Raw genomic sequence first — 72,089 nt, forward strand, 5'->3', positions numbered from 1 at the left:
AGATCATCTCTTGCAACCTCTTCGTCTTCAATTCAAACGACTCGGTTCAATTCAATTGTACAAAATGAAATGAGACAATTTTTTTTAAAAATAACTCACCTAGGCAAACTGTCAAACACTTGGTATGCGGTGGTGATGTACCGGCCGACCGGCGAAGTTGAGGCCAAACTAGCTGGCGGCGATGCGTGAGAATGACCTACAAGGGTGCGTACGCACGGTCTGATGCGGTGGCCGCCAACAAGGAAGAAGATCCAAGGCGATATCTGACGAATCGGTCTAGTCGGTAGTGGTGGCGATTCACCTCGATTTCGGTGATCATGATGGTCGGGAAGTGCTCGGACTCGGCAGAATGGCGGCGAGCGCTAAGGGAGGTGTTGAGGTAGCGGTGGATAGTCGCCCGAGGTTCGCCAGCGATGAAGCACCGGGGGCGGGGAGGTGGTAAAGTGGCTGCAATGTTTACTCGGCGTGGTCGAGGCCGAGTGTTTTTAGGTGCCCGCTAGGCCGAGGAGTAAATCTTTTACAGACGCAGTCTGTCTCTTCTGCCGGCATGAGCCAACTCAGAACACTAGTTTTTGTCGAGACAAAAAGGAAAGGACGATTCATTGAAGAATTGGCTATGCAATGAAGGTTTTCCTGATACAGTGATCTTTGCATACAGTTCACAGCAGAGAGAGAGAGAGAGAGCGCGTCGCTGCCTTTCCAGATTAGCGGCATCTCTATCCTAATTGTTGCCTCACCAGGCTTGGACGTTGCAAAGGTTCATCATTTGATTAACTTGGCACCACTGTTACTCAAGGAGATCGAAGGGGTTAGGGGAGTGCGCGCTCGGCAAGACCCGTTCACACCAAGGCGCAACACGCGATCGTCCGGGGCTATTGGTCACAGCAAGAAGTCTAGAGCAACGGCAGCAGAGACAGTCCTGCTCAAAGCTCTCGGGATCACGGATGACAACCTGGCGGTATCGGTGGATGCGCTAGGACAGCTGCCGGCGATGATTGCGGCCATTTCTGGGAAGATCATCCCGACTAACCTGGTTGGTGAGATGGAGCGTACGGCGTGGGTGTCTACCTAGGCCGGTGGTGCTGGGGACCCGGAGACCTACCTTTTCCATGGCATACGCAACGATGGAGTTGGTGTGCTGGAACGTTAGGGGGCTAAATAGCTCGGCTAAGAAAAAGAGTCTAAGGGAGTTTGTGGACACAGTCCGGGTGGCTATCATATGTATACTAGAGACGAAACTAGAGAGGGTGGATCAATTCACTATAATGCAATGTTTGGGGCCAGCCTACGATGGCTTTGCTATTACTTGCCGGCTTCAGAGACGAGGGGTGGCATTATGGTGGGATGGGATTCTTCTAAAGTGTAGCTGACGAATTTCGCGTTTGATACAAACTTCCTCACGGGTTTTGTGTCACCAAGAGAAGGACCTGCTTGGTGGTTGTCGGTGGTATATGGGCCGCAGACGGACGCACAAAAAATTGCTTTTCTGGGAGAACTTGCTGATAGGAGGTCGCTATGCCCGGGGCCCTGGTTGGTCATTGGCGACTTTAACTTGATCTTGCAAGCTACGGACAAGAACAACAATAGGATTGACAGAAGGATGATGGGGAAGTTCAAAAGATTCGTAGACGACAATGCCCTGAAAGAGTTGTTTCTGCATGGACGGAGGTTCACATGGAGTAATGAGAGGGAGGCGCCAACGTTGACCAAAATTGATAGGGCTTTCGTTTTGGTGGATTGGGAGCTGGATCATCCAGAGTGTCTGCTCCAAGCAATGTCAACATCCACTTCTGATCACTGCCCCTCTTTCTGGCGCTCGAGGAACACTTACAACCAAGGAGGAGATTCAGGCTTGAACTATTCTGGGTCAAAATCGAGGGATTCTTGGATGCGGTCAAGGAAGCATGGGTGTGTGATGAGGGTATCACGGATCCCTTTCACCGGCTGGATGTTTTACTAAGGAACACTGCCAAGTTTCTCACAGCGTGGGGACAGAGGAGAGTTGGAAACATCAAACTCCAAATTGCGTGTGCAAATCTGGTCATACTATGGTTCGACTGCGCGCAGGAGTCCAGGTCTTTGACGGAGGGTGAAAGGTGGCTTAGGGCTTCCCTCAAGCACTTGGTGCTAGGGCTGGCATCCTTGGAGAGAACGATTGCCAGGCAAAGATCCCGTATCAGATGGATGCAAGATGGAGACGCCAACACCACCCTGTTTCATTAGATCGCCAACAGAAGGAAAGCTAAAAACTTCATCCCAGCGCTGTTGGTCGAGGGGCAGGTCATTACAGATCAACTGGGTAAAGAGAGGGCCTTCTTTGAGGAGTACAAGGAACTGCTAGGGAAAGACAAGGCTAGGGAGCATACGATTGACCTAGAATTTCTGAACTTACCTAGGGTGGATCTATCAGAGCAGGATCTGATCTTTCAAGAAGGCGAGATTTGGGAGGTGATTAAAGAGATGCCAGCGGAGAGAGCCCCAGGGCCGGACGGGTTCATTGGGATTTTTTTCCAGAAATCCTGGGAGATAGTAAAGAAGGATGTGATTGCCGCCATGAACAAACTATTCTTGAACAATGGCCATGGATTCGGCAGGCTGAACCAGGCACTAATTGCGCTTATACCTAAATCCCCGGAGGCTTGCAAGGTGAAGGATTTCAGACCCATATGTCTGCTCCACAGTGCCCCAAAAATTGCATCGAAGCTATTGGCATCGAGGCTTAGCAAATGGATGACGGAGCTCGTCAATGTAAATCAGTGAGCTTTCATCAAGGGGAGGAGCATACATGACAAGTTTCTGCTGGTAAGTGATAACCCACAAGTATAGGGGATCAATTGTAGCCTCTTTTGATAAGTAAGAGTGTCGAACCCAACGAGGAGCTAAAGGTAGAACAAATATTCCCTCAAGTTCTATCGACCACCGATACAACTCTACGCATGCTTAGCGTTTGCTTTACCTAGAACAAGTATGAAACTAGAAGTACTTTGTAGGTGTTGTTGGATAGGTTTGCAAGATAATAAAGAGCACGTAAATAAAAACTAGGGGCTGTTTAGATAAAGACACAATAAAGTAAATATAGCGAGTGTGGAAAAGTGGTGGTAGGAGTTGCGAAATTGTCCCTACGCAATTGACTACTTTACTAGACCGATAGCATGTTTTATGTGGGAGAGGCCACTGCTAGCATGTCATCCCTGACTTAGAATTCTATGCACTTATGATTGGAACTATTAGCAAGCGTCCGCAACTACTAACATTCATAGTAAAACCCAACCATAGCATTAAGATATATTGGTCCCCCTTCAATCCCGTATGCATCAATTTCTATGCTAGGTTGAAGCTTCTGTCACTCTTGCCCTCCAATACATAGTCCTATCAACATAAAACTAACCCTATGGTGTGATCCACGCGCGCGCTCATATGATGGGCACCAAAGGACAGCAACATAACCACAAGCAAATTAAATCAATCATAGCAATTCATCAACCACTGATAGGACAACGAAAATCTACTCAGACATCATAGGATGGCAACACATCATTGGATAATAATATGAAGCATAAAGCACCATGTTCAAGTAGAGAGTACAACAGGTTGCGGGAGAGTGGACCGCTGTAGATAGAGGGAGGAAGGTGATGGAGATATTGGTGAAGATGGCAGAGGTGTTGGTGTAGATCGCGGTGATGATGATGGCCCCCGGCGGCGTTCCGGCGCCACCGGAAGCGAGGGGGAGAGAGCCCCCCTCCTTCTTATTATTCCTTGACCTTCTCCCTAGATGGGAGAAGGGTTTACCCTCTGGTCCATGGTTTCCATGGCGTGGGAGGGGCGAGAGCCCCTCCGAGATTGGATCTGTCTCTCTGTCTCTCTCTGTTTCTGAGTTCTAGTATTCTGCCTTTCCACCGTTTCATATATATATGGAGATCCGTAACTCCGATTGGATTGAAACCTTCGCCCAGTTTTTCTCCGAAAATTAGCTTTCTTGCAACCGAAGAAGAGCAGCAACCGTCTTACGGGTGGCCCACGAGGGGGGCAGGCGCGCCCCCTGCCTCGTGGCCACCTCGGGCACCGTCTCGCGTTGATTCTTCTTCCCATATTTTCCAGATATTCCAAATATATTCTCCATCTGTTTTTATTCCGTTTGGATTCCGTCTGATATGGGGTTTTTGCAAAACATAAAACATGCAACAAACAGGAACTGGCACTGGGCACTTGATCAATATGTTAGTCCCAAAAATAGTGTAAAAAGTTGCCAAAAGTATATGAAAGTTGTATAATATTGGCATGGAACAATCAAAAATTATAGATACGACGGAGACGTATCAGTAAGGCAGATGGCTACACTACAAAAAAAAGACACATCCGTGACATTTTGGGCCGAACGAATTTTTTTCTGTCATACTTATGACACTTCTATGACAATAATTATGACAAAACACGGTATCATCATAGATGTGGTGGGGTCCTACTTCTATGACAAAAAATCATGACAGAAAATGGGCTTTTCATCCTGGGTGGGCCGGAGACGCAGCTGCATGACATTCTTTGGGTCGTCCATGACGGAAAAAACTGTGGTAGAAGCGAGGGCGAGGAAAATATCGGGGTGTTCCCGGTTACGGTGGGTGGTCGGGGCCGAGCGATGCGCATTTCTCTCGTACACACACGCGCGTGGGTGCGAGGTGATAACCCACAAGTATAGGGGATCACAACAGTTTTCGAGGGTAGAGTATTCAACCCAAATTTATTGATTCGACACAAGGGGAGCCAAAGTATATTCTCAATTATTAGCAGTTGAGTTGTCAATTCAACCACACCTGGATAACTTAGTATCTGCAGCAAAGTGTTTAGTAGCAAAGTAATATGATAGTAGTGGTAACGGTAACAAAGGTAACAATAGCAAAAGTAATATTTTTGGTGTTTTGTATTGATTGTAACAGTAACAAAGGAAAAGTAAATAAACGAAGAACAATATGTGAAAAGCTCGTAGGCATTGGATTGGTGATGGAGAATTATGCCGGATGCGGTTCATCATGTAACAGTCATAACATAGGATGACACAGAACTAGCTCCAATTCATCAATGTAATGTAGGCATGTATTCCGAATATAGTCATACGTGCTTACGGAAAAGAACTTGCATGGCATCTTTTGTCCTACCCTCCCGTGGCAGCAGGGTCCTAATGGAAACTAAGGGATATTAAGGCCTCCTTTTAATAGAGTACCGGAACAAAGCATTAGCACATAGTGAATACATGAACTCCTCAAACAATGGTCATCACCGGGAGTGGTCCCGATTATTGTCACTTCGGGGTTGCCGGATCATAACACATAGTAGGTGACTATAGACTTGCAAGATACGATCAAGAACTCACATATATTCATGAAAACATAATAGTTTCAGATCTGAAATCATGGCACTCGGGCCCTAGTGACAAGCATTAAGCATAACAAAGTCATAGCAACATCAATCTCAGAACATAGTGGATACTAGGGATCAAACCCTACCAAAACTTACTCGATTACATGATAGATCTCATCCAACCCATCATCGTCCAGCAAGCCTACGATGGAATTACTCACGCACGGCGGTGAGCATCATGAAATTTGTGATGGAGGATGGTTGATGATGACGACGACGACGGATTCCCCTTTCCGGAGCCCCGAACGGACTCCAGATCAGCCCTCCCGAGAGGTTTTAGGGCTTGGCAGCGGCTCCGTATCGTAAAACGCGATGAATCCTTCTCTCTGATTTTTTTTCTCCCCGAAAGTGAATATATGGAGTTGGAGTTGAGGTCGGTGGAGCGTCAGGGGGCCCACGAGGTAGGGGGGCGCGCCGTAGGGGGGCAGGCGCGCCCCCACCCTCGTGGACAGGGTGTGAGCCCCCTGATGTGGATTTTTCTTCCAGTATTTTTCTTATTTTCCAAATAGATGTTCCATGGAGTTTCAGGTCATTCCGAGAACTTTTGTTTCTGCACATAAATAACACCATGGAAAGTCTGCTGAAAACAGCGTCAGTCCGGGTTAGTTCCATTCAAATCATGCAAGTTAGAGTCCAAAACAAGGGAAAAAGTGTTTGGAAAAGTAGATACGATGGAGACGTATCAACTCCCCCAAGCTTAAACCTTTGCTTGTCCTCAAGCAATTCAGTTGATAAACTGAAAGTGATAAAGAAAAACTTTTACAAACTCTGTTTGCTCGTGTTGTTGTAAATATGTAAAGCCAACATTCAAGTTTTTAGCAAAGATTATGACTAACCACATTCGCAATAACTCATAAGTCTCATGTTTACTCATATCAATGGCATAATCAACTAGCGAGCGATAATAATAAATCTTGGATGACAACACTTTCTCAAAACAATCATAATATGATATAACAGGATGGTATCTCGCTAGCCCTTTCTGAGACCGCAAAACATAAATGCAGAGCACCTTTAAAGATCAAGGACTGACTAGACATTGTAATTCATGGTAAAAGAGATCCAGTCATAGTCATACCCAATATAAATTAATAGTAATGGATGCAAATGACAGCTGCGCTCTCCAGCTAGTGCTTTTAATAAGAGGGTGATGACTCAACATAAAAGTAAATAGATAGGCCCTTCGCAGAGGGAAGCAGGGATTTGTAGAGGTGCCAGAGCTCGATTTTGAAATAGAGATAAATAATATTTTGAGCGGCATACTTTCATTGTCAACATAACAACCAAGAGATGGCGATATCTTCCATGCTACACACATTATAGCCGGTTCCCAAACAGAATGGTAAAGTTTATACTCCCCCTCCACCAACAAGCATCAATCCATGGCTTGCTCGAAACAACGAGTGCCTCCAACTAACAACAGTCCCAGGGGGAGTTTTGTTTGCAATTATTTTGATTTAGTTTGCATAAAGCATGGGACTGGGCATCCCGGTGACCAACCATTTTCTCGTGAGTGAGGAGCGGAGTCCACTCCTCTTGAGAATAACCCGCCTAGCATGGAAGATACAGACAACCCTAGTTGATACATGAGCTATTCGAGCATACAAAACAGAATTTCGTTTGAAGGTTTAGAGTTTGGCACATACAAATTTACTTGGAACGACAGGTAGATACCGCATATAGGAAGGTATAGTGGACTCATATGGAATAACTTTGGGGTTTAAGGGATTGGATGCACAAGCAGTATTCCCGCTTAGTACAAGTGAAGGCTAGCAAAAGACTGGGAAGCGACCAACTAGAGAGCGACATTTGTCATGAACATGCATTAAAATTAATAAACATTGAGTACAAGCATGAGTAGGATATAATCCACCATGAACATAAATATCGTGAAGGCTATGTTGATTTGTTTCAACTACATGTGTGAACATGTGCCAAGTCAAGTCACTTAAATCATTCAAAGGAGGATACCACCCCACTATACCACATCATAACCATTTTAATAGCATATCGGCATGCAAGGTAAACCATTATAACTCATAGCTAATCAAGCATGGCATAAGCAACCATGATCTCTAATTGTCATTGCAAACATGTTTATTCATAATAGGCTGAATCAGGAACGATGAACTAATCATATTTACAAAAACAAGAGAGGTCGAGTTCATAGCAGCTTCTCTCATCTCAATCAGTCCATCATATATCGTCATAATTGCCTTTCACTTGCACGACCGAACAATGTGAAAATAATAAGAGTGCACGTGTATTGGACTAAGCTGGAATCTGCGAGCATTCAATAAATAGGAGAAGACAAGGCAATATGGGCTCTTGATTAAATCAACAATAATGCATATAAGAGCCACTTCAACAATTTAATTATGGTCTTCTCCTATCGACCCCGAAGAAAAGAAAAGAAAATAAAACTATTTACACGGGAAAGCTCCCAACAAGCAAAAGAAGAACGGGAAATCTTTTTGGGTTTTATTTTTAATTATTACTACTACAGCAAGAAAGTAAACTAGCTTAAAGCTACAACTAATTTTTTTTTGTTTTTTTGTTTTTCTTAAGGTTTAACAAACACGCAAGAAGAAAGCAAGAAAAAGAAAATAAACTAGCATGGATATTCAGTGAAAAAGTATGAGCACCGACATCTAGCAATGAGTGTGTGTGAACATAAATGTAATGTCGGTGGGAAATACGTACTCCCCCAAGCTTAGGCTTTTGGACTAAGTTGGTTTATTGCCACGGATGGCCTGGCGGATATCCATTGTAGCCGGGGCCGTACTGAGATGAAGAAGACTCTGACCGCCACTGGTTGGCAATCATCTCCGGGTCCCAATGGTAGTTAGACTGTCGTGGAGGTTCAAATTGTGGTTCCGGCTCCGTAGCTGGTGTAGGGTTCCGGTAGGCGTGAATGACCGCCAATGGAACGAGATAAGGACCTTCAGATAAATTAAACAAGGAGGGAGCAGGCAAGGTAATAGTCTCAGGGTGATGTTTATCAAAGAACAATTTGTATTTAAGCGCTCCTTCCCTATTCTTAACAATAAAGTCATGCGCTACCATACTCTTATAATCTAAATAAGTAGTGGGCAGCAATTTTTCTTCTTTTTCATAATGCCTAATAGGTATGTTATAGTGTGCAGCAAGGCGTGAAGCATAAATACCTCCAAAGATGGGGCCCTTTGTATGGTTCAGACTTAACCGTTTGGCAATAATACCGCCCATACTAACAGTGTTATCGCAGAATAAACCATGGAACAAAATAAGAATATCAGGAACACTAAGGTTCCCACAGTTTCCGCGACCAATTAAGCAACGACTAGCAAATATGGCAAAGTAGCGTAAAACAGGAAAATGTATGCTAGTTATTCTTGCATCGGAAACCTTCCTGGTTTCCCCCACAGTGATAGTGTCAATAAACCCGTCCACATCTTTACGATGTGGTTCCTCTAAACTACCCTCAAAAGGTATTTTGCAAACCTTGCAAAATTCATCTAGTGGCATCTTCTTAACAACATCATATAAATGAAACTCTACTGAAGGAGGTGTTTCCTTAGGATAATAGTAGAATTTTTGCACAAAAGTATTGGTGAGTAAGAGATACTGATTGCGTTGGTCGCGGAGGAAGTCGGTGAGGCCTGCATTCTCAGCCAATTCATAAAAATCATCATAAATCTCGGCTTCTCTCAAGAAATCATTGGAAGGCCATTCACATGGCCGGACCTCCGCGGTGCGAGGCAAATTATATTTGGGCCTCTGTGCTTCTTCACTTTGCTTTTCCTTCGAGCTTCGGCTCGATGAACCCCTCAAAAATCTCTTCATTATTTTCTGAAAATTTCTGAAATTTTTAGCAACTTCAAATAAAAGTGAACCAAACTCAACAAAATTGATAGCAACTACTCCTACAAGTGCCTAGAGCCTATATCAAGCATTAGAACTACTTGGAACCATATAAATTTGACATGCAAGCTCAAGAACAAGGTCACCTAGGCAGCACAAATTTGCAATGAATAGAGCACTAGAACAAAAACTAATTGGACCAATGGAGGAGTCACATACCAAGGAACAATCACCCAAAGCAGTTTTGTGAGAGGTGCTTTGAGCAAGGAGATCAAAAATCGCAGCAAAATGAGCTAGAACTCATGCTTGAGCTGGATGGTGATTTTTTTGGGAGGAAGAAGAAGTGTGTGGGTGCAGGAATAAGTGGAGGGGGGCCACCATGGGCCCACGAGGCAGGGGGCGCGCCCTGGACCCTCGTGGCCAGGTGTTTGCTCCCCCTGCTGTGTTCTCAGTGCCACATATTCTCAAATGTTCCAGAAAAAATCATATTCCATTTTCAGGGCATTTGGAGAACTTTTATTTTTGGGGTATTTTTATATTGCACGGATAATTCAGAAAACAGACAGAAAAATACTATTTTTATTTTATTTCAACTAAATAACAGAAAGTAGAGAGAGGGTACAGAAGGTTGTGCTTCTAGTTTCATCCATCTCATGCTCATCGAAAGGAATCCACTAACAAGGTTGATCAAGTCTTGTTAACAAACTCATTTCGAATAACATGGAACCGGAGAAATTTCGAATAACACTATGTTACCTCAATGGGGATATGCACATCCCCAATAATAAGAATATCATATTCTTCTTGACAGTAAGTAGAGGAAATTCAAAACCTCCAAAAATAATTGATGGAATTTTTCCAATAGAATTTATACTATGAACTTGAGGTTGTTTCCTCGGGAAGTGTACCGTATGCTCATTACCGTTAACATGAAAAGTGACATTGCCTTTGTTGCAATCAATAACAGCCCCTGCAGTATTCAAGAAAGGTCTTCCAAGAATAATAGACATACTATCGTCCTCAGGAATATCAAGAATAACAAAGTCCGTTAAAATAGTAACGTTTGCAACCACAACAGGCACATCCTCACAAATACCGACATGTATAGAAGTTGATTTATCGGCCATTTGCAAAGATATTTCAGTAGGTATCAACTTATTCAAGTCAAGTCTACGATATAAAGAGAGAGGCATAACACTAACACCGGCTCCAAGATCACACAAAGCAGTTTTAACATAGTTTCTTTTAATGGAGCATGCTATAGTTGGTACTCCTGGATCTCCAAGTTTCTTTGGTAGTCCACCCTTAAAAGTATAATTAGCAAGCATGGTGGAAATTTCAGCCTCCGGTATCTTTCTCTTATTTGTAACAATATCTTTCATATACTTAGCATAAGGATTCATTTTGAGCATATCAGTTAATCGCATACGCAAAAAGATAGGTCTAATCATTTCAGCAAAGCGCTCAAAATCCTCATCATCCTTTTTCTTGGATGGTTTGGGAGGAAAAGGCATGGGTTTCTGAACCCAAGGTTCTCTTTCTTTACCGTGTTTCCTAGCAACAAAGTCTCTCTTATCATAACACTGATTCTTTGATTGTGGGTTATCAAGATCAACAGCAGGTTCAATTTCTACATCATTGTCATTGCTAGGTTGAGCATCATCATGAACATCATCATTAGCATTTTCATTAGGTTCATGTTCATTACCAGATTGTGTTTCAGCATCAGAAATGGAAATATCATTTGGATTCTCAGGTGTTTCAGCAATAGGTTCACTAGAAGCATGCAAAGTCCTATCATTTTTCTTTTTCTTCTTTTTAGAAGAACTAGGTGCATCAATATTATTTCTCTGAGAATCTTGCTCAATTATCTTAGGGTGGCCTTCAGGATACAAAGGTTCCTGAGTCATGTTACCAGTTCTAGTAGCCACTCTAACAGCATAATCATTATTCTTACTATTTAATTCATTGAGCAAATCATTTTGAGCTTTAAGTACTTGTTCTACTTGAGTGGTTACCATAGAAGCATGTTTAGTAATGAATTTTAAGTTCACCTTTAACTCTAGACATATAATCACCCAAGTGCTCAATCATATAAACATTTTGTTTTAATTGTCTATGAAAATAAGCATTGAAATCTTCTTGCTTAACCATAAAGTTATCAAACTCATCCAAGCATTGGCTAGCAATTTTAGTAGGAGGGATTTCAGCTTTATCATATCTATAGAGAGAATTTACCTTTACTACCTGTGTCGGGTTATCAAGACCATGAGTTTCTTCAACAAGTAATGGATTAGGATCATATATTTCTTCAACAGGCGGTAAATTAAGACCATGTATTTCTTCAATAGGAGGTAAATTCTTAACATCTTCAGCTTTAATACCTTTTTCTTTCATAGATTTCTTTGCCTCTTGCATATCTTTAGGACTGAGAAATAGAACACCTCTCTTCTTTGGAGTTGGTTTAGGAATAGGCTCAGGAGTTGGCTCAGGAGCTGGATCCGGAAGTGTCCAATTGTTTTCATTTGTCAACATATTATTCAATAAAATTTCAGCTTCATCCGGTGTTCTTTCCCTGAAAAAAGAACCAGCACAACTATCCAGGTAATCTCTGGAAGCATCGGTTAGTCCATTATAAAAGATATCAAGTATTTCATTTTTCTTGAGAGGATGATCAGGCAAAGCATTAAGTAATCGGAGAAGCCTCCCCCAAGCTTGTGGGAGACTCTCTTTTTCAATTTGCACAAAATTATATATTTCCCTTAAAGCAGCTTGTTTCTTATGAGCGGGGAAATATTTAGCAGAGAAGTAATAAATCATATCCTGGGGACTACGCACACAACCAGGATCAAGAGAATTAAACCATATCTTAGCATCACCCTTTAATGAGAATGGAAATATTTTAAGGATATAAAGGTAGCGAGATTTCTCATCATTAGTGAGTTGGGTGGCTATATCATTTAATTTAGTAAGATGTGCCACAACAGTTTCAGATTCATAGCCATGAAAAGGATCAGATTCAACCAAAGTAATTATATCAGGATCAACAGAGAATTCATAATCCTTATCAGTAACACAGATAGGTGAAGTAGCAAAATCAGGATCAGGTTTCATTCTAGCATTAAGAGATTGCTGCTTCCATTTAGCTAATAATTTCTTAACATCATATCTATCTTTGCAGGCAAAAATTTCGTTAGCAATCGCTTCATCCATAACATAGCCCTCAGGCACAACAGGCAATTCATATTTATTAGGGGAAGAGTCTTCATCATCACTTTCATCAATATTATCAATAATTTCATTCTCTCTAACCCTAGCCAGTTGTTCATCAAGAAATTCACCAAGTGGCACAGTAGTATCAAGCATAGAAGTAGTTTCATCATAAGTATCATGCATAGCAGAAGTGGCATCATCAATAACATGCGACATATCAGAACGAATAGCAGAAGCAGGTTTAGGTGTCGCAAGCTTACTCAAAACAGAAGGTGAATCAAGTGCAGAGCTAGATGGCAGTTCCTTACCTCCCCTCGTAGTTGAGGGATAAATTGTTGTCTTAGCGTCCTTCAAGTTCTTCTTAGTGACCAGCAGATATAAATCCCAAGTGACTCAAAGAATAGAGCTATGCTCCCCAGCAACGGCGCCAGAAAATAGTCTTGATAACCCACAAGTATAGGGGATCGCAACAGTTTTCGAGGGTAGAGTATTCAACCCAAATTTATTGATTCGACACAAGGGGAGCCAAAGAATATTCTCAAGTATTAGCAGTTGAGTTGTCAATTCAACCACACCTGGATAACTTAGTATCTGCAGCAAAGTGTTTAGTAGCAAAGTAATATGATAGTAGTGGTAATGGTAACAAAGGTAACAGTAGCAAAAGTAATATTTTTGGTGTTTTGTATTGATTGTAACAGTAACAAAGGAAAAGTAAATAAACGAAGAACAATATGTGAAAAGCTCGTCGGCATTGGATCGGTGATGGAGAATTATGCCGGATGCGGTTCATCATGTAACAGTCATAACATAGGGTGACATAGAACTAGCTCCAATTCATAAATGTAATGTAGGCATGTATTCCGAATATAGTCATACGTGCTTATGGAAAAGAACTTGCATGACATCTTTTGTCCTATCCTCCCGTGGCACACTACAAAAAAAAGACACATCCGTGACATTTTGGGCCGAACGAAATTTTTTTCTGTCATACATATGACACTTGTATGACGATAATTGTGACAAAACCCGGTATCATCATAGATGTGGTGGGCTCCTACTTCTATGACAAAAAATCATGAGAGAAAATGGGCTTTTCGTCCTGGGCGGGCCGGAGACGCAGCTGCATGACATTCTTTGGGCCGTCCATGACGGAAAAAACCGTGGTAGAAGCGAGGGGGAGGAAAATTTCGGGGAGTTCCCGGTTACGGTGGGAGGTCGGGGGCCGAGCGATGCGCGTTTCTCTCGTACACGTACGCGCGTGTGTGCGAGGCGTTGGCTCTAACTGAACCCGAGCGAGGCGTTGGGCTCTAACTGAACCCGAGCGATTGCACTGCAGGCTACGCGTTACTGAACCCGAGCGATCGATCGATGGCTGTTAACTGAACCCGATCGAGCGATTCCCTCGCTACTGCTGCTAACTGAAGCCGATCGATTGGATGAACAGTGAGCGTTGCGGGGGGGGGGGGGGGGGTTGGATGAACAGTGAGCGGTGGCGTTGCCTCTGGATGAACAGGACCCCGTGGTGTGGTGGAGGGGTGGATGAACAGTAGACGGTGGAGGGGTGCCCGTGGAGGGGTGGTTGAACAGGACCCCGTGGTGTGGAGGGCTGGATGAACAGTAGACGGTGGAGGGGTGCCCGAGGAGGGGTGGTTGAACAGTAGCCGGTGGAGTAGCGCGCGGTGGAGGCTGGATGAACAGGAAGCCGTGGAGGCTGGAGGAGGTCGACGGTAGCCCGTGGAGGCTGGAGGAGGTCGACGGTGGAGATGAACAGTACCCCGTGGAGTCCCGTTTTGCGGTACGCTACACCCCTCCCGATGAACAGGACCCCCATTTCGACCGTAGGAGGTCCGTTTCGTCCGTTTTGCGGTACGCCACACCCCTCCCGATCAACAGGACCCCCGTTTCGACCGTAGGAGGTCCGTTTCCTCCGTTTTGCGGTACACCACACCCCTCCCGACCAACATGACCCCCATTTCGATCGTAGGAGGTCCGTTTCCTCCATTTTGCGGTACGCCACACCCCTCCCGATCAATAGGACCCCCGTTTCGACCGTAGGAGGTCCGTTTCCTCCGTTTTGCGGTACGCCACACCACTCCCGATCAACAGGACCCCGTTCCGAACGTAGGAGGTCCGTTTCCTCCGTTCTGCGGTACGCCAGGCCTCGTTTCCATCTCCTATTCCGTCCAAGCCCTCCCGATGAACACGACCACGCATTTCGTTCCGACCCAGCCGGTTGGCTCCCACGCGTTCCGTTGCCTCCCGATGAACACGACGCATTCCATTGCCTCCCGATGAACACGACGCATTCCGTTGCCTCCCCATGAACACGACGCATTCCGTTGCCTCCCCATGAACACGACGACGATGCTGTTTCTCCGTTCCGACCCAGCCATGTACACGAGCCCTGGCCGTACGTATGCGCGAGTAGGCGTTCGAGACCCTGCCCGTATGTACACTTACGTGGCCGTATTTTCTTTCTTGCACCCTGGCCGCTGTACGTACGTGTACATGCTACGTGCGCGCCTCTACTACGACACGTGCGCGCCTCTACTACGACATGTGCACGCCTCTACATCGACCAGTATGTATGTACACGTTCACGACCAGAATGACAACGCTACGTACGCTTCGACCAGGTGGGTCCCGACTGTCAGGCACTTCCTCGCCTGCGAAGATGTAGCTGGTGGGTCCCAGCAGTCAGGGGGCGAATCGTTTTGTTTTTATTTTTTTGCCCGGACGCACTTCCTTGCGTGCGAAGGTGTAGCTGCTGGGTCCCAGCAGTCAGGGGGGCGAATCTTTTTTTGCCCGGACACACTTCCTTGCGTGCAAAGGTGTAACTGGTGGGTCCCAGCAGTCGGGGGGGGGGGGGGAATCGTTTTTTTCGGATGCACTTCCTTGCGTGTGAAGATGTAGCTGGTGGGTTCCAGCAGTGTGGGGGGCGAATCCTTTTTTTTCGGACGCACTTCCTTGCGTGCGAAGATGTAGCTCGTGGGTCCCAGCAGTCAGGGGGCGAATCATTTTTTCGCGAAATACGGTGGCCCGTCTGGTGGGTCCCCGCTGTCAGGTGGAGGAATAATTATTTTGCGCGTAATAAGGAGGCACTTCCTTGCGGCTGCCGTGGACCCAGCTGTCAGCCGCTCCACGTACAGTCCACGTCCGATGGAAGTCGTTCCTTGACCACGTTGACCACGCCGCGCCGAGAGCACCAGGGCGGTGGACGACGGCGAGGCCTAGGAAGGGGACGACGCGGAGCCAGGGAAGACGCGACAGTGGATGCACACGCAGAGAGGAGTACGAGGGTTCACTGGTTCGGCTGCGCTGCCGTCGCCGCAGAATAACAGGGGGTGTGGGTGAGCGGAGTGATGGCCTGGCCAGCGGTGGGAGTTGTAGGGGGCGGTGAGGCCTCCACGGCAGCACAGCCGGCCACGGGAGTTAGGAGCAGGCGGCACGACCGGCGCTGCTTTGGGCGGCTGGAGCAAGAAGACCAGAGGTTGAAGAAGCACGACGGCCGTTGGATGGACATCGTACGGTCACTGCAGCTAGAATCGTTTATATTGACTAAGTTGACAAAGCCCTTGGTACGTCAACTTAGTAGGCCCACGGGTCAGCTTCCGAAACGGTGCGCCCCAGATGTCAGGGGGAGGAATCATTTTTTGGGCGGGTGAAGCTAGAATATCCGAGATTGATGAAGAAGCACGGCATCCGTTGGATGGACATCGAACGGCCACTTCTGCTAGAACCGTGTATTGACTATAAGTTGACAAAGCCTTGCATACGCGTCAACTCTATTTTTTTAGGGGACGCGTCAACTTAGTAAGGCCAGAAGTGTGTGGCAGAGAACTTATAGCCCATTTGAGATTTGTAATAATGTGCAGCCCATTTTTGAATTCTAATGGAATTTACTACAGCCCATTTACAGTTTGTTAAAAGTACAACCCATTTCAACCAACCGTTCAAAACAGAATTCAATAAAATTTCCCACATTTTGATGGGATTCGAAATATTTTTATCCCGAAATTTCTAGTCAGATTAAATATAATTTCAATATAAATTTATATTACGTAAAAATCCAACGAAACATTGCGCTCGCAACAATTAATGAAATTAAAATTTTCAATATCCAAAAATAATATTTTATAAAGTAATCACGTGTTTGGTGCATTTTTTTATAGTTACTGCCCAGTTTTTATAATTACATCCCATTTATTATTTCTTAAAGCCCATTTTCTTGTTAAGCCTAATGCATCCGTCCTAGGAAAGATTTGCAGCCCAGCGGGGCAGAGAATAACAACTTGACCTTGCCTGGGTATTCCTAAAAAAAAGTAAAGCTGGGCTAGCCATTTTCAGCTTGAAAAAAATTAATATCTGGGGTGGATATCTGGCCTGGGCTAGACGAGCCACAGCCCGCCCAGTTAATACCTGCAACGATGTTTTCGTTGTTGATCAGAGGAGAAAAATTAATATCTGGGCTAAACATCGAAAAACTCTGCAGTGCTCACACCTCAAAAACACAAATACTGCTCGAGCTGCTTGGTCCCAGCTGTCGGCCGCTTCTTGTGCAATTCTCTCATTTATTGACTACTACATAGGTTGACAATGGTGTGGGACCGTGATGTCAGGAAACCAGGAGGAAGCAAAATAAATTATATATATATATAAAATAAGGAGGCACTTGCGTACGTGAGGCTATGGACCTGGTGGGTCCCCATTGTCATCCTCTCCAAGTAAAGTCATCTCCTCGCCCGCGCGCGCTTTCCGCCCGAAACAGTCAGCGCCGCCCGCCCCGCTTTCCGGTGCAGGCGATTGCTCCGCCTTCAAACGACACAAGTGCCGTCTGTCCGTCCATCTGCCGCCCACATTAATGATATGCGGTTGCCGAGGCGGCTACTCCAGCGCCACACGTCCGTCCCTCCGCCCGCCCACCATTGCTATATAAATTGTTGCGCCGGCCATAGCCGCAGTCATCCGCATCCGTTCCCTTTCTCATGTCCACACCACTACTGCCCACCATGGCTTCCTCGTGCTCCAGCGCTCTTCGGGACGGGCGGACGACGGACCACAAGGAGATGGCAGCCATTGCTACCGACCGGCTGGCTGGCAGGCAGCCGGAGGACGACGACGTCCCAATGGAGAACATGGTAGTCGATGATCCGGCGCCAACCCCCTCCTCCGCGCCATCCTCGCCGGTGCATTGCACCATGACCATCGGCGAGGCCCGTGCCCAATATATGGACAGGGTGAGGCAGATGCGTGAGGAGCAGTTCCGGGAGGCGCAGGCCGACGCCGCCTACAACCACCATCTCCTCCAGGAGCACCTGCAGGCGGAGGAGCAGATCGCCGCGGAGCGGGCGGAGCAGGAGGCGCTGCTCGACTCGTACCGCTCCGCCCGCAAGGGCCGCCTCGAGCGCTGGCGGTACCGCATGCGGGTGGCGGAGGCTGCGGCCGCCTACAAAGAGGCTAGCAAAGAGGGCGATGAAGCGGGCGAGGCGCTGTTTGGCGAGACCGAGGACGAGGCAGAGGACAATGCCGGCTCCGACGAGTCCCCGCTCCACTGGCGTCGACGAGGCCCTGCTCCACCGAGGCCACGCGGCGCCAACAACGAGGCAGAGGACACCGCCGGCTCCGCCGAGGCCCCGCCCCGCCAACAACGAGGCAGAGGACATCGCCGGCTCAGCCGAGGCCCCACCCTGCCGGCAACGTGGGGGAGGATTTCCACCGCTCCGCTGAGGCGCCGCCCGCCGGCAACGAGACAGAGGACATCGCCGGCTCCGCCGAGGCCCCGCCCCGCTGCCAACGAGGCCGCGCCACACAGAAAACGAGGAAGAGTAGAACACGGTAGGTCGCCGCCGCTCGGGTCCAAGTAAGGCCACCGCTGCTACCCTCCGGTGGAAGCCAAGCTAGGCGGGTTGACCATTGACGGCCGGTTAGCTTCTTGGCGGCGACGTGGAGTCGGAGAGCTGCGCTGGAGAAGAATGCTGCTTCTACTTAACTGCTGGTGCAGTTGGCTGACTGACACGTGGGCCCAACAAGCCACATGTCAGTTACGCAACTGCACCTGCAGTTAAGTCACTGAAGCTTCTGTTCGGCTCAGCGGGACACATGTGGGTAGCTTCGGTTAATTAATTATACCTCTAGCGCACCCCTTTTTAGTTGAAGAATGTATGAAATGTAATGAAATCTGGCATGTTTATATGAAATCTGACCGTGTATGAATGAATTTATTTCGATTAGTTCGAATTCCCGTATCACTGGCATTGGATGAACATGCAAAACAATACGTACTAGCATTATTCCCAGGGTGATCACCTCGTTTGCAGTAGTTTCACATGTAGTCCCTCCGGTCCTTTCTAGTCGTGCATACAAGTTTTGTCTGCAGTCAAAGTATCTCTACTTTGACCAATCTTATACAAAAAAGTATGCACTTTCACAATGTGCGAAGTAAAAAGGAACAGAAGGAGTACAAAGAGTTTGAGCAGCTTTTTAGCGTTTCTGTACATTGCAATCAAACACACAAGCCTGGCAATTCATAGAGAACATTCAAAACAATCGATGATTATGCATCTCAGCGACTCACATGTCAGAGGCAATATTTACTTCACAACTAAAGAATAAAGAAAAAATTGATCGACGCTGCTGACAGCAAAGGGCGTCCCATTCGAAAATATCAAACGCATGTCTTGCTAAAATCAATGAGCAAAATTTGACAAGGTTGTCCCATTCCAAAATATCAAATGCCTACGATTGTGGAATGGGCAGGGTTTGCCATCAGTTCGGACATTGACATGGCACCTCGTGCTAAATAAACCAGCTGTTCTTTTTGTGCAGTTCCACCAAAATCAACCAAATTCGCGCGTAGCTTGTATGATTTCGCCCTTATATGTTGCAACGCCTTGAACTTATCGGCACCTCCTTTCTTGTGGTGGAAATGAATGATTCGATGTATTTATGAACATTTTGTGCAGTTCCCATTGAAATCAAGCTGAGCACCCCTGTTTGCACAAATACAAAAAAGTGATTAGTATAAAGCAAACTGTACTATGAATTGACAGTTTCAACAGGCACATACATGGTCCATGTAGAGCACACTTTTAGAAAAATGGAACTCACCAAAAGAATCCTAGAACAACATTGTACTCGCGCATCACAGCAAAAAAATGGAGATTTGTCAGTCCTTCTGAGCTGAAGTTAGTTTGGTCTTGTGGGGAGTAATGTAACCATCCTTCAACTGCTCCTTCTGATGAGAAGATAGACAGGGCTTCTTCATCCTGGCATAATCGGAACTAGTCACTTCACGTACTCCATATTCTTCTTCAGAGGAAGATGATCCTGTTGTGCAAAGACAAGAGGACTACTAAATGCTAGCATCCCTGTTTGCTCGAAAAAAGGAAAGGAAATATTTAAAACAGCAGAGATGAAGCACTTCTCAAGGACAATACCACTTTTTCATGACAGTATCTAAACAGTAGCACAACACCAATAGAGATGACAAAGCTCAATCATATGGATGAAATCAGTGGGTGAGTAGCAACCTTTGTCAGGAGGCTTATTGTGTAGAGCATACAGATGAAGCACTTCTCCGGAACCATCTGTTGCTATCTACAGTGGTGGCCATGCTTACTATATACTCCTCGATTAGTTTAATGTTTCCAACATCTTCTTGTGCAGTTCCACTAAAATATATGGTATCTTCAAAGAAGATCCCTGTTTGCACAAGTAGAGATAATTACATATTACATTAAGAGTGGCATCAAATCAGTGGCAAAACAATTGCTCGTTCCAGCCATAGCAATAAATTAAGATGCAAAACTATATCATTACTTGTGTCATCACAGTTCCAGTGCTTCATTACAGCACCGGGAGTTGATTTTTGTTTTTCTTCCGCTTGTTCTTCCCCTTCATCACTTGGTTCAATAACAGACAAGCTTCGCCTTCAATGTAAGATTTGGCATGTCAATTAGGGAGCACAAGTATAGTACTAAACTTAATTTTCTGATGGAAGTGGCAAAATACAGGCCAGCAGTTGTGAAATATCCTTATCTTACCTCAATGGGATATTACGGTGCACATACAGATTGGAAGTCTTGTCTCCATTTGTGCAGTTCACTAAAATCAAGCAACATTATCGTACAAGTAGCACAACATATGAAAGCACACTGCAGAATCATGTGAAAGAAGGCTAGTACTGACCTCTCATGATGCGGAATTCAAACAACTCACAAGAAGAAGATCTGAACCAAATTCGCCTTAACGGATAGGAAGTAAGATCTCCTCTTGTGCAGTTCCACTAAGATCAAGCAATCAAGCAACGTTGTCGGTGTGACATTTTGGTTGAACTTCACGAAACACTCTTAAAACAAAAGTGTTTTGTGCAGTGCAACAAAAGGTCACAATGGCAACGAGGTGAAGTAGATAACCCTGTTTACACAGAGGTGCAAAGGAAACAATTAGTGGTCAATAACGGTGGATGACACAGAAGCCAACAAAAAGAAGCATCTACCTTATCTAAATGGGAAAGAAAGCAAGACAGTAGCATTTCTCAAACAGTGGCATTGATTAATATTAACATAGAGATTATATTAACAATAAAATTCGTTAAACATGTAATTTGCTTTTAACTGTGGCATTGCATCAATTTTCCAGCGGCATTATTAGAGGGTGTTTGTTTACAGGGACATTTTGGTGTAGGGACTAAAAAAACTCTGTGTCAGTCCCATCGAAACCAAATAGGAGGGACTTTTAGGGACTAAAAGTGGGCATTTGGGACTAAAGAAAGAAGACCCCGATGGAGTCTTTTTGGGACTTTTTCCAACAGTTGCCCCTGCCACGCATCGCACCTTGTCTCTATTAGTTCATTACTAGGGGTAACATGGTCTTTTAGCATGTCATTTAATAACCTCTAGTCCATGTTTAGTCCCTGGAACCAAGCAGGTAGGGACTAGGGAGTTTTTAACCAAACAGGGCCTTAGATTAACAACAGCTAATGAGTTGCACGGGACAGTGGATGCACCAGCACCATGTGCATCTACCGATGTACTGTGGTCATGCACAGTCTGTTGCAACAAAGAACAAACAACACTACAAAAAATACACTTCCGTGATGATACGTGTTTGTCACAGTAGGTCGCGTTTTTTGTCATGCATGTACATCCATGACAAATTTATGACAGAATCAAGATAGTCATACCTGTGCTGTCGTAGAAGTGTTCCATGACATTACCAAAATTATCATCATGGAAGTGTCCACTTCCATGACGATAAATCGCGCGTCACAGAAGTGCTTTCGTCAAGGGTGACCCACACGTGGCATCCACCGTAACGGAACGCCGTTAAGCTATCGGGTCGGGTTTTGGATCTGATAACCCGTTAACAGCCCCGACCAATGGGGATTTTCCACGTGTAAAATCATCATTGGCTGGAGGAAACACGTGTCGGCTCATCGTTGGGACAGATGTCATCCACTCATTGCACAGAAGGCGCCTATGATACGTCGACACGTGGCACGGCCCAACAGTGGCCCATTCCTGTGAAAAGGCCGGCCCGTTTGACTTGGTCAAAAGCTGGCGGGCCGGCCCATGGAAAGCCTGTTAACGGCCTATTTGCATATAGCCCATTTACAGCCCGCTAACCCAAGGCCCGTTACGCCCTATTCGAATTAGGCCCAGTAGCATCATCTGGGCCATCCAATATGATTCCAGCCCGTTTTCACTTCTGGCCCATGTATGGCCCATGACGTCTTTCGGCCCATATGAGGCCCTATGTAACTCCTGGCCTATTAACGGCCCGTGCTAAAACTGGCCCGTAATGAACAGTGTATTACTTTACACCCATTAACGGCCCGTGGTGAAACTGGCCCATAATGAACAGTGTATCACTTTATACCCATTAACGGCCCGTTATTCCGTTGGGCCGTTTCCAGCCCATGTTATCTTTCGGCCTTCTCAGAGCCCATTTATTCTTGGGCTATTTTCCAGCATTCGTTTACTTACGGCCCGTTACTGTCATTTTCTGCTTGTGGGCCAAATTCAGCCCGTCGTTACAGTCGGCCCGTTTGTGGTCCGTTAATACGTTGGCCCGTTTTCATAGCGTCATCAAATACGACCTATTAACGATGGCCCGTTATGGTCGGCCCATGAACGGACGATTCCAACTCTAGCCCGTTTACGGCCAGAATGCGGTCTGTTTGGCCCATGTTTGGCCAATCGATCATACGGCCCGTATAAGGCCCATTGATGATATGGCTCGTAGAAGGCCCATTGTTTCTACGGCCCGTAGAAGGCCCACTGTTTCTACAGCCCGTAGAAGGCCCACTGTTTATACGGCCCGTAGAAGGCCCACTGTTTCTACGGCCCGTAGGAGGCCCAGTGTCACTACAGTAAATATTAGCCCATGGTTATTGTGGCCTAGTTTTAAAAAATAGGTTATTGTTGCCACTAGCAAACCGCAGAAAAAGAACTGCACTGACTACAAGCAAACAAATAAACAAGACAACAAGGAAATAAATAAGCAAGCAACTTACACTAGGCTATCACAGCTATTACACATATTACATCCACTGGGCATCAAAGTTCGCCACCAGTGCAAATATAGGGAACACAGCAGCATATAAACGCCGCAGCAAAACAAGTCCAGAACTGAAACCACTTCAGAAGAGCTCAAGAAACAATATCCTGGGTACCCATAATGCTGGCAAGATGCTTAGCAAGCTTATTAACTTTCTCTTGTTTGGCGCTTAAGTCGTCCAGCGCTTGCTGTTGCACCAGAAAGTATGCATCTGAATTCTGCAGGGACTTCCTCAGTCCTTCGGCTTCCTGTCGCATAACATCCGATCGATGTCTTTCAATTTGAAGTTGAGACTCAAGAAGCCGAACTGATTCAGGCAACGAGTTCGAAGAGCTGGTGCCAGCAGTGGTAGCCAGTAACTCGAACACTACATCAAGACAGGACTTTGGGGTTGTCTCAGTGTCTTCAATATAGTTTTTATCAGCTTTCTTGGAGACCAACAGGGATGTCTCACTATCTTGAACCTTATCTGCATCACTTCCTTTACCATTGCATAACAGGGTACTCTTCTCCAATATTTTATCCGCGTTCTAAAAGAGAAACAAACAAACACATCTCAGGTTTACAATGTAGTATATGAAACTCATTTTGGTAAACCAGTTCAGTAGTAAGGTGGACAGGATAACAGCATGAAACAAACATATATCTATGTAGTATGGTCACTGTATGGTCTATATCATTCTAGTTTATGTTGCCAAATCAAGATAGATACAGTTCGAATCATATCTATTTAAGACAAAGCAGCATAGAAAGAATATAAGTGTGGGAAACTACACAGCAATAACAACACTTGTAATGTGCATGGCATGAGAACATAACTGTTTATTCAATTGAAACTAAAATCAACATAGAGCAAGTTACAACAGCAAACAGCCAAACACGTTGAAGAAACATGTTTAAAACATACCTATTGCGCCATTGGAGTTTCAATTGCATCCTTCAAATTTGAAATTAGTTGGTATCAGTAAATACAGTGATGCAAGAGCAAAGTAGTATGAACCATAGCTACAGAACCTGACCTGAGAACAATTCTTCTTCTGCTTTAAGCGTTGACTTCGGGTTCGGAGTGGTGGTCCTCGTGATTTGGGCACTGCAGTTGCCTTACTAACTGCTTGTGTTTGGGTGCTCTGTGGTGGAGACGGTGCTGTGTCAACAGGAACTGGGTGTCTATCTGCTGGGGTTGGGGTTAGAAGGGGTGTAGCTGGTTCTCTGTCCAGCTGGGTAGGGGTACAATCTGCATGAGTGTGGGTTATGTGTGGTGGGGCTGGTTCTTGGGCAAGTACAACCGTGGTTCTATCTGCATCGACACGTAGCACGATCTTTTCTGAAGACCGTGTTTTTACTCCCACAGATACTGCCATCACTCCCTCCAATTGAAATGGCTGATAAACAAGAAAAGTAATTGAATGTACAGACATTGTAAGATAGACAGGTGCAATGGATAGTAGGGAAGAAAACAGGGCATGAAATAATTCACATTTATGTTGTCTAAGCAAACAGAATAGCAGGACATAATTTCACATATATGATGGCTAATTAAACAGGATAGCATGACACAATTTCACATGTATGATGGCTAACTAAACAGGATAGAATGACATACTTCAAAATATGACGACTATGTAAACAGGATGACATGATATAACTATACGATGTGTCTATTAAAGTGGTTGGCATGCCATAAATCACAAACATGCCGTCGATGGAAACATGATGGCATGATATAATTCACGGATAGAATGACATAATTTAAAATATGATGACTATGTAAACAGGATGAGATGATATAACTATATTATGTCTTTAGAAAATGGGTTGGCATGCCATAATTCAGATACATGCTGTCTATGTAAACATCATGGCATGACATAATTCAAATATATGATGTATATACTAAGGAAGTGAGCAGAGGGCAATCGCATATATGATGTGTCAACTAAGGAGATGGCATTCAATATTGTGTATATGATGTAAAAACTAAGCATTGCAATACAACATATGCATTATATGAGTAATATAACCCTGCCAAGTTTGAGCATACACCTCAGGGGGATAATAGGACTGGTCATCTGCCTCTGAATCCTCCTCTAAAGAGCTATCTGTAACCAGCAAGATATCTGCTTCAGCAGGTAGCATTGTCTACTCTGAAGACCTTGTTTTCACTCCAGATTTCTCCATCACCAATTCAAATGGCTGATGCACAGGAAGAGCAGTTGAATATACAAACATTGTCGACAAAAGCAATGAGAAATACAAAAAAAAGGACGGCATGATATAATTCACATATATGACGCTTGCCTAAACAGCATGGCATTGCATAATTCACATACATAATGCCTTGCAACAAGATAACATTGCATAATTCACATATATAATGTCTTGCAACAAGATGGCATTGCATAATTCACATATATGGTAATTAGACACTAAACAGGTGGCATTCACACAAAGCATGTCTAAACTAAGCAAATGACATAGCAATGCAAGATACCATACGCACGATATGAGCAACATAACCCTGCCAAGTTAGGGCATGCACCTCGGGGGGAAATATGACTGGTCATCTGTCTCTGAATCCTCCTCTGAGGAGCTATCGGTAACCAGCAAGACATGCGCTTCGTCAGATAGCATTGTCTGCTCTGAAGACCTTGTTTCCACTCCAGATTTTCCCATGACCGTGCCGAATGGCTGATGCACAGGAAGAGTAATTGAATGTACTAAAATTATTGACAAATTTAACACGTAATAAAAAAATGATGGCATGATATAATTCACATATAAGATGACTGGCTAACCAGGGTGGCATTGTAAAATTCACATATATGATGCCTGGCTAGACAAGATGGCATTGCATGATTCACATATACGATAAAGAAACTAAACAGATGGCATTGACACAAAGCATGTCTAAACTAAGCAGATGACATCTTTAATGTATACAGTAAGCAATGCAAGGCACCATATGCATGATATTACCAACATCAGCATGCCAAGTTAGAGCGAAGATCTCATGGGGTAAATAGGAGTGGTCTTCTCCTTTTGAATCCCCCTTAGAACAGTTATCTTCCTCTTGATTACGATCCGAAATGGGTGGAGGGGGGCTGCCTTTGCGCCCACCATGGAACGACGTCTGCATGAAATTTTATTGCCACGCAAGGCTCGTCTCCTTTGCTCTACATGATCAGTTCCATTGTGTACAATAACTGGCATGCATAGGAATAAAACATAGTGAGATTATGTAAGGTGTGCATGCACAAATCCAGAGGGATGGTAGCAAACTGTGGATAGACCCAAAACCAATGATAGCAGGCAGATAATAGCTTTAGTTAAAAAATACAGATAATGGCTCCTTTAATATTTGTTTGCACCCAACATGAAACTCATAGTAGACACCGGAGATTAACCAGATAGTAGACAGATAGTACTGATTGCTGCCCCAATATGTACCCCACAACCATTTAAAAACTCAAGTTTCAGCATTAGTTTGGACCTGACTCGGAGTCTAATAGGTGAACACGACGATAATGTAGCATGTCATCATATTAAGTGACGCATAACGTAAGCAGAGATGGAAGAGTGCGACCTCTCTTGCGGACCCGTGTAGTCCTCAAGGTCTTCTGCTCAGTTGATGATGGTAATGCAGTTGCCGTGGCTGCCGGTGGCGGGGAAGAAGATCTGAGGCGGCGAAAGACATTCTGGGGAGCGGATCCCTGCTGTGGTGAAGCCTTCCGTCGTTGGAGCAGCTGAGCTGGGGTGGAACACAACGCCGCAGGAGCAGGACAAACCACACAAGGTTTTCTTTGACACATATGTGTAACAGAAGTAATTGAGTAAGGGCTTGTTTGAATTTGAGGATTCTAACAATGCAGGGATAGGAAATAGACAGGAATAGGATAGGAATGCACGTGCAAAACAAAGAATTTAAAAACACAGGATTTCTGCCAATCTGGGTGTTTGTTTCACAACAATTGGAAGATCACAGGATGCAAAAAAGCATGGTGAGATTAAGTCAAACCACAAGAAAATGTACGGTTATAATTCTATTATGCTACTATCTCTTAGTCTTGTGCTTGATGAATAGGAATATGAAAAGGAGGAGAAGTGGAAATTAGAATTCCTATGGTTTTTCTTTCAAGGAGACACTAAAGGAACAAATCCTACAGTTTTCCTTTGCACCAAATTCATGAAAAGTAGTACCATAGGAAACTTTCCAATTCCGATGTTTTTCATTCACTTTTCCTTTCAAGCACTCGCGATTCTAGTAGGCAGGCTTGAGCAAGGAAAATCCTACACTAAAAAAATGTTTTTGTGCTACTTCTATTACTTTGGACCCAGGCCACTGCCATACTAGCTCAACTCCCAGGCCCATCGACAAATGCACAGCTCAAACGCGCAGAGATAAATAATGATGGCGTTCAACAGAGTCCATCACGGATAGCTAAGTTGCCTGGTACCTCACTGCTTGTCATATAGTAGGATAAAATAATCGTATTTCCCGTTACTACGAGTGCTCAGTGGACAATATATATAACATGTAGAGTAAAAAAGAGATGCAACAAGTGTACAACCTCTTTGGCGAAGCCATGTCGATCTCAGCGTGATTGGGTTGGCCGGTGAGGATGCTCCGGCTGACTTGGCTGTCGGAGGAGGGGAAGAAGATCTTAGGCGTCTGGAGATGGAGCCTGAGGTACTGCTCCGCTGTGATGGAGGGTTTCGTCGTTGGAGCAGCTCCGGTGAGCTGTACAACGCCGAGGCTGAAGCAGGACAAGAGAGACAACGGACAATGTTAACCTGAGTGGAATTCTAATAGCATCTCCAATACATGACGTAAAATACATAACCACAAAGTGCTAGATATAAAATACATTAGTCGCTCATCTCTGAACTTAACTGTCGAAACTGAATTTAACTGTCGAAACTGAACTTAACTGTCGAAACTGAATTTTGCTGTCGAAACTGAATTTTGCTGTCAAAACTGAACGCACTAGCAAGGCGAGGCTACACGTCGGTCGACTGACTTTTTCATCTCTGGTCAGTCGATTTTGCAGCCGTTGGATACGAAATCAAGGGCCTACGGTTCATCTTCAACCTCCACCCCCCTGAGCCGCCAGCGACCACCGGCCAAATAGCAGCCTCCCGCCGCCCGCGGCCGGCGGTGCGCCGCCCCGCCCGCCCCGAAAACACTCCCCACCGCCGGTCCGCCGCCGCCCCGGCCATCCCTCTAGGCCCCCCCGTGCCGAGCTTTTTCTCCGACGATCCCCACGCCACCGCCCCGCCAACGCCGGCGACCACCGTCCCCATCCTGAACCCTAAGATAGATAGTGGGGTACCTCTCCGGCGAGCCCCCCTCCCCGCTGCGGCTGGTTCTTCCTTCACCCCGGCGAGCCCCCCACCCCTGAAAATCGACTGACCCAAAAGTCGATTCAGTCGACTGAAGTGTAGCTAAATCGGAGCAGCATCGCAAGCAAGAGCAAGAGCGAGAGTAGCAGCGCGAGCAAGAGCAATAGCAAGAGCAGACCAGGCAGGGGACCGAGAGCAAGAGCAGAGCAGCAGCGCGAGCGAGAGCTAAAGCAGCAGCAGCTCCTACTGATGTGGACGTCGCCGCCGAGGGAGCGACGTCGTGGAGGAAGTGGCCAGCGACGCTGCCGTGGATGGAGCCGCGCCGTGTCAGCTCGGGACCGAGCGCCGGCAGCACCGTGAGATTGAATCAAGAAGAAAATGCGGCGATTAGTGTACAACCTCTTTGGTGGAGCCGATTAGGCTGCAGCTTCATCCGAGGAAACGGTGATGATGATGCTCTTCCGGTGGTGCAGGTGAAGACGGCGGTGTGGGAATGGAGGTGGCGCGAAAGACGAGGGGAACGTCAGGGCAGCTCCTTGGAGGTGGAGGACGGGGTGGCTGAACCGGCAGGACGATGAGATCAACGACGGATCCTCATCCGGTATGGTGGATGAGGGACGTCGAGGTGTTGCTGTGGACGACGTCGTTGGGGAAGAGGCTCCGGCTGGGTGGCGGACGGAGCAGGGTGTGGGGTTTCATCGCGGGTTTTCGCGGCCTCGGTGTACAAATGGGTGGGCGGATGGGATGGCAGTGGGGAACCATGGCTTAGAGACGCGCTTGTCCGAAATGTGGGGTAAGTTACGAAAGTACCCCCACCGATTTGAGGCGGTTCTTTCGGTTCAGGGGTACCACGGGCATTTCGCGTGTCAGGATTTCACAGGAGGTGGGAGTTTTCGCGCGCGTTGTAATTTCGGAATAGCAAGGCGCGGGTTGAGATGGAGGGAGTTGTCGGAGCACAACGAGACAAAGATATATCTTAAATATTTCGGGCTAACAAGGCGCGGGTTGAAGAGGCGGGAGTTTCGCAGCACGATAGACAGAGACGCTAGCTTGAATTTTCGGCATAACAAGGCGCGGCTTGAAATTTCGAAAGAACAAGCTTAACGTGTACCCAAAAAAAGACAATTTGCACCTCAACACGCACAACACACACACAAACACCATTTAGACTAGAGTAAGGTACACGTGCATTGCACGCATGAGATTTGGCAACCAAATTATGAATAAATACCACATTACAGCATGCAAGCTTTGAGTCATATATGCATGATGTAGATGTTCGTTTAATTCTTATAGTTCATTTCATTCAAAATCATCTAGTTTTTATAAGAAAGCTAATCTATTTTAAGATTCATGGAATTGTGCGTCGTAAGACATAAAGTAAAAACAAATAATGGCAAATCATGTAGAAAAACATTTGGGAAATTATGATACGGAAGATTCTAGAACAAATAAGAAGTGCTTGTGTTATGATGTTTGTGCATTATGCTTAAGTTCAACCATGGAGTCTTCTAGATTATACATGTGGCGAAATCTGGTGGAATCTAGATGATGTCCAACGGCCAGTAGTGCTCAAATTTGCCATCTTTGGACCATCGGATTCACCTCATCCAACGACCATCTTTCAAAGTTAAAGTTACCCGCACAAAATATAAAAAAAATATAAAATATAATATATATATAGGGGTATAGATATAGATATGTGATGCGAAAGCCGCCCATCATCTCCAATTAGAATAGTGTGTCCATGCACGGATGCGACGTGGCCAAATGATGTCTGCCATCGGTATCTCAAAATCAAATCAGTCTGACCTTGTTCAATGTGTATACATTACAACATGCTCGTTTCCAAACCACACCGCGCAGATCTCCGTTATATTCATGCATGCATGGGTTTCAAACATCAGGATCTCTTATTCAAATATTTGAATTCAACTTTACATTGATTATGACCTCACCTATTCTTGTACACCCACACAGTAGTCTTCTCTTTATAATTGTACCACTAACTTTCTCTCGTGCATGCATATACACACACTACCAGTCGGCATTATCCATCGCACGAATGCAATCTTTTTCTTCAGGTCGGTCTCCCATGAAGGCACACACCCACACACATCCCCCTCTCCAACATATCGGGCATTCTTTATCTCTCACGCGTGCATGCGCAACGATCGATGTTCCTCTATGTATGTGTGTATATAGCTAGGTCTTTCATAGTTTTCCACACAAACCGATCAATCGATATATCCAGTGAGGTCTCACCCTCTTTCCCACGTCCACATCGATCAATCTATACCTCTGTATATAGGATTAACATATATAGCTAATACACCCACATTAATTATATATCCCACGTCCCCCTCTCATCATCCATGCCTTCCGCTTCATCTCTCAGACGCGTGCACAATGGCGAAGACAGGGGAAGTAAGGGTCCTGCCCCCTCCCCCCTAACATCACTATATATCGAGGCTAATATAAATGTGATCATTAGACAATTGCTGCTAAAAATGGTTTAAGTTCATGAATTGACCCTCCTCGTAAAGGATTAGCAATGCTTGGCCCCCTAGCTCATTTATTTTTCATGGCTCCGCCACTGCGCGCAACAGCGCACGTGTTCGCCCCCTCTCTCTAAATATCGATCTCGCACTTGTGCATTCCTTCATAGTCTCCCTCCACTCGTCCCCTCGCACCATCTTCTAGCCCCCCACCGGATTTTGCCACATGTACAATCTAGCAGACTCCATGGTTGAACTTAAGCATAATGCACAAACCTCAAAACAACAGTGGTTCTCTTTTGTTCTAGGATCTTCCGTATCATAACTGCACAAACTTTTTTCTAGTTGAATTGCCATTTTTTTTACTTTATGCTTTACAACGCACAATTCCATGAATCATAAAATAGATTAAGGGCTTCTTTGATTCAAAGGATTCTCAAAGGAATTTTGGAGGATTCTAATCATTAGGAATTTTTCCTATCTTGGTTGTTTGATTCGTAGGATTGTAAACCATAGGAATTTTTCCATATGATTCATTTGCACTAGATTTCATAGGAAACATCCCATCCACTCAAACCTCTTTGAAAGAATTCTGCGTTTTTTCTATGCACAATCAAACACTCGTACAATCCTGTAGGATTCAAGACGACATTCCACTATAATCCCATGTTTTTCCTATTCCCGCGTTCTTAGCTTTTTTATAAAAACTAATTGATTTTGAATGAGATGAACTATAAGAATTAAACGAAGGGCTACATCAGGCATATATGACTCAGAGCTTACATGCTATAGTGTGGTATTTATTCATAATTTGGTTGCAAAATCTGATGCGTGCAATGCACGTGTACCTTACTAGTACTTCGAGTATGTGCAAAACACGTAAATTAGAATACCAATGGCACGCTACATAGTGTCTCTCTTACAGTTCATGAAGCCACGTGGCACATGTGGAGGCGTTGTCGCGACCTCCTTGCGTGGATTGATCACAGTGACGTGCTGCTGGTTCCAGAAGAATGTACTCGTCCTCCCTGAGCCATACTGGCGGTACATGCACGAAGCGAAGATGTGCACGCACGCCACGCACGCACTCATTCCCTCGCACGCACATGCGGGTACACGGGCGGACGCAATTTTGTACCAAGATCCACCCCATGTGATAATTTGACGCGTGTAAAGTCGTTCACTTCATTGATGGTCAATTAATACAGCGCATGCAAATTGAGTGGACGTGAGGGCGGAAGAAAGACATTATTACTCCACTGCGCGCATGCGAGTAGTTAAATCGTGGGTTGCTAGTAGTACTTCCATTGGTCTCCTTCGTATTTTGTGCCAATTTTTGACAGTAACATAATATCTACGCATTTGAGCAGTGTAGTACTTGAAATTTATGTTCCGCTAAACTCATCGGGAGCCGTTTCAGGCCTCGAAACCAAAACCATCAATTAATCTTTACCTTGTTCCCATCACATTCGAAAGCCTACTCACACCTACTAGTACGTACCAAACCTGAACGTGTTCCCACAATGCAGGTATTAGTACTAGTGCTAGTACTTAGGTTATAAAAAGGGGAACTACCTAACCGAAAATTACTCTACCTTTCCTCATCATAAGTGCTTCTTCTTCGTCCGTCGTTGCCATGGCCGGTGAGCAGAGCTCTAGGTCGAGAACTACTCATAACAAGGGAGCGGCAACCAAGGCTGCGGAAAAAAAGAGAGGGCTCGCCGCCACGCAGAGACCTCGAAAGATCTCTCACGGGCAGGCGATGGCTCCCAGGAGCGCCCTAGCCGCGGAGGCGAACATGCCGAGCCGGCGGAGCTGGAGTCGTTATCCCTCGACGGCATGCCCGATCAGCTCAATAAGCAGAAGGAGTTCATCCAAGGCTTGATGGAGTTGCTGAAGGAGAGCCTCGACGACATGCCCGCTGAGCTCAATCAGCAGGGGGAGTTGACCGCCGGCTTGGTCATGCTGCTGAAGAAGAGCATTGCCTCGGAGAAGAAGGCGACCGGCGAAATCCTGCGACTTCAGGAGGACAAGGCGAAGCTCTGCCACGAGATCGACCTATTGAAGGAGACGCCGGCTGGAAGAAGATGCATGAGAATAGTAGTTCCTCGATGAAGATGCTGCAGGCCCTCGTCATGGAACAGAAGGAGGAGTTGGCGAAGCTCCGCATCGAGCACCCGGCTGCTGTCAAGGTACGTAATGCGGCCGTGGAACAGATGATGAAGGCTCGCGTCGAGAAATCCCGCGTCATGGACAGAATGAAGAAGATGGCGGAGGAGACGCGCAAGGAGATGGAGGTTGTGGAGGCGATGAAGAAGCAGCTACGACTCTGCGGCGAATTATACCATTTGGGGTGATAATCTTCCTTCTTCTTTTGCTCCTGTGTTTCATCTTTTGCTTCGGGTGTTTCGCCGCACGTGTCACGTTCTCTGCGAGGCATGAATAGAACAATGATTTTTTTGAGGGAATGAATAGAACAATGCTAACAATGAGATGGCTAGCAAATTAGATCATTTCTTATCGCCATATGGCACTGGGCTGCTGTGTTTCGTGCTCCTCCGTCGCAGTACTACTCCAGTGGAAAACTTGAGTATACCGCACGGTTCTTTGCTCCTCCTCGATCAGTTCGTCGGCGCATTTATACGAGCAGTCAAATCACAAGGCCCCGCCTTCCAGCAGTAATGAGCTGTCAAATCACAAAGGCCCTCGCCTCTCGTGAAACCGACCAAGCTAGATTGCCCCGCCCTCTAGCCTTTTAAAAAATGTATACTTTTGTACAACAGTAGTATCGATGGATTGCGCCATGGAGCAAAACTTGAAATTAAAAAAAAGGTGGTACATATAGAGAGCGCTCGTCGCCAAATTATGCATATAGTACTATTAAAAAGGCTAGTCACAATAATGGTGTCCAGCACAACCCACCCCTCAAATAAAACTAAGAGGGTGCTTGGATACGTTTTAGTCCCATGACTAAAAGTAGTGGGACTAAAACATGCTAGCCTCACCCATGCTTGGATCCAAATACTAAAAAGGCTAAAATCAAGTTAATGAGCATTTATTATCCTCCAAACCCTCCAATCCAGAAGTCGCCTGTGTTAAAGGAGAGGAGTTAAATGCGTAGAGAGAGGACTAATCCACATTTTAGTAGGGGTACCCCTGACTAAAAATTTTTAGTCTCAAGACTAGTTTTAGCCCCTCTTTAGTCAGGGGTGCTTGGAACTTTAGCCTCTTAAAGAGACTATTTTTAGTCAGACTAAAATAAGTCCCTTGGATCCAAGCACCCTCTAAGCATCCTGGAATTCTTTGACAAAACTAAGCACCCTGAAATTCTTTGACAACTAAACTGCTGGCTATATGATGTTGGCCATATATATTGTACGTATATAATGTGAAGAAACGAGTGGTAGTACTATACGAAATAAAAGATGAAATGTAAGAAATACTAGTATGTACGTACTGAAGAGTTAAAGTAACGAGAAGAAACATAACATAGTTCTGCTGGGGGCTCAGCACAACAAACCCCTCAAATTAAATTAAGCACACCTGAAATTAAACTTTGCAACTATTCCGGTAGACACTGCATTAGAACCACCATGAGCAACGACACTGCCACCTTACTCAGAGTCCTCGTCCACGTCCTCGACTTCGTCCTTGTCCCTCTTCCTCTTGGCCGATACTTCTTTGCTTGAACCGCACACTTGGCTGTTGCTCTTAATCCAACCCTTGTAGATATTGAAGGAAAGGTAGCCATCCATTGCAGCGTAGTGGATGTGGTCTATATCTAGTACATTCCGCTGCCATGCATGACGATGAAACATGTATGGAGGTTTCTCCAGTTTACCGTACGAAGGATGAACCACGGCTCCTGCCAGGGTCAGCATTGAAGGCTGACGAGAGGACACCAGCCGATTCTTCTGGAGGTCGAAGGTGTTGCCTACAACGAGGCCTATCCGACGCATGACTTCTTTGTCGTTACCAAAGTCTACAGTAACGAATTTGACTAGGTTGCTCTCGAGCAAGTCCTTAAAATCCTGGCACTCAATGTCGGCATGGCATATGTGGTAGACCAAGCATAACTCATGCATGCAAACCTGGATCACGGCGGGCTTCTTCCTCTCTTCGTCCTTTAGATCCTTCTCTCGTCCCAGGACTGTGGTGTACTCAACATCTAGCCCAGCGACCCACTCATCATCTGAGTCTTCGAACATGCGTCTGAAGCAAGAAAGGCATCCTTTCACCGTCGCGGAAAAACGGGTGTAGATGATGTCGAACTCATCGCCGGTGATGGTTCTAACCTTGTACTCACCGCCGATCGTGGAGATTTGGGACGCCATGGATTTGGGAGGAGGGTTAGGATTAGTGGAACTGCCGGGATGTGAATGGACGAGACAACTAGGAGCGAACCGCCGTAGTATTGAAGGACATGCGGGGGCGAGTAGGAGCGAACTGCCAGCGTGCGAACGGCAGGGTAGTGGCTTTCCATTCTCCCATGATACGGGCTTCCGAGAGCCCTTGGATCTGAGATCGAACGGTTGCATGGCGTGATTCTAGACCTATGGGTGAATATCCTATCCTGGAGGGTTATTCTGCAAATTTTCAGCAACTTAGCATGTGACCGTTTGATCTCAGATCCAAGGGCTGCCAGCAGCCCGTATCATGGTCGCGCCTACCACGACCGTCGCGTCGCTCGCGCGGTCGCGCCTTGGAGATTTAACACGGTGCGTTAGGCTATCTGATGTTGGCATATCATACATAGTCATCACTTAGTCACTCATACTACAAAAAGGTTGGCTATAAGGGTATTTTTTTACTCCTCTCTATCTCTTTCTTCGTACTCCCTCCGTCCCATAATATAAGAACGTTTTTGACACTAGTGTAGTGCCAAAAACGTTCTTATATTATGGGACACAGGGAGTACTAGTATTTATTGCATTTGCCAAGGAGTGACCTCTTCCAATGAAATGGTGTTGCTAAGTTTTCTTAATTTAATTAGCTATAGACTCAAAATTGTATTTTCACCTAGGTACACGCGCTTAGCACCGTTTCTTCCATGGGTCACCAAACTAGTCTCTCTCTTCTTGATTAACTTGCCACATCAGACTTTATGCCTATGTGGCAAGCTTAAGCACCTGTAGGAGCAAGTAAAAGTAAGTACAATAGTGCGCTTTACATGGCATTTTTGCATATGTGGAGCAAACAGAGGCAAGGAAAAAGTGGAGAAGTGGGCTCTCATGTAAGAGACAACCTCTACTACATGGTGGAGCATTGGAAGAGGCACCTGTATGGAGGTGGTCAGGAATAGGGAGACTCACGCCGGTCGTAGCGCCGCAGTTAAAATGATAATGGCAAGTCAAATCATGGGGCCTTACCTGTCCAGCAGTAACTCGCTGTCAAATCACACAGCCCTACGTTTGCAGCAGCCTACTCCCTCGTCTTCTCGCGTCTCTGTCGAACCGACTAGGCGGAACTGCCCCGCCGCCTACCGCGCAGGAAAAGCCCCGCCCTCGACTTTTAAATAGTATACAGTATACTAATTTTGTATCCATGGATTACGCCCGCGCCATGGAGCAAAGCGTCTAGAAAACGGCGGTACACATGTACGTAGTATACAGCACGCCCGTCGCGTTCGCGTCGCACCCCAGACGGTCGGTCGGTCTGGCACGCTGCTCTCCGAATGGAACGCGCGTCATATTGCGTTTGCACACACATGTGGGACGGCAATTGAGAACCGACCATAGGCACACTCCCCGGCCCCGCAAGTCGGGTGACTTAATAGAAGAGGGAGACAAACGATAGTACTAGAGAAGTGTTGTACTACGTTGGTGCCTGGACGATCCCTGCAAGACACGGAAGATCAGTTCGTCCATGCATGTGACCAGACTCCAGCAGACACGCCTGGATTGGCTATCGTGTACATATCGTGCAGGCTGTGTTGTACATGGCTGTAGTTGTGGTGAGAAATCTAAAAAAAGGTTTCTTGTCATCTCGCAAAATTAGGTGTCATGTGCTTCGGATCACTGCGAAGGTTAAATAGCGACAACTGAGTTGGGCTAGTCATTGGGGGCACATGCACGAACGGTGACTACTCGGCTGCCATCTAGGTCAAGCCGGCTATGTTAATTAGGACATCTATCGACGGACCCCTTTTCTACGAGTTTAACTTTAATTTGAGCTTTGTTCCTCGTCTAGTTTGTCCGTCGGGATTCTTTTTGTCTCCTTTGGGCAGTGAGGTTATGATTTCTTGTCATGTGGCATTTTTTCGTGTTATATGTTATAATCCGGCGCTTCAGATCAAAATGACGACAACTGCGCCTCCGGGCCACGTGCATGAAGACTTCTCGACAGTCATTGACGAGGTCAAGCCGGCTCCGGTAGACAAAAGAAAACTAGTACTACTCCACTATATAGGCAGGAGCCTCCGCGCTTGCTTGCTAGTGTTGCTCTCTTCACACTGTCTCGGCCTCTCCAGATCTAAACACGATAGCGGTGGCCACACACACACTCTCTCTCTCTCTCTCTCTCTCTGCTCACCGCTGGTCACAGATCCAGCCGGATCCTCTCCGCCGGGGAAGGTGAGAAGGTGCAATGTTCACGCGGTCGTCCTTCGCGACGGCTCTTACCCACTGCTGGGCTCGTCCCGATCAACCTGCCTGGCCGTTCTCTCCCAAGCACCGCTGGCGAGGGAGGGCCTCCGACCCCTTCTTCCTCGCTGCCGTAGTGTGGGCAGATCTGGCCTCCCGCCGCCCACCTAGCGACATCCCGGCGACCATCAGGTATAACTACCTTCGAAACCGGCCTTGCTCTACTTCCCAAGCTCCTGACGTCACTGCATTTGTATCTTTCACTATTTCTCAGGCCCCCTCATAGATAGGATCGATCGTCTGTTCGAAAACCACCTAATTTTTTTACGTTTAAGAGGTAAAACTAGTTCATGCACTCGAATCTAGTACTACTTGGTTCAAACAAGGAAGAAAGGGGGTGGGGGTGGGGGAGGATTTGTTACCTGAATCTAGGACTTGGTCGAAAGAGGAAATAATGGGGGCGAAAAGTAGCAGAGACTGGCTATCCAACTGGTGTCTAGGTCTAATAGGGAAATAAAGGGAAACACAGTACAAACTCAATATAAACCCGATCTATTGGTTGAAAAAGGAAAGAATGTGGGGACTGGGGGACAAGTCAACAGAGTAAGTCCAGCACTAGATTTGCTAGCCTCACACAGCATAAGGTGGCTATACCGAACAAAAATGGGACCAACCCAGATATCCTGTTCTGATGTTTGTTGCCCCGAGCCACTCTTATGTAATGCCACTGGTAAAATGTAGCAGTCGCACTGTTAAAAGTAAGGACACGTTAAACCAATATTGTTTTCAATGTAATGCCTCCAGTAATATGAATCAATGGCACTTCTTTACATGTCCTGCTAAAATTTCCCATTAAGATAAGTTGGTTCTTTTTGTTAGAAATGCAACTGTCCTGGTCCGCCTACTCTCCCGTGCCCAAAGTAATGTCGTATTTAACGGTTGTCATAGTTAATCCTAATGCCCACACTAATATCTAGCAATGCCAGTGCTTTAGAAATTGCTAATGTCCTTGTAGGATTGCCATTCAGATAAGGAACATGCATCTTTTCATTTGATGCATGTTTCATCACTTGTTAGTCACCCTCCTTTCCACCTTTTTGTGTAAAGAGAGATATACATTTCACGCTCGATCTTAGTTGAACTGCACAAATGATATCCAAATTATAGTTGAGCATTCCAGGAGCTTCAAAACCAACCTTGATGTTGCTCAATTTTATTGCAACTAATGAAGAAGAAGCTCTGTGGGTTTCGTTTTCTGATGGAAATGGAACCGGGGCTGGAGCCCTTTTCTTAAATTTTTTTTTGAAGAAGAAGCTACTAGCTCACGGGACATTGCTTCATTTTAGGTGAACTGCACCAAAAGGTCCCATGAATTGAATCATCCATGTTGGTGATTGAAAGAGCCAGCTTCAGCATCCCAGTCTAAGCACCCCCGGCCTCCATCCTTGCGACGCACGGTACACCTCGTTTGCCACCTGCTCGACCCTAGTGTCACTGATAAAATGAAGTAATAATATAGTTAAAATAGAGCGAGTGTCATCTCTATCATTTCATTTCCAATGTAGATAAAGAAAGTGCTTCTCTTTGTTAATGTATGTTTCATCAACTAGTCCCATTGTTAATGTTTAAGCGTTTCTGCAAACTGGGGTGCTTAATTTTAGTTGATATGTACAAAAATAGAGATTTGAATGTCTCAAGGCGCCTCCTTGTACTACCGCTGTACACTGATGTTCATCACTGGCAGAAGGTGTATCTCGGAGACTTGGGATGATGTCCAGTATGAGGCGTACCGTATGAGGCGTCGCAGGGCCCATCTCGCCCTCGCAGCATGGCATACTATGATACTATCGCAATATTTTCTTCTATTTATTTTGTGTGTTTCATCAACCAGTGCCACTATAATTTAATCACTCTTTTTCATTATCTGTGCAAACAGTGTTATTCAGCTGCATTTTGGTGGAACTGCACAAATGTACGTATGGAACCGGCATATATGCAGAGTGCGAGGTGTGCCACGTAAAAATTACCGACACCAACCATGCTGCATGCACGCATTGGCATCCACCACCACCAGTGGGATGTGTGGGGCTCTCTGTGGACGAATCTTTCTCGGCAACAAATCATCTAACCAAATACTAGTAGCTTATATTGGCAGTTTTCCAGGGAGTACTCTTTTCTGAAAGAAGCACCAATCTATTTTTCTTTATTTGTACACTGTGTCACAACTTTGACCCAAAGGTCCAGAGCTATTTTAGGGTGATTGGAGTAGTACTCGGAGGCTGATTGTAAGCATGATTTCATTAGCTGTCACATTGATTGTAAGCATGAGCAGGTGGAAGATTAGGTTACTGCGAAGCTTACCTTAAACCCTACCGCCGCCGTTGAAACGAGGCGAGCGTCGAGGGAACCGTGGAGAACGGCGGGGAAGCGACGTCGCCCCATCCGGCCTCCTCTTGCGGTGGGAGAACGAATACTCCTGTGGCTCCGGCTGGCTCTGCACCCTCACGAACGGCACACCATACTCGATCGATTCGTTATCCTCTGGGTGCTCGACATTCGACCTGTACGCCCACCACCTCCGCGTGATTGTCGCCTCGGGCGAATCTGTCTACTCCATCGCCCAGAGGAGATACTCGATGAACTCGGAGGACTGCGGCGTGACTGCCGCCGAGGAGTACATGTACATCGCATACATTGCCACACAGCCCGCACCGTCCTCGAAATCTCCCACTCATTGTCAAACCAACTAAGGATCTCCTTCAACCTGGCTAACTTTGCCTAGTCGCCGCCGGCGATCTGCCTGATTCACTGCTGCATCCTCTCCATAGATGTCCTTCTGAGTGGTCCGGTGCTAGCTTTGGAAGATGGGAGGACAGACGGTGGTCTTGCAATAGAGAAGAGGGAGAGGCGAGATGGTGGTTTTGGAATGGAGATGATGGAGAGGAGAGGAGGTGGTTTTGCAATGGAGAAGATCAGAAGAGGGAGAGGCGAGACGGTGGTTTTGGAATGGAGATGATGGAGAGGAGAGGAGGTGGTTTTGCAACGGAGAAGATCAGAAGAGGGAGAGGCGAGACGGTGGTTTTTGAATGGAGATGATGGAGAGGAGAGGTGGTTTTGCAATGGAGAAGAGGGAGAGGAGCGTGCGACAGCGATTTAGGATTGGACGAGAGGGCCGGCGCGCTGTGACTGGATCAAAATCAAAATCAATTTACCCTTCAATTAAGAAAGTGACCCCACATTAACTAGTCTCCCTTTTATTCTGGGTCATAATTGACCATGATTTTCGCACATAAAATATATGTTATACATTGCAAAAATAATATAATTTGAAAGTACATTCAGATACGAACCAAACGATACAATTTTTGGTGACATGCATTCACATTTTGCTTGTCAAATACAGTACGTGGTCAAACTTTGACCCAAAATACGCAAAACAACAAAAAAATACTTCCAAGACCAGCGCCGCTCTTCCGCTCTTCTCCTCTTAAACCACCGTCGCTCCTCTCCTGTTCCAATCTAAATGCAGCGCCGCTCCTCTCCTCTTCCATTTCAAAACCACCGCCCCTCCTCTCCTGTTCCAGTCCAAAAATAGCGTCGCTCCTCTCCTGTTCTAATCCAAAACCAGCGCTGCTCCTCTCCTCTTCCATTCAAAAACCACCGCCGGCGAGTGAAGGTGCTGTGGAGAAGTAGATTGATGGAGGAGTACAACCGATACGTGAGGATCGCAGACGGCGACCCTGTGAAGCTAGCTAGGATGTTGGAGATACAGTCTTGGTTTGACAACAAGGACCAACTAGAGGCGACGGCGACATCCATGGCCAAATATCTGCAACAGAGCGAAAAGGCGGCGATACTCCCGGAGGGAGTCGCGCCGGAGTACATAGAGCTGCTCCTCTGGGCCATGGAGCAAACAGATTCACCAAATCCGATCGTGAGGGAGCGGTGGTGGGAGTATCGATCCCAGATGGAGCATCCACCAGATATTGAAGGATCGAGCATCTACAGGGTGCCGTTTGTGAGGGTGTCCTGCCAGAGCGAGCCGGTGGAGTCTTCGTCGACCGAACCCAACTCCAAGAGGAGGAAAGCAGTTGGCCCGACGACGCTTCCCCGCCATCGTCTCCCTCGCCGTTCACATCGTCTCACGGGGCGGCTGTTTGCCGCCAAGGAATAGGAGGGGGCTGTCCCCCCCCAGCCCAATAGTCGGGCAGGTTGTGAATTGTCAGGAGGAGCTTAGGGTTGTCAGTATTTCCAGGTTGTGAATTGTGTTTTGTCTTGTGTATTTTGAGAGTACTTTCAGATATGAATGTCTTTTGAATTTCAGATTTGCAGTATTGAGCATATGAAGTATTTTATGAATTCTAGAGATCTATTTTTAGCACTTAAAAAAATGTAGTTTCATAGGAGTATAAAAGTGCAGACAATGTGATTCTCAGAGAAGAAACTGCAAGTTTCAGTTTCAGATAAGAAACTGCAAGTTCAGTTTCAGATAAGAAATTGCAACTTTCAGAGGCAGAGCATTTAAATTAACACGGCCTTTTCAAACAGGGTTAACATCATGTTGGAAGTTTTATTCATGGTCGAAAACGGAACTACCAACCAGTTAACATCATGCTGATCAACATTCATGCATAGCACATCTTCATATGATGCACAGTCAAAATGCCCACACAATGTCGAGTGTGCGAAACACAGAGAAAACGAGGGACGAAGTTTTGGCAAGTGTTGGACGTGGTTTTGGGCTGCCCCGTCTGGGCTTTCATTTTTAACATGCGCAACCCACGACCTCGGATGGGAGGTCCATAGGCCGGTTTGTATTTTCTTAGGGCCGTCATGTATCGACCGGCCTATGGACCTCCCATCCGAGGTTTTATTTTTGGCAGCCCAATTTATGTATTTTTTTGAAGAAAACGCGAAGGTCTGTTCTACTTTTCTATATAAGAATAGGAACGCCTGGTCCAACTTATGTTTCCCTTCTAACTATATTATATATATTTAAATTATTTTATATGTTATTATATATTATTTTTATTGTCATCATATATTTAACAGATACTTACATATGTAAGAAAACAATATCCCACATCTTATTAACTTATAAAAATAATTTCTTAACAAATAAAAACCTGGTTTGTTTTGGCACGAAAATCCTAGTGATTGTGTACAAAAGCTTGGTAAGATTTAAGGACGAATGTAATAATATCACTTATTATTTAAATATATCTATAACAAAATGCTCAGCCCCTTTTTATTTTTTGATAACATTGCTGGCCTAACCCAACATTAGAATTAGAATCAGCCCAGCAAAATCGTGTATTTTGAGAAAGTGCAAATGGCCTGTAATTTTTTAGGAAATAAATAAATGGGCCGCATGGACGCTACATTATTTGTTCACCCAGCCCAGCTAATGGCTGTAATTCAAAAAAAAGATCAAATTGACTGTAAATTCTACCGCGCAAAAAAAGACTGTAAATTCTGAAAAATGGGTTGAATACGTGCCACATTTTTGGAGGCTGAAATATGGGCCAATAGGTCGAAACCAACGCAAGTTGTTGTCAATTTAGTCAACAAATGATTCTGATATGTTAGCCGTTGGATTTACATCCAACGACCGGAATCCATCTTCAATCTCTTGTCTTCTTCCTCCAGCGCCGCCGGGACCACCTCCCGCCTCCTGCTGCTAGCAGCTCTGCTTAGCACGCTTCGCTATGAAGTGCTACTCCACCGTTGGCCAGGCCATCCCTCCACCCCTCCACACCTCCTGTTCTTCTCCACCGACTGCCGAACCACACCGCACTAGAACCAGTTAACCCTCGTACACCTCTCCGTCTGTGACTCTACTCCCGCATCTTCCCATCTCCGGCTCGTTGCTGTCCGGGGCCTCGCCGTCATCCACCACCTTGGATGCGCTCGGCGCGGCGTGGTCAACGAACGACACCATCGGAAGTAGACTGTGCGTGGAGAGGCTGACAGCTGGGTCCACGGCCGCACACAAGGAAATGCCTCCTTATTACGTGCAAAATAATGATTCCTCCACCTGACATCTGGGACCCACCGGAAGGGCCTTTGTATTTCACAAAAATAACGTGCCCCCCACGGGCATGTCGGACCCACCAACTATCTTTGCACGCAAGGAAGTGCCTCCTTATTACGCACAAAAAAATGAATACTCCCCCTGCCAGCTAGAACCCAACATAGTGGGAGGCTGACTTGTGGGCCTACCAAGTTGACGGGGACGAAGGGCTTTGTCAACTTAGTCAATATGAACGATTCTAGCTCCTGTTACCGTACGATGTTCATCCAACGGCCGTAGTGCTTCTTCAACCTCTGGTCTTCTTACTCCAGCCACCCAAACCAGCGCCGGTCGTGCCGCGTGCTCCTGCCTCCCATGGCCGGCTGTGATGCCGTGGAGGCCTCACCGCCCCCTACTACTCCCACCGCTGGCCAGGCCATCCCTCTACTCACCCACACCCCCTGTTATTCTGCGGCGACAGCAGCCTCACACCTCAGCCGAACCAGTGAACCCTCATACTCCTCTTCGCGTGGGCATCCACTGCTGCGTCTTCCCCGGCTCCGAGTCGTCCCCTTCCTAGTCCTCGCTGTCGTCCACCGCCGTGGTGCTCTCGGCGCGGCGTGGTCAACGTGGTCAAGGAATGACTTCCATCGGACGTGGATTGTACGTGGAGAGGCTGACAGCTGGGTCCACGGCTGCAGCAAGGAAGTGCCTCCTTATTACGCGCAAAATAATGATTCCTCCACCTAACAGCTGGGACCAACCGCACGGGCCACCGTATTTCGTGAAAAAAACATTTCCCCCTGACTGCTGGGACCCACCAGCTACATCTTCGCACACAAGGAAGTGTGTCCGGGCAAAAAAAAATGATTCGCCCCCTAACTGCTCGGACCCACTAGCTACATCTTCGCACGCAAGGAAGTGCGTCCAGGCAAAAAAAACGATTCACCCACTGATTGCTGGGACCCACCAGCTACATCTTCGCACGCAAGGAAGTGCCTGACAGTCGGGACCCACCTGGTCGAAGCGTACGTAGTGTTGTCATTCTGGTCGCGAACGTGTACGTACATATATACTGGTGGATGTAGAGGCGCGCACGTGTCGTAGTAGAGGCACGTACGTGTTGTAGTAGAGGCGAACACGTAGCATGTGCACGTACGTACAACGGCCAGGGTGCAAGAAAGAAAATACGGCCACGTATGTGTACATACGGGCGGGGTCTCGAATGCCTACTCGCGCATACGTACGGCCAGGGCTCGTGTACATGGCTGGGTCGGAACGGAGAAACAGCGTCGTCGTCGTGTTCATGGGGAGGCAACGGAATGCTTGTGTTCATGGGGAGGCAACGGAATGCGTCGTGTTCATGGGGAGGCAACGGAATGCGTCGTGTTCATCGGGAGGCAACGGAACGCGTGGGAGCCAACCGGCTGGGTCGGAACGGAATACGTGGTCGTGTTCATCAGGAGGGCTTGGACGGAACAGGCGATGGAAACGAGGCTTGGCGTACCGCAAAATGGAGGAAACGGACCTCCTACGTTCGGAACGGGGTCCTGTTGATCGGGAGGGGTGTGGCGTACCGCAAAACGGAGGAAACGGACCTCCTACGGTCGAAACGGGGGTCCTGTTGATTGGGAGGGGTGTGGCGTACCGCAAAACGGAGGAAACGGACCTCCTTCGGTCGAAACGGGGGTCCTGTTGATCGGGAGGGGTGTGGCGTACCGCAAAACGGACGAAACGGACCTCCTACGGTCGAAACAGGGGTCCTGTTCATCGGGAGGGGTGTGGCGTACCGCAAAACGGGACTCCACGGGATACTGTTCATCTCCACCGTCGACCTCCTCCAGCCTCCACGGGCTCCTGTTCATCCAACCTCCACCGCGCGCTACTCCACCGGCTACTGTTCAACCACCCCTCCACGGGCACCCCTCCACCGTCTACTGTTCATCCAGCCCTCCACACCACGGGGTCCTATTCAACCACCCCTCCACGGGCACCCCTCCACCGTCTACTGTTCATCCAGCCCTCCACACCACGGGGTCCTGTTCATCCAGAGGCAATGCCACCGCTCACTGTTCATCCAACCCCCCCCCCCCCCCCGCAACGCTCACTGTTCATCCAATCGATCGGCTTCAGTTAGCAGCAGTAGCGAAGGAATCGCTCGATCGGGTTTAGTTAACAGCCATCGATCGATCGCTCGGGTTCAGTAATGCGTAGCCTTCAGTGCAATCGCTCGGGTTCAGTTAGAGCCCAACGCCTCGCACACATGCGCGTACGTGTACGAGAGAAACGCGCATCGCTCAGCCCCCGACCTCCCACCGTAACCAGGAACTCCCCGAAATTTTCCTCCCCCTCGCTACTACCATGGTTTTTTCCGTCATGGACGGCCCAAAGAATGTCATGCAGCAGCTGCGTCTCCAGCCCGCCCAGGACGAAAAGCCCATTTTCTGTCATGATTTTTTGTCATAGAAGTAGGAGCCCACCACATCTATGATGATACCGGGTTTTGTCACAATTATCGTCATAGAAGTGTCATATGTATGACAGAAAAAAATTTCGTTCGACCCAAAATGTCATGGATGTGTCCTTTTTTTGTAGTGCAACCAAGGAGCATATTTGTGTTGGTCCCAGTTTTGTTATCTTTAGACACCTTTCCCTATGTGAGCGTAGCAAATCTAGTCCTGCTCAAACTCTACAGCCTTGTCCCTTCCTTTCCTTTTTGAACCAGTACTTTTGCCCCTTCCTTTCCTCTTTGAACCACGTCCTAGATTTATGCGATACAACTTTCCCCACTACTTTCGCCCATTCCTTTCCTCTTTGAACCACGTCCTAGATTCATGCTATACAACTTTCCCCCTTCATTTCCTCTTTGAACCACGTCCTAGATTCATGCTATATACAACTTTTCCCACTACTTTCCCCCACACCTTTCCTCTTTGAACCACGTCCTAGATTCATGGTATACATGCAGCTAGTGTAATGCATGTGGAGTAAGTAAATTATACCTTAAGGTTCTTGGGGCGTGGTTCGGTGGGCGACGGGACGACAGCAAAGAAGAAGGGGTCGGAGGCCCTCCCGCGCCGCCGCTGGGTGGAAAGTGAACAGCTGCGCCGGTAGTCCCTCGCCGACGGCGACAGCGTTAAGCCTCCTTCCCTTCCCAGCGGACGGATCCTGCCGGCTCTTTGAGCAGCAGTGAGGGGAGAGAGAGGCCAACGAAGTCTTGTTTAGATCTGGAGAGGGCGAGAGAGTGTGAAGAGAGCAACTACAGGCGCTGAGGCTCCAACGAGAGAGGGCGAGAGAGTGTGAAGAGAGCAACTACAAGCGCTGAGGCTCTAGCATGTATATATATACTGGAGAGAGAGTGTGCAGCGTGCAAACCCTAGAAAACATTTTGACCAGTCAAAGAATCCTCCTGGCACAAATTATGCTCAAGTGTAGTTATCGAACCCGAGACCTCAAGTTTGATGAGCGAACAGGCTAACCAGCTACACAACCCTCCCATTATGTTCAACGAGAGGGAAATAACCTTTTATACATTCCTGCATTCGTGTGACAAGCATGCCGTGTTTTTTGTGTGTGTGTGGGAGTCATTGGGATTTCAATCATAATCGTGTCATGTGGCTTTGGTGGTAAGACTATCCACAGTGGTGCAGAAATAATGCAGCCTTAGTCACCTTACCTCTCTCCACCTAGTACGTTGGGTCCCACCAGTCAGAGGGTGAAACAAACAAATTAATAAGAAAAATTAAAAGCGCCAGCGGTGTATCTTACCTCACACATCTCGCTACTGCTCGAGAACACTGTCCAATTGATCCCTCTGTTCGCTCACGTACTATTTTAAGTGAATCCTTATTATAACGTGCATACAAATTTTGGGCACTTGTATTCGACTTAAGTCAGTGTGCCACCGTATCTCGTATACTTACTACTCCCTCCGTCTAGGTGTAATAAGTCACGTTAGAAGGTGCAACGGGACCAAGGTGCGTGCGTGTGCGCGCGCGCGCGTGTGTGTGTGTTTAACAGCATTTGTGTCTTAGAGAGAGCGACAAATCGACCTACTCCTACAGAGAGATGTTGTGTAGTGTACGATTTTAGCCGCGAGAGTCGGTGCATCCTCTCGTTTCCGGGCGTGTCCGGTAGGAACATGCGGATAGCTGCCATGCCCGCTCCTGACCAGCCTGGCCCACCCAAAGCCCCTCCATCGCCCGCGCACGCTTCCCGCCCGAAACGGTCAGCGCCGCTCCAAAGAATCGGTGCCGCATTCATGCCCGGGAAGAGCGGACGCGACCTCTCACTGGCGCAAGAGTGATGCTTGCTTCGTCCGTCCAACTTACTGCTGGGTCTATGTGATTTGACGGCTCATTGGTCTTTATTACTGAGGTGGTAGGACTGTTGGATGTCCCACGCTTTCGGCGAAAGTAGGTACTACTACTAGATTACAATTTTCTCCATTCTTACAGCGGAGGCGTGCAAGAGCAGTGAAAACACGCAGGCTCAGTGATTACGTGGCGCACCTCACACTATCACCGTGCGACACCTAACTCTTTACATAGTACTCCCTCCGTTCCTAAATATTACTAGATGAATCCCCGCGCGTTGCCGCGGAACAGCGGTATATCTCTCTGCGCAAAATTATCGATTTAATAGAACTAAAAAAACTCTATAACCGCATGACAAATGTGGTAGCCAAACTAAATAAACTCACATCATCATTTAGATCATCCCACGTAAGGAAAAAAGATCAGCCAACTCCTACTGCATAATGGGATTATATTTTTCTTTTTGACATGTTAATGGGACTTAAAAGCTCACTTACATGCATGCTACTGGTGCATGCTTGCATGCAGACATGTTGATGTGATTTAAAACCCACTCACATGCATGTGCCACGGTATTTCTGCATGCTTGCATGTGGCTTAGTGCGGAGCCTCTCAACGTCTAGATTAGACGGCTATTATGGACTGATTTACTTCATCTAACGGCTACCTCAATTTTGATGATGTGGCTCAAGGAGAGGATAGAGAATTCCTAGTAGTGGGGGCTAGCTATTACTACTCCCTCCGTTCGGAATTACTCGTCCAAGAAATGTATGTATCTAGATGTATTTTAGTTGTAGATACATCCATTTTTGTGACAAGTAATTCCGAACGGAGGGAGTAGTAGATAAGTCTTTGTATAGATTCCACTACATACGGAACAAAATGAATGAATCTACACTTAAAATGCATCTATATACATCCGCATGTGGTTCATGGTGAAATCTCTACAAAGACTTATATTTAGGAACGGAGGAAGTACTAGTATAGTACGTACTGTAATTTATCAGCGAGATAAATTTGTACAATGCTATGAAGCTTCCAGCTTCTGTTACATGTATCTTGCGTCCAAGGTTGCCCGTTGCAACATTTCATCAAATACAAAGAAGACTAACATGCATGCTATTGCATCTCAATGATTGACAGATCATAGCAAATATGTACTCCCTCCGTTCCAAAATAAGTGTCTCAACTTTGTGCAAACTTTAGTACAAAGTTGTACTACTACTAAAGTTGACACTTATTTTGGAACAGAGGCAGCTAAAGAAAAAAACGATCCATGCAGTCCCTAGCCCTTGAACCGTGAACCCTGACCAGGCTTCAATTTGCTGGCAATGTTCAAGCTTCCTAATAAATGAAGTTTGCAACCTTTTGACCATCGGATCATTTTGTGCAGTTTTACCAAAATCGAGATGAGCATCGCTGTGGCAAAGAAATTGAAGAAGCGTGATTAGAATAAGATTACTGGGACTAGTTGATGAGACATAAACTCATCACAAATACAGTATGTAGAAGCCAGTAGAGGTATGTGCGGGGCAAAGAAGTAGAGAAATATCCACAGGGAGTGATGTGGGCAGCTGGAGCAGTGGTGCAAGCCGGCTGTAAAGGGAGTTGTACCTGAGGGACGTAGCTCAACCTCGAGGAGGGCGGCGGGAGGCGGCAATTGCCCACGTCGCGGCAGTGAGCAAGGGACGAAGGCAACCTCACCGGCTTTGTGAGAGAGAACGGCGGGGACCCCTGATCGGGACGTGCCGACAGTGGGTTTTCGCCGTCGGCGACGGCCACCGCATCTACACTAAGCATCCACCCCTTCCCCAAGCGGACGTGATCCGCCGGGATGTTAGAGATGTGGCCACAGTCGTTTTGTGCGAGAGAGTGTGAAGAGAGCAACCCCAGCAAGCAACCGTGTAGGCTGGCCCGTCCTGACTATGTATATAGTGGAGCGGTTTCCTTTTCTCTCCATATGAACCTATCATATTGCATACGTGCCACTGAAGAAAAAAAACTTTATTTATAAATGACGCGACACCTACTACACGTTCTCCTATAACCTTGCGCTTGGCATCTCCAAAATATTAACCTTGCGATTGGCTCTTCGCCTCTTCGGGAAGTCGAGCAATAATGGTAGTGCAGTATATATCGTTCTGGCTATATGAGACCGAATGAATTGCTGCACGTCGACCACGTGGGCGAGGGTCGAGGGGCGAGGGAGAGTGCTACATACGGAGCAAAATGAGTGAATCTACACTCTAAAATACGTCTATATACATCAGTGCTTGGAGTATGTACTAGTAGTTCATATTGAAATCTACTAAAGGACATATATATTCCAAACAATATGATATAATCTCTATAACCAAGGTAGTAGGGACGAGGAGTAAACGGAGGGAGTAGTAAATTTTTCTCCTCGTCCAGCGAGCCACCGCGCGCATGGGCGAGGGAGCGGGCGTAATGCGGAGCAAGCTTCACCTCATCCTGCGAGCCACCGCGCCCGTGGGCGGGGGAGACGGCGTACTAAGCAAGCTTCTCCTCGTTCTATGAGTTGACGGGACACATCAAAAGTACTCCAGTGTATAGAGCCTTGCCTCTAAGGTAGGCCCCACATGGTTTGCCTCTTTTTTTAACATAACATGTCAAGTCGCAATTTGTTTGTTCACCCGTGGTAGACGATCCTCCCTCCACCAAGTGGACAACCAGTACACGTGCCAAATTACCACGTGGGCTGCCTTTTTCGTACAGAAATGAGCTCCACTGTGTACCCGCGTGGGTGTGGTTGGGAAAGAGACGGGAGTACGTGCGCCATGCATGCACCTCTTCTCTTCGTGCATGTCCCCCACCTACGTGGGTGTGTGTGAGAGATACAAACCGCGTTTGTGAGTGTTTTTTGTTTTGGGGTGGGGGTGGGGTGGGGGTTGATTTCGTGAATTATTTGTGGGAATATGTGTCGATGACATCTCAAACAGAATTTTGCATGCAATGTGTGTGAAATGGAGGCCTATCCATATCATACATAGAGGGTCGGGCAATCCACGAGAAGAGAGGGAGCGGTCATAGCTATCGATAGAGTCGAAGAGAGGATCAAGTGGGTGGGTGCGAGATCGATGAAGAGAGCCATCAAAATTGTGTGTGTGTGCAAGTCAAAGATATAGGGCGACTGGCCTACCGGAACGTTAGAGGGCACATGTCAAGTTTGTGTGTGGCAGGGAGACATGACTAGAGCGCTCGATGTATCGGTGTGTGTGGAGGGGAGGGGGTGGGGGGAGGGGTAGGCAGAGGCCTAACTATAGAGGTAGAACGACTCGTATATGTGTTGAGAAGGAGAGACCCAGCTATGTCTTGAGGGAGATCGGTCGACATCGATACATAACTGAAGGACGGGAAATATGATGGGACAGAGAGAGAGAGAGGAGAGAGAGGGAGGGAGAGGGAGGGAGGGAGAGGGGTATAGTGCTGGATGGGTGATGGAGTTGCTTCTCGAAGATGGTGGGAGAGGCCTACTAGACAAACTGAGGGTGGAACTGCAATGTTACCAATAAGAGTGGGGATGTGTTTCTGTGTGTGCCTGTGCGTGATAGATCTGTCGGGATGCATCCATGGATGATGAAGGGGAACCATGTGTTTGGTGAGCAAACCTAACTAGATCAGTAGATCAATTGTTGTTTGTCGGAGGAAGGGAGAGACATAACTAATGAGGTAGATCGATTGGCGTGTGGGTAAAAACGAGTTATAAGGACCTAGCTAGCTATATGTATAGCGAGAGATCGGTTGGTGTATGTCCATTTGTTAGAGGCAAATAAGGCCCAGCGAGACAGATAGACAGAGAGAATGGAGCTAGGAGGTGGTGCGAGAGGCCCAACTACTAGCTAGATAGGGGGAGGAGTGTGCGGTTGTGAGATCGATGAAAAGAGGGGCGAGAGTTTACACGTGTGTCTGACCGTATGAGAGACACGAGGCAAGGACACATAAAGGAGGAGATTGAAGGTGTGTGTGTATGTTGTAGGCAGGCATCGCCAGAGAGGTTTATCGATTGGTGTGTGTCGGAAAGGAGTTGTGGAGACTCTGGGAGAACGACCTAAAGAAAAAAATGAATGTGCCCGGTGGATAGAATGCCGAGGGAGGGGGAGGGCGAGGAGGGCGTGTGCATGCACGAGAGAAAGTTAGTGGTAGCTACAAAGGTTAGAGGATTGTGTGGGTGTAAGAGACTAACAAAGATCATAATTTGATATGAAAGCGGATTCATATATTTGAATAGGAGATCATAGTGTTTTAAACATTGCATGCATGAATATAGCGGTGATACACGTGCTGTGCACATGTTATACCATAATGTGATAATGCATGGCGTTTGCAACTCACAGCTAAATGCCAAACAATCTAAACCATACTATACATCAAACAATCTCACATTTTATTTGAATTTGTGATAATGTGTGGCGTTTGCAGCTTACAACTAAATATCGAACAATCTAAACAATACTATATATCAAACATTCTCACATTTTATTTGAATTTGTGGTAATGTGTGGTGTTTGCAACTCACATCTAAATACTTGTAGGTGTAGGGGGTGGGGCACCATACATAATGTGATAAACACATTATACATACGAGACATGGTTTAGATTATGAAGATCTAGCTAGAGCTAGAAATGTAATGTGATTTGAAATCAAAATAAAGTGGATTCAAAAAATCTAGTTCGAGTTCATATAGTACACATAGTTCATATGTAACTCGAGACTAATCATGTGGTGTGCTGTGAAGATAATACACAAACGATGGTTTAACTTGACAATAATGATGATTGTAGATCTTATTAAAACCGAGAAACGAATTCAAATGCTTTGACTTCACAACAATCATTACTGTAGATCTTATTCAAATAGAGAAACGAATTCAAATTTAGTTCATATTGAAGCGGTAGTATATACGTTTGGAATGCACTAAAACGTTCATTTGAGTAGTAGGTTGCATGCATTATACACGTAGCAAAATATTTTAATTGAACATAACATGAATTCAAAGTTTTGAATGACATTTGTAGTGCGCATTGATTTGGTACAGTACACGTTAGGCTTGTCCGGAAATTTCAACCCGCACCTTATTAGCCCGAAATATTTAAGATATATCTTTGTCTCATTGTGCTACGACAACTCCCTCCATCTCAACCCGCGCCTTGCTATTCCGAAATTACAACGCACGCGAAAACTCCCACCTCCTGTGAAATCCCGACACGCGAAATGCCCGTGGTACCCCTGAACCGAAAGTACCGCCTCAAATCGGTGGGGGTACTTTTGTAACTTACCCCACATTTCGGACAAGCGCGTCTCTAAGCCATGGTTCCCCACTGCCATCCCATCCGCCCACCCATTCGTACACCGAGGCCGCGAAAACCCGCGACGAAACCCCACACCCTGCTCCATCCGCCACCCAGCCGGAGCCTCTTCCCCGACGATGTCGTCCACAGCAACACCTCGACGTCCCTCATCCACCGTACCACATGAGGATCCGTCGTCGATCTCATGGTCCCGCCGGTTCAGCCACCCCGTCCTCCACCTCCAAGGAGCTGCCCCGATGTTCCCCTCGTCTTTCGCGCCACCTCCATTCCCAAACCGCCGTCTTCACCTGCACCACCGGAAGAGCATCATCATCACCGTTTCCTCGGATGAAGCTGCGGCCTAATCGGTGCCACCAAAGAGGTTGTACACTAATCGCCGCATTTTCTTCTTGATTCGATCTCACGGTGCTGCCGGCGCTTGGTCCCGAGCCGACACGGTGCGGCTCCATCCACGGCGGCGTCGCCGGCCACTTCCTCCACGGCGTCGCTCCCTCGGCGGCGACGTCCACATCAGCAGGAGCTGCTGCTGCTTTAGCTCTCGCTCGCGCTGCTGCTCTGCTCTTGCTCTCGGTCCCTTGCCTGGTCTGCTCTTGCTATTGCTCTTGCTCGCGCTGCTGCTCTCGCTCTTGCTCTTGCTTACGATGCTGCTCCGATTTAGCTACACTTCAGTCGACTGAATCGACTTTTGGGTCAGTCGATTTTCAGGGGGTGGGGGGCTCGCCGGGGTGAAGGAAGAACCAGCCGCAGCGGGGAGGGGGGCTCGCCGGGGAGGTACCCCACTATCTATCTTAGGGTTCAGGATGGGGGCGGTGGTCGCCGGCAGTGGCGGGGCGTTGGCGGGGCGGTGGCGTGGGGATCGCCGGAGAAAAAGCTCGGCACGGGGGGGACTAGAGGGATGGCCGGGGCGGCGGGGGACCGGCGGTGGGGAGTGTTTTCGGGGCGGGCGGGGCGGCGCACCGCCGGCCGCGGGCGGCGGGGGGCTGCTGTTTGGCCGGTGGTGGCTGGCGGCTCAGGGGGGGTGGAGGTTGAAGATGAACCGCAGGCCCTTGATTTCGTATACAACGGCTGCAAAATCGACTGACCAGAGATGAAAAAGTCAGTCGACCGACGTGTAGCCTCACCTTGCTAGTGCGTTCAGTTTCGACAGCAAAATTTAGTTTCGACAGCAAAATTCAGTTTCGACAGTTAAGTTCAGTTTTGACAGTTAAGTTCAGTTTCGACAGTTAAGTTCAGCTTCGACAGTTAAGTTCAGAGATGAGCGGCTGATGTATTTTACATCTAGCACTTTGTGGTTATGTATTTTACGTCATGTATTGAAGATGCTATTAGAATTCCACTCAGGTTAACGTTCTTCGTTGTCTCTCTTGCCTGCTTCAGCCTCGGCGTTGTACAACTCACCGGAGCTGCTCCAACGACGAAACCCTCCATCACAGCGGAGCAGTACCTCGGGCTCCATCTCCAGACGCCTGAGATCTTCTTCCCCTCCTCCGACAGCAAAGTCAGCCGGAGCAACCTCACCGGCCAACCCAATCACGCTGAGATCGACATGGCTTCGCCAAAGAGGTTGTACACTTGTTGCATCTCTTTTTTACTCTACATGTTATATATATTGTCCACTGAGCACACGGATTTGTTCCTTTAGTGTCTCCTTGAAAGAAAAAACGTAGGAATTTTAATTTTCACTTGTCCTCCTTTTCAAATTCCTATTCATGAAGCACAAGACTAAGAGATAGTAGCATAATAGCATTATAACCGCACATTTTCTTGTGGTTTGACTTAATCTCACCATGCTTCTTTGCATCCTGTGATCTTCCAATTGTTGTGAATCAAACACCCAGATTGGCAGAAATCCTGTGTTTTTAAATTCTCTGTTTTGCACGTGCATTCCTATCCTATTCCTGTCTATTTCCTATCCCTGCATTGTTGGAATCCTCCAATTCAAACGAGCCCTTATAGAATTACTTCTCTTAGAAATAGTTGTCAAAGAAAACCTTGCGTGGTTTGTCCCGCTACTGCTGCGCCGTCGTCCACCCCAGCTCAGCTGCTCCAACGACAGAACGGTCCAGCACAGCAGGGATCCGGCCTCCAGACTGTCTTTCGCCACCTTAGATCTTCTTCCCCGCCGCTGGCAGCCATGAAAACTGCATTCCCATCATCAACTGAGCAGATGACCTCGAGGACTACACGGGTCTGCAAGAGAAGTCGCACTCTTTCGTGTCTGCTTATGTTATGCATGGCTTAATATTACGTGCTACTTTACCGTCCTGTTCACCGATTAGACTCTGAGCCAGCTCCAAACTAATGGTCAAACTTGAGTTTTTAAATGGTTGTGGGGTACATATCGGGGCCGTTATCAATAGTATCTATCTACTATCTGGTTAATCTCCGGTGTCTACTATGAGTTTCATGTTGGGTGGGAAACAAATAGTAAAGAAGCCATTATCTGTATTTTTTAACTGAAGCCATTATCTGCCTGCTATTATTGGTTTTGGGTCTATCCACTGGTTGCTACCATCACTCTGGATTTCTGCATGCACTCCTTACATAATCTCACTATGTTTTATTCCTATGCATGACAGTTATTGTAAACAATGGAACTGAACATGTAGAGCAAAAGAGACGAGCCTTGCGTGGCAATAAAATTTCGTGCAGACGTCGCTCCATGGTAGGCGCAAAGGCAGCCCCCCTCCACGCATTTCGGATTGTAATCGAGAGGAAGATATCTGTTCTGAGGGGGATTCAGAAGGAGAAGACAACTCCTATTTACCCCCTGAGGTCTTCGCTCTAACTTGGCATGCTGATGTTGGTTATATCATGCATATGGTGTCTTGCATTGCTTACTTTATACATCAAATATGTCATCTGCTTAGTTTAGACATCCTTTGTGTGAATGCCATCTGTCTAGTTTATTCATCGTTTATGTGAATTATGCAACACCATCTTGTTTAGCCAGGCATCATATATGTGAATTTTGCAAAGCCATCCTGCTTAGCCAGTCATCTTATATGTAAATTATATCAGGCCATCCTTTTTTTCGTTACATATTACATTTGTCAACAATGTTAGTACATTCAACTGCTCTTCGTGTGCATCAGCCATTTGACACGGTGATGGCAAATTCTGGAGTGAAAACAAGGTCTTCAGAGCAGACTATGCTATCTGACGAAGCGCATATCTCGCTGGTTACGGATAGCTCCTCAGAGGAGGATTCAGAGATAGATGACCAGTCCTATCCCCCCCGAGGTGTATGCTCTAACATGGCAGGGTTATGTTGCTCATATCGTGCGTATGGTGTCTCGCATTGCTATGTCATTTGATTAGTTTAGACATGCTTTGTGTGAATGCCACCTGTTCAGTGTCTAATTACCATATATGTGAATTATGCATTGCCATCTTGTTGCAAGACATTATATATGTGAATTATACAATGCTATCTTGTTGCAAAGGCATTATATATGTGAATTATGCAATGCCATGCTGTTTAGCCAATCATCATGTATGTGAATTATATCATGCTATCATTTTTTTGTATTACGTGTTCCATTTGTCGACAACATTTGTATATTCAACTACTCGTCCTATGCATCAGCCATTTGAAGTGGTGATGGAAGTATCTGGAGTGAAAACAAGGTTTAAAGAACAGAGCAGACAATGCTACCTGCTGAAGCAGACATCTTGCTGGTTACAGAGAGCTCCTCAGAGGAGGATTCAGAGACTGATGACCAGTCCTATTTCCCCCTGAGGTCTATGCTCAAACTTGGCAGGGTTATATTACCCATGTCATGCATGTTGTCTTGCATTGCTTAGTTTTTACACCATATATGGATTGCCATCTGCTTATTTGCTTACTATATAAATCATATATTTGAATTATATCATGCCATCATGTTTACATAGTACATACACATCATCTATCTGAATTATGGCATGGCAACCCATTTAATAAAGACATCATATAGTTATATCATCTCATCCTGTTTAGTGTTTACAGTTATCATATTTTGAAGGCATTCTATCCGTGAATGTATGTGAATTGTGGCATGCCAACCTATTTAATAAACATATTATATAGTTATGTCATGTCATCCTGTTTACATAGTCTCATATTTTGAACTATGTCTTTCCATCTTTTTTAGTTAGCCATCATAATGTGAAATTGTGTCATGCTATCCTGTTTAGTTAGCCATCATATATGTGAAACTGTGTCATGCTATCATGTTTGGTTAGACAACATAAATATGAATTATTTCATGCCCTCTTTTATTCCCCACTATCCATTGCACCTGTCTATCATACAATGTCTATACTTTCAATTACTTTTCTTGTTTATCAGCCATTTGAATTGGAGAGCGTGATGGCAGTATCTAAGGGAGTAACAACACGGTCTTCAGAAAAGATAGTGCTACCAGTTGATGCAGATAGGACCATGGTTGTACTTGCCCAAGGACCAGATCCACCACACATAACCCAGACTCTCGCAGATTGTACCCCTACCCAGTTGGACAGAGAACCAGCTACACCCCTTCTAACCCCAACCCGGCAGATAGTAACCCAGTTCCAGTTGACACAGCACCGTCTCCACCACAGAGCACCCAAACACGAGCAGTTAGTAAGGGAACTGCAGTGCCCAAAGCACGAGGACTACCACTCCGAATCCCAACTCAACGCTTAAAGGAGAAGTAGATTTGTTCTCAGGTCAGGTTCTATAGCTATGGTTCATACTCCTTTGCTCTTGCATTACTGTATTTACTCATACCAACTATTTTCAAATTTGAAGGATGGAATTGAAACTCCAATGGCGCAACAGGTATGTTTTAAACCTGTTTCTTTAACTGGTTTGCTGTTGTAACCTGCTCTATGTTGATTTCAGTTTCAATTGAATAAACAGTTATGTTCTCATGTCATGCACATTACAAGTGTTGTTATTGCTCTATAGTTACCCACACTTATATTCTGTCTATTCTGCTTTGTCTTGAACAAATATTATTTGAACTGTGTCTCTATCTTGATTTGGCAACAAAAACTAGAATGATATAGGCCATAAAGTGACCATGGTACATAGATATATATTTGTTTCATGTTGTTATCCTGTCCACTTTACTACTGAACTCATTTACCAAAGTGAGTTTCATATACAACATGGTAAACATGTGATGTGTCTGCTTGTTTCTCTTTTAGAATGCGGACAAAATATTGTAGAACAGTACCGCGTTATCCAATGGTAAAGGAACTAATGCAGATAAGGTTCAAGATAGTGAGACATCCCTGTTGGTCTCCAAGAAAGCTTATAAAAACTATCTTGACGATAGTGAGGGAACCCAAAAGTCCTGTCTTGATGTAGTGTTCGAGTTACTGGCCACTACTGCTGGCACAAGCTCTTCGAACTCACTGCCTGAATCAGTTCGTCTTCTGGAGTCTCAACTTCAAGTTGAAAGACATCGATCAGATGTGCTGCGACAGGAAGCTGAAGGACTGAGTAAGTCCCTGCAGAATTCAGATGCATATTTTCTGGTGCAACAGCAAGCGCTGGAGGATTTAAGCGCCAAACAAGAGAAAGTTAATAAGCTTGCTAAGCATCTTGCCAGCATTATGGGTACCCAGGATATTGTTTCTTGAGATCTTCTGAAGTGGTTTCAGTTCTGGATTTGTTTTGCTGCGGCGTTTATTTGCGCTGCTCGCCAACTTTGACAACCAGTGTATATGATATGCTGCTTTGTTCCCTATATTTGCACTGGTGGCGAACTTTGATGCCCAGTGGATGTAATATATGTAATAGCCGTGATAGCCTAGCGTTAGTTGCTTGCTTATTTATTTCCTTGTTGTCTTGTTTATTTGTTTGCTTGTAGTCATTGCAGTTCTTTTTCCGCGGTTAGCTAGTGGCTACAATAACCTATTTTTTAAAACTAGGCCACAATAACCATGGGCTAATATTTACTGTAGTGACACTGGGCCTCCTACTGGCCGTAGAAACAGTGGGCCTTCTATGGGCCATAGAAACAATGGGCCTTCTGCGGGCCGTATCATCAATGGGCCTTATACGGGTTGTATGATCGATTGGCCAAACATGGGCCAAACAGACTGCATTATGGCCGTAAACGGGCTAGAGTTGGAATCGTCCGTTCATGGGCCGACCATAACGGGCCATCGTTAATAGGCCATATTTGGTGATGCTATGAAAATGGCCCAACAGACTAACGGTCCACAAACGGGCCGACTGTAACGACGGGCTGAATTTGGCCCACAAGCAGAAAATGACAGTAACGGGCCGTAAGTAACCGAATGCTGCAAATGAGCCCAAGAATAAATGGGCCCTCAGAAGGCCGAAAGTTAACTTGGGCTGGAAACAGCCCAACGGAATAACGGGCCGTTAAGGGGTATAAAGTGATACACTATTCATTACGGGCCAGTTGCACCACGGGCCGTTAATGGGTGTAAAGTAATACACTGTTCATTATGGGCTAGTTTCAGCACGGGCCGCTAATGGGCCAAGAGTTACAAAGGGCCTCATATGGGCCGAAAGACGTCATGGGCTATACATGGGCCAGAAGTGAAAACGGGCTGGAATCATATTGGATGGCCGAGATGACGCTACTGGGCCTAATTCGGATAGGGCGTAATGGGCCTTGGGTTAGCGGGCTGTAAATGGGCTATATGCGAACAGGCCGTTAACAGGCTTTCCATGGGCCGGCCCGCCAGCTTTTGACCAAGTCAAACGGGCCGGCCTTTTCACAGGAATGGGCCACTGTTGGGCCGTGCCACGTGTCGACGTATCATAGGCCCCTTATGTCCAGTGAGTCGATGACATCCGTCCCAACGATGAGCCGACACGTGCTTCCTCTAGCCAATGATGATTTTACACGTGGAAAATCCCCATTGGTCGGGGCTATTAACGGGTTATCGGATCCAAAACCCGACCCGATAGCTTAATGGAGTTCCGTTACGGTGGATGCCACGTGTCGGTCACCCTTGACAAAAGCACTTCTGTGACGCGCGATTTATCGTCATGGAAGTGGACACTTCCGTGATGATAATTTTGGTAATGTCATAGAACACTTCTACGACAGCACATGTATGACTATCTTGATTCTGTCATAAATTTGTCATGGATGTACATGCATGACAAAACACGCGACCTACTGTGACAAACACGTATCATCACGGAAGTGTATTTTTTTTGTAGTGGCAGCAGGGTCCTAATGGAAACTAAGGGATATTAAGGCCTCCTTTTAATAGAGTACCGGAACAAAGCATTAGCACATAGTGAATGCATGAACTCCTCAAACTATGGTCATCACCGGGAGTGGTCCCGATTATTGTCACTTCGGGGTTGCCGGATCATAACACATAGTAGGTGACTATAGACTTGCAAGATAGGATCAAGAACTCACATATATTCATGAAAACATAATAGGTTCAGATCTGAAATCATGGCACTCGGGCCCTAGTGACGAGCATTAAGCATAGCAAAGTCATAGCAACATCAATCTCAGAACATAGTGGATACTAGGCAGCAAACCCTAACAAAACTAACTCGATTACATGATAGAATTACTCACGCATGGCGGTGAGCATCATGAAATTGGTGGAGGATGGTTGATGATGACGACGGCGACAGATTCCCCTCTCTGGAGCCCCGACCGGACTCCAGATCAGCCCTCCCGAGAGGTTTTAGGGCTTGGCGGCGGCTCCGTATCGTAAAACGTGATGAATCCTTCTCTCTGATTTTTTCTCCCCGAAAGTGAATATATGGAGTTAGAGTTGAGGTTGGTGGAGCGTCAGGGGGCCCATGAGGTAGGGGGCGCGCCCTAGGGGGGCAGGTGCGCCCCCACCCTCGTGGACAGGGTGTGGGCCCCCTGACATGGATTATTCTTCCAGTATTTTTCTTATTTTCCAAATAGATGTTCCGTGGAGTTTCAGCTCATTCCGAGAACTTTTGTTTCTGCACATAAATAACACCATGGAAAGTCTGCTGAAAACATCGTCAGTCCGGGTTAGTTCCATTCAAATCATGCAAGTTAGAGTCCAAAACAAGGGCAAAAGTGTTTGGAAAAGTAGATACGACGGAGACGTATCACGAGGCATTGGGCTCTAACTGAACCCGAGCGAGGCGTTGGGCTCTAACTGAACCAGAGCGATTGCACTGCAGGCTACGCCATACTGAACCCGAGCGACCGATCGATCGCTGTTAACTGAACCCGATCGAGCGATTCCTTCGCTACTGCTGCTAACTGAAGCCAATCGATGCTGCCTCTGGATGAACAGTGAGCTTTGCTTGGGGGGGGGGGGGTTGGATGAACAGTTCCCGGTGGGGGTGGATGAACAGGACCCCGTGGCGTTGCCTCTGGATGAGCAGTGAGCGTTGCTGGGGGGTTTGGATGAATAGTTCCCGGTGGGGGTGGATGAACAGAACCCCGATCGTTCGAGCCGGTTGGGGCTGGATGAACAGGACCCTGTGGAGGGCAGGATGAACAGGACCACCCCGTGGAGGGCAGGATGAACAGTAGACGGTGGAGGGCTGGATGAACAGTAGCCCGTGGAGGGGTGGTCGAACAGGAGCCCGTGGAGAGGGCTGGTTGAACAATAGCTGGTGGAGTAGCACGCGGTGGAGGCTGGATGAACAGGAGCCCGTGGATGAACAGTCGCAGGTGGAGACTGCAGGAGGTCGACGGTGGATGAACAGTAACCCATGGAGGCTGGAGGGGGTCGATGGTGGAGATGAGTAGTATCCCGTGGAGTCTCGTTTTGCGGTATGCCACACCCCTCCCGATGAACAGGACCCCCGTTTCAACCGTAGCACTCCAACACAAGTCCGTTTCCTCCGTTTTGCGGTACGCCACACCCCTCCGATCAACAGGACCCCTGTTTCGACCGTAGGAGGTCCATTTCCTCCGTTTTGCGGTGTCACGTCCCTAGCCTTGCTATGCACTTGGACTAGCTTGGTTGTTGCATCATGTTTAAATTTCTCAGAAACTTGAAATGGGGGATGATAAACCCTAGCAGCAAATGAAATTCAACTAGGTTCAAACTTAAATCTTTTCAATGATCCCAAAATGCCCTTTAGAAATGTTCATCATTTCTGAATTGGTCCAGCACCTCTGACAAAAATGATGCACATATTTCTAGGCCATTCTGGATTTTTGAATTAAATCTTATTGTATTTGACTTTGGGCATTTAAGTAATATAAATAATTTAAATGCTCAAATAATGTTGGAACTATTTTTGGGCCACTGAAATAATTCAGCAAGTGTCCATGAATACTTTCAGGATTTTAGGAAATGCCTTGGTATTTTTCCTAAGCTCAAACTATAGCAAAAAACTAGAAAACAGAAACAAATAAAAGAAGAGAGAGAGAGAGAGAGAGACCCACCTGACTTACCTGGCAGCCCACCTGGCCCAGCTCCTCCAGCTGGCCCAGCCCGCTGGCCTGAAGCGGCTGTCTTCAACCTCTGCCAGTAGGCAGAGGCGTGTCGACAGCGCGCGCGCCCGAGCTCCACCTCCTGCTTGCCACCGAGGCGCCCCCGACGCGTCTGGAGACGCCCCGCAGCCCCTTCGCTCCTCTCCCTCACTCTCTGCTCTCTCCCTCGCCCTCTAGTCCCTTCCCCGAGCGCGACCGAACGCAGCCGTCGCCGCCGACGAGCTCCACCGCGGCCGCAGCCGTCCCCGCGCCTCTCCGTGCTATCCCCGCCATCCGCCTCGATGCCGTGAAGCTTCCCCCTCAACAAGCGCACGCCCGGACGCCCTCAAACGCCGAGCACGCTGACTTCTTCAACCTTGGTCCGCCGAGATCGTCACCGCCGTTCCGCCTGCATCGGACCTCCCCCGAGCCTGCTGAGCACTCTAACGGCCTCGCTATGAGCACCTCGTCGTTCCCCTCTCCTCTCTTCCTCGTTTGCGTGCCATAGCCGCACTAACCACCGGACCCGAGAGCTCATCACCGCCGTAGTTCCGCACCGCCGTGGCCAGGGCCACCCCAGCTCGCGCCTGAGTGCGTCACCATGTTCGCTGCACTCCCAGGAGCACGGAGCACCCTTCAGTTTCTCCTCTAGTGCACCGTAGCATCGACCCCTTCCACGTCCGAACTCCGGCCACCGCGGATGCGCTCACCGTCGTCGATTCCGGTGACCAAGCGGTCTCCCGTGCGGCTAGCTAGATGCGGGCGAGCTCGGGCTACCTTTTGTTGGCCTTCGCGCGTCCAGACGTCGCCTGTAGCGCAGCCCCGGCGAGCTTCCGCCATAGCTTTGGTCGCCGCCGGTGGAACTCCGGCGAGGACCGACGTGGCGCAGTCATTAGCGCTAATCCCCGCCAGCTCAGCCGCCCTTTAGCCACTGACAATGGGCCCCGCAGCAGGTCAAAGTGCTAGTCAACGCGGGTTAGCACCGATGTCACTGACGTGTGGACCCCACACGTCAGGTTTGACCCTGGTCAGCGCTGCTGACCTGCTGACACAGGCACGACGCAGTGCTGACGCAATTAATCCTTTTCTGGATTTAAAATAATTCAGGAATTCCAGAAAATCCTATAAACTTCTAAAAATCATAGAAAATAATCTATAGCTCAGAATGAAAAGATTTATATATGAAAAATGATCAGAAAAATCCAATCTATCCATTTGTACTGGTTTCATGCATGTTTAAACAACTTAACCTTGCTGTTTAGATGAAACAAGATAATGCACTTATATGACTTTATAAAATGGGTTTGCATTTGAATCTTTGGTTCAAATGGACTCATCTCAATCTGTTCTAGTTTCCAATAGCCCAAAACACATTCATATTGCCATGTCATGATCATGCATCATATTGTGCATTGCATTGATTGTATTTCTTCTCTATTGCCGGTATTTGTCCTCTCTCGGTAGACGATGTTCCGACGTTGTGATCGTTGACACTAATGAAGACTCAATGCTATCTTCAGAAGTGCCAGGCAAGCAAAACCCCCTTGTTCATTCCGATACAATCCCACTCTCTCGCTCCTGCTCTCTTTTATTACATGAGGACAACAACGATTCATCTGCTACATGTTGCGGTAGTTGAACCCCTTTCCTCTGCATGACCTGTCATTGCCACAGTAAATAGATGAAACCCACTAGCATGAGTAGGAGTTGTTTGAGCCCTGATGTGCCTACTCATTCATGCCTGTTTGTCATGCCTGCTATTGCTTAGAGTTGTGTCAGGTCTGATTCATCGGGAATGAATTGGAAAGTGGTGAACATGTCCTACTGTGTGAGAGCTAAGTGTGTGAACACGATTTGGTAAAGGTAGCGGTGAGAGGCCATGTAGGAGTACATGGTGGGTTGTCTCATTGAAACCGTCCTCAGGAACTGAGTTCTGTGTTTGTGATCCATGAACAGTTACTACCACACATTGGGCTCCGGGCGCTCCAAGCTCTCTCGACTTATTAATCAACCTGATCTCTGTCCAGGAGTTGCAACTAGTTTATGGTGTTTGTAGGTAGTGTTAGCAGTCTACCAACTGGCACCCGGTACAGGTGGGCTTGGGACAGACTAGGCACACGTGGCCTGGTGTACCGAGTGGCACCCGGATGGTGGGCTCGGGAACCCTGCACACATCGTTTGGGGCCGTGAGCGACACCCCGGCCGGATCTCCTTGCGGATGGAACCCGAATAGGCGATAAACCTGGACTAGAGACTTGTGTGGTTAGTCAGGTCATGGCCGACTCCCTCGCCAGGCTTCTGCTTGAAGGTTGCCGAGGTACACAACGTGTACATGGTGTTAAGTGGCGAGAGCATGTGTGACGAAGTACACCCCTGCAGGGTTAACATCATCTATTCGAATAGCCGTGTCCGCGGAAAAGGACTTCTGGGTCGCCTGTACAGTTCATAGACAAGTGGAAGTGGATACTCTAAAATGCGCAAGATAAGCGTGAGTACTATGGATGGCGTTCTCGTAGGGAGACGGGAGCGGATCCATAGTGGTGTATTGATATGGTGAATATGTGGACTCGTGTGCGCCACCTCAAAAGAGTTGCTTGCAGTCGTAGTTCAGGTTAGCCACTGAGTCAAAGCTGGCTTGCTGCAGTTAAACTCCACCACCCCCTTTGTTGATACCGATGCATATGTAGATAGTTCTGATGTAAGTCTTGCTGGGTACATTTGTACTCACGTTTGCTTATTTTATGTTTTGCAGAGAGACGTCAGTCTCGCTAGTGGTTCCGTGTGGACTTCGACGTTTAGCTTGATACCTCAGCTACGATCTTGTGCCCTCGGCAGGATCTGGTAGATAGTCAGGCTTCGCAGCCTTTTTCTTTTGTAGATGTCTGTACTCAGACATGTTAAGCTTCCGCATGTGCTTTGACTTGTATGCTCTGAATGTTGGGTCATGAGACCCATGTTTGTATTATCTCGCTCTTCGGAGCCTAATGAATAAATACTTGAGTCGTAGAGTTATGTTGTGATGCCATGTTGTATTTACACATATCGAGCATATTGTGTGTATGATTGAAATGCTTGGTATGTGTGGGATCCGACAACCTAGTTGTTTATCCTTGGTAGCCTCTCTTATGGGGAAATGTAGTCTTGTGCTTCCATGAGCCATAGTAGTCCGCTACAGCCCGGTTCACCGGAGTCCTGCTAGCCCAGCACTACTGCTCCGGAACATTTGATTGGCCGCCATGTGATTCACTTCGTTCCTGTGTCTGTCCCTTTGGGGAATGTCACGCGGTGACATCCGGAGTCCTGCCTAGCCTGCTACAGCCCGGGTTCCCGGAGTCCTGTTAGCCCAGAGCTACAGCCCGGATTCGCACGCTGCTGACCGACATGCTCGATGTTGATTCATGTATGCCTGTCCCCGTAAGTTAGTGCCACTTTGGGTTCATGACTAGTCATGTCGGCCCGGGTTCTCTGTCATATGGATGCTAGCGACACTATCATATACGTGAGCCAAAAGGCGCAAATGGTCCCGGGCCATGGTAAGGCGACACCCGTGGGAATACCGTGCGTGAGGCCACAAAGTGATATGAGGTGTTACCGGCTAGATCGATCTGACTTGGAATCGGGGTCCTGACAGCTTTGGTATCAGAGCCGGACTGCCTGTAGGATTACCAAGACAAACTGGTCGAAGTTGAGTCTAGAAATGCTTTAGTTATATAAGGGAATTGATTGTGGGAGGGAACGTAAGGCTCTTTTTACTCCTTTACCTTATGCCCTTCTGATCTGAGTCACCCTCTTCTCTTCTACGGGGATTAAGAACTAGGCTTCTCATCTTTCTATCAGGATCACGTGTTACTAATCCGTAGACTCGTAGGATTGTTGGTTCCAGGCCTCAGTTCAGTTTCTACTACTTTTAGTATGTTGTCAGTTGAACCAGAACCTTGATATTATGATGTTGTTGAGTGGTTATGCCACCATTTTGCAGGATGTCCCAAATATTTTTGATCATTTACAGCCGTTATGTTGTCCGAGTCATCCCAGGTTTCTAGATAGTCTAATGCACTTGCAATCATTCCTCCATATTCCTGATGTCTATTTGGGCCAGATTAACCACACTACTTGTTGAGTTGAGGTACTCTATTGCCTCGACATATATGTTGGAGCTATTATTATGACCCTAGGTGTCTTAGGGAGTCACCTAGTAATCTAGCAATGCTTTGTATTCCTGGTGTGATGATTCTGGCCATTATTCTTGAAAGCATCCCGTGATGCCATTTAGTTAGTAGGCTTTCTATTTCTGGGTTCTTGAACCCAAGATTCACTCTACTTAATTCATGTAGATAGTATTGCTTGTTCCTTTAGGATATTAGCAACCTTTGTGATAGTCCTCGAGGTCCGTGGTATATCCTTCTTCCAAATACCATGAACCGCTTATGGCAGTAGTTCTTCGTTGAACCAAAGGTCACAATAAGAGTGCTCTTGATGAGTTCTCGATTCTATGTTGTGACTCTGCCAGTTCTACCTTTCTGCATGGGTTATCCGGAAGAAATATGTTGAACTCGTTCGACATGCTAATCTATGCACCCACAACTCAGAAAATCGTATGTTTCTCTGAGTTGTCCCTCTTTAGTTGTATTCCGACCCCCGTCTATCAATTGATAGTCAGGAGTAATTGTGCATTTGTGTTATCGATGCCTATTATTCTTGTGGTCTGTCAAGCCATTCTAATCCGGAATGACTAGGAGAAACAAACTCCAGTATCTCGTCCATCTTTGGGATTGGGTCAAAGTAGTTGTATTCCATAGATCAAAATGCCAATCCAGTTTTTGTTCTATTCTACCTTGGAGTGTAACCATCTTTATGTCAAGAGTGTCATGAGAATTGCACCATCTCTCACGAATTCTTAACGCAGTGATACTTCTCGCCATCATTGCTCATTCCTCGGTTCCGTGTTGTCACAACCGGAATGCCGACAGGTGAACTATGATGTGTGAAATCTATACTCCTAGCAACTCCGTTGCTTAGTAGTTAAAGGACAATAATTTCATCCTTAGCGTGTTGGTTACTGAATCACATCCTAAGGTTGATCATGCTACCCAGTCCTTATTCCCGATGCACTTTTCGATCAATGAGTTAGGATAGTGTCAGTCCTTGCTTATTCGGTCATATCGTCTTGCTCTGAAAAGCAAGATTGTTCTCAAGCTTAATAACATATTGGTGGTTCGTGATTTTCCGAATATCTTCTCGGAAGTATCACCAGGTTGTCCCCTGACTGTTATGTTGAGTTCGTGATTAAGTTGGTTTTTTTATAAACCACCCCTTCTCCAAGAATCCGTGTTGGATACCCCTGAGCTAGTTGGTTACGCCAAACAACAACTTGGAGAGTTGGAAGATAAAAGCTTGTCCGACTTCATCTTAAGGGATATCTTGTATGTGTGTTGAAGAAAGATGGTATTTTCATCGATTGACCCTCGTGATCAGTTAATGGACCTATCACCTTATCCAATCTTTGATTTGAGTATGGGCTATCCTCAAATCAAATCATAACCAACAATATTCGTAATGTTGTCTTACTCGTGGTTGTTTCCTCGAGCATACACCATTATATTCTTTGGGTTTGACCAATGCTATCGCTTTGTTCACATAGTTGTGGAATTCCAACTTCATGGAAATTTGGATGACCTGTTGTTGAGCCCATCGGCAATATTTGCATCTTGTCCATGATTCATGTTGAACATTAAGCTAGTGCTGGAAACTTTGAAAGCATTTCTTCATGCTAGCTCATGAAGCATATGTTCGGTGTAAAAAGTAACTTCCTCTAATTCACGTGTATCTGAAGTAAGTTGCCACCGTGAATTTGAGAAAGTTTGTTTTGCTTCCTCTAGAATCATCCCAAGTTAGTCATGCATGTGCGAAGTATTCTATGGTTTGATAGACTGATCATCTTCATTTTGTAATGTATCCCTAGCACACGAAGCCACTGATTGATTTGTTCAAGGAGAAGAAGTTCCTTCTTAAGAATCATGACTTATGTTAGGACCTTGTTATCCTCGATGATGGTTCCCAACCTGAACTCAATAGTGTTTTAATATAAGACTACTACGTGGTCATGCTTGTCTGGGACGGCGTGTTCACATGTTTGTAGCAGAACCAGCTCATGTTTTGGAGCTTACCATCGTAGTCCATTTCCCGAGAATCTCGCAACGTCATCTCGTCGATTTGTGTTGCAAAGCTTCATTTTATTCTAGACTCGATGAGTCTGGAATATCCTGTTACCAACTAGATCTGAATCTCAGGCAGATATGACGGTTGGAACTTTTCCAAGGTTATGATGTAGGTCCCGACAAGGTTGATGTTCTAGCCCACACACCTAGCCGGAAGATCTATCATTGTAGTATCTTGATTGAGCTATTTAACCATCTTCTCCATGAGGATTTAGTGCAACTTATTCTAGAAGTTGATCCTCAGGGGTCCTTGTGCTCTCGGTTTCCTCGATTATGCTAGAACCATTCAACGGTGGAATCACTCTCGTTGAGTTATCCCCAGCTACCAGAATCATACCCAGCATTTGCATTTTGTTCCCAGCTTGCACCTCAGTAATTACTGTTTAGGATCATCTTCAAAAGTGGTCCTACTATGGGTCCCATCCATCCCCGATGATAAGCAAAATCATCCATGGTGTTGTCTTCAACAAGGTAGTCCACATCATTCATTCTGGTATGAGTATGCCATTCTTTCAATTCGTTCAAACGGTCGATTGTGATTGCCTTAGGCTGGTTTAGAGATTATTATTGATCTCTAGATCAAAAGTAATTCTTTTGCCACTTGAGGGAATAATTCTACGAGTCACCTTTTCCAAGGTGCCCCATTATGGAATCATGGCAATTCTTCCTCGCTATTCTGAAACCTTCGTCAAATTGTTTCTTCCGCCCCTCCTGATGCATGTTTTGCCTCTCACTCCATGAGTTGATCTTGGATGCTCGATCTTCGAGGAGATCGTTTCTGTAGAGTTTCCTTCTGTTCTCATCGTGTTGGATGAAGATGTCGAAAGCAAAGACGTTAAGATCAATCGGGTCACGTCCCTAGCCTTGGTATGCACTTGGACTAGCTTGGTTGTTGCATCATGTTTAAATTTCTCAGAAACTTGAAATGGGGGATGATAAACCCTAGGAGCAAATGAAATTCAACTAGGTTCAAACTTAAATCTTTTCAATGATCCCAAAATGCCCTTTAGAAATGTTCATCATTTCTGAATTGGTCCAGCACCTCTGACAAAAATGATGCACATATTTCTAGGCCATTCTGGATTTTTGAATTAAATCTTATTGTATTTGACTTTGGGCATTTAAGTAATATAAATAATTTAAATGCTCAAATAATGTTGGAACTATTTTTGGGCCACTGAAATAATTCAGCAAGTGTCCATGAATACTTTCAGGATTTTAGGAAATGCCTTGGTATTTTTCCTAAGCTCAAACTATAGCAAAAAACTAGAAAACAGAAACAAATAAAAGAAGAGAGAGAGAGAGACCCACCTGACTTACCTGGCAGCCCACCTGGCCCAGCTCCTCCAGCTGGCCCAGCCCGCTGGCCTGAAGCGGCTATCTTCAACCTCTGCCAGTAGGCACAGGCATGTCGACAGCGCGCGCGCCCGAGCTCCACCTCCTGCTTGCCACCGAGGCGCCTCCGACGCGTCTGGAGACGCCCCGCAGCCCCTTCGCTCCTCTCCCTCACTCTCTGCTCTCTCCCTCGCCCTCTAGTCCCTTCCCCGAGCGCGACCGAACGCAGCCGTCGCCGCCGACGAGCTCCACCGCGGCCGCAGCCGTCCCCGCGCCTCTCCGTGCTATCCCCGCCGTCTGCCTCGACGCCGTGAAGCTTCCCCCTCAACAAGCGCAATCCCGGACGCCCTCAAACGCCGAGCACGCCGTCTTCTTCAACCTCGGTCCGCCGAGATCGTCACCGCCGTTCCGCCTGCACCGGACCTCCCCCGAGCCTGCTGAGCACTATAATGGCCTCGCTGTGAGCACCTCGTCGTTCCCCTCTCCTCTCTTCCTCGTTTGCGTGCCATAGCCGCACTAACCACCGGACCCGAGAGCTCATCACCGCCGTAGTTCCGCACCGCCGTGGCCAGGGCCACCCCAGCTCGCGCCTGAGTGCGTCACCGTGTTCGCTGCACTCCCAGGAGCACGGAGCACCCTTCAGTTTCTCCTCTAGTGCACCGTAGCATCGACCCCTTCCACGTCCGAACTCCGGCCACCGCGGATGCGCTCACCGTCGTCGATTCCGGTGACCAAGCGGTCTCCCGTGCGGCTAGCTAGATGCGGGCGAGCTCGGGCTACCTTTTGTTGGCCTTCGCGCGTCCAGACGTCGCCTGTAGCGCAGCCCCGGCGAGCTTCCGCCATAGCTTTGGTCACCGCCGGTGGAACTCCGGCGAGGACCGACGTGGTGCAGCCATTAGCGCTAATCCCCGCCAGCTTAGCCGCCCTTTAGCCACAGACAATGGGCCCCGCAGCAGGTCAAAGTGCTAGTCAACGCGGGTTAGCACCGGTGTCACTGACGTGTGGACCCCACACGTCAGGTTTGACCCTGGTCAGCGCTGCTGACCTGCTGACACAGGCACGACGCAGTGCTGACGCAATTAATCCTTTTCTGGATTTAAAATAATTCAGGAATTCCAGAAAATCCTATAAACTTCTAAAAATCATAGAAAATAATCTATAGCTCAGAATGAAAAGATTTATATATGAAAAATGATCAGAAAAATCCAATCTATCCATTTGTACTAGTTTCATGCATGTTTAAACAACTTAACCTTGCTGTTTAGATGAAACGAGATAATGCACTTATATGACTTTATAAAATGGGTTTGCATTTGAATCTTTGGTTCAAATGGACTCATCTCAATCTGTTCTAGTTTCCAATAGCCCAAAACAAATTCATATTGCCATGTCATGATCATGCATCATATTGTGCATTGCATTTATTGTATTTCTTCTCTGTTGCCAGTATTTGTCCCCTCTCGGTAGACGATGTTCTGACGTTGTGATCGTTGACACTAATGAAGACTCAATGCTATCTTCAGAAGTGCCAGGCAAGCAAAACCCCCTTGTTCATTCCGATACAATCCCACTCTCTCGCTCCTGCTCTCTTTTATTACATTAGGACAACAACGATTCATCTGCTACATGTTGCGGTAGTTGAACCCCTTTCCTCTGCATGACCTGTCATTGCCACAGTAAATAGATGAAACCCACTAGCATGAGTAGGAGTTGTTTGAGCCCTGATGTGCCTACTCATTCATGCCTGTTTGTCATGCCTGCTATTGCTTAGAGTTGTGTCAGGTCTGATTCATCGGGAATGAATTGGAAAGTGGTGAACATGTCCTACTGTGTGAGAGCTAAGTGTGTGAACACGATTTGGTAAAGGTAGCGGTGAGAGGCCATGTAGGAGTACATGGTGGGTTGTCTCATTAAAACCGTCCTCAGGAACTGAGTTCTGTGTTTGTGATCCATGAACAGTTACTACCACACATTGGGCTCCGGGCGCTCCAAGCTCTCTCGACTTATTAATCAACCTGATGTCTGTCCAGGAGT

The sequence above is a fragment of the Aegilops tauschii genome, chromosome 1 (assembly GCF_002575655.3).
Source record: "Aegilops tauschii subsp. strangulata cultivar AL8/78 chromosome 1, Aet v6.0, whole genome shotgun sequence".
In the NCBI taxonomy this organism is placed as follows: Eukaryota; Viridiplantae; Streptophyta; class Magnoliopsida; order Poales; family Poaceae; genus Aegilops; species Aegilops tauschii.